This window comes from Brassica napus, chromosome C7, assembly GCF_020379485.1.
Source record: "Brassica napus cultivar Da-Ae chromosome C7, Da-Ae, whole genome shotgun sequence".
NCBI classification, from domain to species: domain Eukaryota; kingdom Viridiplantae; phylum Streptophyta; class Magnoliopsida; order Brassicales; family Brassicaceae; genus Brassica; species Brassica napus.
The window spans coordinates 19,358,771-19,424,434 of record NC_063450.1 but is presented as its reverse complement, the minus strand read 5'-3'; the positions used below and the strand labels follow the sequence as shown (position 1 = coordinate 19,424,434).

Sequence of the window (65,664 nt, the reverse complement as noted above, 5' to 3'; positions counted from 1 at the left end):
GAGTTTAGGGTGGGGTTTAGGGTTTAGGGTTTAGAGTTAAGGGGTGGGGTTTAGGATTTAGGATTTAGAGTTTAGGATTTAGGGTTTAGAGTTTACGGTTGGGGATTTTGCAATAAGATTTCAAATTTGGAAAAATAAAAAAAGTTTAAATTTTTCAAAAGATAAAATGCTATTTTGGTAATTTTAGGTTTTGAGGGCTATTTTTGTGACATAAACTTAGAAATGTGTTATTTTGAAGATTTGCCATGTTATTTATGTTATAAAAATAATGGAAAATATGTTTTTATTTATAACATAGATGTTCCTTATATAGGAGATTACACCGTTATAGATAAATTGAAAGATTACAAATCGTAATCTTTTGGTTATGATTCATCCACAATCTGGTTCATAACACTATCCCTTGGATGCCATAACCATTTAGAGCTTGTAATGTGTTTTAATGTTGCCTCATTAAAATCTTACCAGAAAAACTCAATTGGGACAAAACCATGGTGAAGGAAAAAGAGTACAACACACATTACTCCTACTGATTTGGACATTACTGAAGGTCCAAGATCTTCAATTTTCTGCAATCCGTGGGTGATGAAGATCTTGGGCAGAATATGCTTTGTCCTCGAGCATGATAGTTGGTTCTTCTTTACCATCGGTCATGCCACAATCTGATCGAATATATTGAGTCATCGACCTCAAATACACACACAAAATCTTGGATGATGTTTCTGTGATGTGCGTGTACCACCATGTGTAAAACATAACTTGTCTGAAAACAAATCAACAAAACCAAATAACCCTTATTTGGACTGGTTAGTATAAAATAAAGCAAAATCAAAGGCTTCTTCATCGTCCTTCTTATGGACCAATCAGATTAGTGTCTAAAACAAGACTTCTGCATCGTCCATCTCAGGACTAAATGGACTTCTTTATCGTCCACCTTCGGACTGAATGGATCAGTGTCCAAAACAAGTGATCTCACGCCCATGTACTAGATAATGGGTGAGACTGGTCCATATTAAATCTCTTGAGTACCCTTTTCTGTATATACTATTTGATGCACAAGGATTTCATTGTTAATATACTCAAGCTGTAATCCCAAACAAAACTTTGTTTTCAAGATCTTTCATCTCAAACTCTTTCTTGAGATATTCAACTGTTTAGAAAATTGTATCCAGAGGTTCCTAGGATAGTCAGATCATATACTTTGATGATTATCAATATTGTTCTCGAGAACTTGTTGTACTTTCAGCGCAATACCCTCTAGTACTTTCATTATCCAGTGGACCATATAAATATGCAGTCACTACATCAACTTGCTGCAAGTCTAATTTTCTCTCTTATATAGCCAGACTTATGAGAAATCTAAAAGTAGTTGCATCCACCACATGGGAGTATGTCTCCTCATAATCTATTACTGGTCTTTGTGAGAATCCTTGTGCAACATCAGCTTTATATCTCACGATTTCTATTCCTCACAAGACCCATTTATATCCACTGGTTTTAACATCATATGGCGTCTTAATCATATGATCAAATACGTCTTTCTTCATTAAACTATTTAACTCCACGTTTCCATTCAATCCAATCTGTTCTACCAGTGCGCACTCTTATATTGACGTGGGTTCATGATCCTCGCTTATATTCATAAATTCAAGTGCTACCTTGTATGCAAATAAATCATCTTATGTCGACATTCCTTATTGGTTCCATTATGTTCCAGACATGATATAATCGATTGAGATTCATTATTATCGGGACCTTTAATACTTTGCAGCTTGGCGTCCAAAGCTACATTGTTTGGTACTTGTACCTTAGAGCCGACCGGCCTTATCTCAATGTTTGGGATGGTTTCCTTAGTAACCTCGGATTTGGATTTTGATTATCATTCTCTGCACCTTTCTTTTGTTTCCGAGGATTCTTATATTTTGGAACCTATTGGTCTACCACGTTTCAACGTTGTCTAGACTATGTAGCAACTTGACTGTGTCTCTTCTTGGACATCAAATTCATTGGTGCTTTACAAGCTGGTTTATATATGACTTAGTCATTCTTTTTTGGGTCAGCAAATGTGTCTGACATTTGATTAGCTAGCTTTGTAAATGTATAATCTTTGGACGTCTATTTCACATTCTTTAGTCCGAGGATCTTGCCAAGACATTGATGGTTGTTTCTATTCTATTTCTTTAACCATTCTTTTACCAGCTTTATTATTTTTTTCTCCTCCTGGTCTTAAAATAACCGTGTACCTGGCCTCAAATGTAATCACCTATAGTTGGCTCAAATTACTTTATTATTGTGGGAGAATCATATCCAACATATATCCCCATCCTTCTTTTGAGGTCCCATCTTAGTTCTCTGTGGTGGAGCAATTAGTACATAGACAACACATCCAAATGTTTTATGATGGGGTATGTCTGGCTCTTGACCCGTTAATAATTGTGATAGGGGATATCTATGCTCACTAAATGGTCTGATGCGTATTAACTTAGGTGCATGTAAATTTCGTGTGGCCCAAGCTGTGAATGGGAGTTTTGACTTCATAAGTTATGGTCTATCAATCAGCTATTTGCGTTTTAAAAGATTTCGGCCAAACCGTTCTTGGTATGGACATGTATTACAGAATTGTCCACACTTACCCCCATGGACATACCATAATCATTTAAACGCTTGGGACATGTATTCACCAGTATTATCTAGACATATAGTCTTTATTTATGAAAAAGAGGCTCGTAGCCGTTTTACTGGTGATGGCCTAGTGAGTTTCCCTTGTGTACATGCTACACACGTGAGATTATTTGGGATAACTCTTCTTATCTTTTAATGTGTGCCTTTTGAATATCAATTTTCGTATCATGTTTGGACCAGGATGGCCAATCCGGTAGTGCCATAAAGTGTATATTTTCGCAGGCTTTTAGCCTCTATCATACTGATCTATGCATAGTCTAGGTCAGTAGAGAATGCATGTATAGCCTTTAGGACTTATTATGGCCTTTGGCGATTTTATACATATATCTGAAAGAACTATTTGTTTCCTTCGCCCATTGTTTCAATATGGAAACCATTCATTCTTATATTTTTAAAACTCAATAGGCTGCTCTTGCTCTTAGAGCTGGCTGAATATAAGGCATCACTGATTTCTAGATGCATATCCTTAGGCAATAATATATTAGCCTAGCCATAGTTTTTTTTTCAGACTGGCGATACCTGCTTTAGTACTTATATTGGCGTTTTTCAGTGTACTCATATAGAAAAATCATTCATTCATTTAATCTAAGCATACAATGTAATAGAAATAAATTCAAAGAGATAAAAATCAGAGAAAGCATACAAGCAAAGCAATCACACAAGTTTGATGTCGAAATCAGATTATTAACTTGATTCTTTTAGGCAATCATAAGTCTCATATTCCATAAGATCATCTTGATCATGTTCGAAATTATTTTCACCATCTTTATAGACCAAGTGGGTTTCAGGATTCTTTCCTTTCAGACTCTCTTTGATAGAGGCCACAAAAATGTTTGGGAGTCCTTCATATCTTAGCCCAATGGTTCCCCATTCCACATCTATGGCACACTAATTTGGTCGAGCTTTGTGGTTTAAAGGATATATCACGGCCACTGCCTTGACCATGGCTCAAATTGGGTTAATACCCACGGCCTCTGCCATAGTGATTCTCACGGGCCAAATGTGTTATAGTGGTCATGGCCACGTCCTTTCCATCCTCTACGGCTATGACCGTGTGGTCTATCATTCTGGACGTGGTTACCTTTTTTTTCTTCTGCGGCCTTATTGGTATCAGGTAATGGGGTTAATCCAGGAGGTCTCAATTCACTGTTTCTCATCAGTAATCCATTATTTTTCCCAGCTAGCAATAGACTCATCCACGGACTTATAGTCCTGGATTCTGGGATTCCTCAAATCAAATAGGACATTTGGTAATAACACCATTCTTTGGTGATTATATCCCGATTTTTAACTATGTCCAAAGGTCTAGAGGATTCTCTATAGTCAGATACTGATCTTTGAGACTCTTAATAAGATGATGGCTAATAATTAATATTGCCATGTATCAATCTTTCTCATTGGCATTATTGCCTTCTATGATACATTCACCAAGTATTTTGTTTTTTTTTTTACTTTAGGATAATCTTTGTATCCAATGTCCACCGTAAATAATTATCTCCAGAGAGATTTAGGGCAACAAAATCCAGGTTAATTTTCGACATCTCAAATCATATATCACTCAATATTTAGGTATAATTTTCATGCGGTCTTACTCTTAAAAACAATCAATTCGGATTTCAATCTTGTGAGGACAATGAGACTATCAATCTTAAAGGCATTTAATCAATCAATCAATTTCTAGCAAGTCTCAGCAATACTATTTCTATGTGCTCATAATATTATGGTTTATCAAGACTAGCAAAAACGGATTCAATTAATCATGCAATTAGGGTTTAACAATCAATGGATTATAGCAAGACTAGTAAAAAGATTTATTAATCACTCAATCAGTTCAAGGCTGATTTTAGCAATACTAGAATATAGATTTCAAGCATGAATTTCAATGAATCAGTTTCAAGGCTGATTAGTATTTAGCATAAACCATGTGTAAATAATTTATTTAGTATCCAAATTTATTAAACCTCAAAAACATATAATCAGATCAATCAATCTAATCGAACTTAACATACAATCTTAAACCTCAAGACATTAGATTTTATCATGAATCTATCAACATAGCATACGGATTCTCAATTCTCAAAGACATCCAAATCAGATCAATATAACCTATCATACGAATTATTTTTTCTATTTAAAACAGATCAGATTACAAAACTATCAATCCTAGCAGATGATATTAAACCTCAAGAATCATGCAATCAGATCATTCAGATTTTAAACAAGTAAACATCAATCAATCTATCAACCTATCAGATTATATAAGCAAAGCAAGCTAGCAACCTATCAGATTCAATCAATGTTTTAACAGGCTGGTCGGTTTAAACAATTTTAAATCAGATGAACAATTAACCAAGCAGGATGAGAAAATAAATCTATCAATTTAACGGTCAAACAATTCTAGCAACATAGCATCAGATTCAATCAGATTTAAAACCTCAATGATCAAAACCGAAAACAGTTTTAATTTCAAAATATTCGATTAGGGTTTTAATATGTGATTTGATAATTATAGTATAATTAATTCTGATACTTATATTATTTAGGGTTTATAGATATAGGGTTTATCGAATTTTAACTTGTAAAAACTGATTTGGGGTTTTAATCATGTAGGAACATGATTTAGGGTTTGGGGCATCGAACTTTTAGAGCTTCGATTTACTCAATTAGGATTTTTGATCTATTACCCTATGGTTTTGATTCATAAAGATTTGGGTTTTAGGGTTTCATTCTTTATCAATCAATCCATGTTCGATTATGGGTTCTTAGGTTTTGAATTACCTTTTAACCTTAGATGATTGTTGAATCGGACCACCAAAGGAGTTGAGCCGCGAGCTGGACACGAACGGGACGCAAGCTGGAATGGATCGAGTCGCTTCTATCGGGTCGCGGACGTCCTTTGTTGCTTGATCGGGAACGCCTTGATCGTCGGACGTGAGCTGTCTGATGCTGTCGCGAACGAGGAAGAGGTCGCGTGTTGGAGCTGCTCTCGGGTCGCGAACGTCTGAGCTAGGATCAGGAACGCCTTGGGCTGAAGCTGATCGGGGACGCGAGCTGGAACAGATGCGGGAACAAGAGACGCGATTGGGGTTTAGGGTTCGTCGGATCGCCGGCTAGGGTTAGGGTTTTAGGGTTTTTCGATTTGGGTATTAGCTTAAGGATTTAGAGTTTCATGCTGATAACGTGTTATAAAAGTAATGGAAAAGTCTATCTTTATTCATAACATAGAGGTTCCTTATATAGGAGATTACGCCGTCATAGATAAATGGAAAGATTACAAATCATAATCTCTTGGTTATGATTCATCCACAATCTGGTTCATAACAATTTAGATATTTTTGTATTTCTTTCACATAGAAATTTCAGAAAAAAAAAATCTACAACTTTCAAATTGAACAACAAAAATTTCAACTCTTCGATAAGCTATTTTAGTCTTCACTTTTCATTTAAAAAACACAAATAAACAACCTATTTTTGCCTTTCAAATCTTTATATATGAAGAAGGCTTTGCTTCCCTCTCAGCCTATCCACGTCAGCGTCCACATCATCAATTCGGTTCATGACGTCTCGCCACGTGTCTGAGACCCTCAACACGCACCGTATCAATAACTTGATGACATCTTGGGCTTTGCTCGCATGGATGTTGAGTGATCAGGTGAATTGTCCGGCCCAAAAGAGAAAGAAGGCGACGTCTCTCTAACCCTAATACGACTTTGGAGAAAATACGCAGATCGACTTTCTCTTCGTGCGGCCGGAGATGATGACGTTTGAGCTCCATCTCATGCCTGAAACTGTCCATTTATGGCTTCGTCTTCAATCGCATTAATTCTCTCATCCACGATGTGTCTTTGAAGCGCTAAATAGATCTCAAAGGCGGTGTGAGTTCAGTATAAATATGTGTGAGATTTCTCCCATGAACTCATCATCTATTCGTAATTCTTATATTTCCACACATAGATTTCGATATGGCTAATTCGAGGGGTTTTTTCTCTGATTTGAAGTCCGGTAAGTGTTCGTCCGTCGTCAAGGCTCGGCTCCTGCTTACACCGTTCAGATTTACAAGCTACAAGCATAAACTACTTACGCATCACCTTTAGATATGTCGGCTTCGTATGTTCTTTTCTTAACATGAAAGAAGGATGTTGCTCAAACTCAAACACAGCGGAGATGCGTCTTTAACACTCTTCTCAATGAGCAAGTATCTACTTTTTTGAATCCTTCACATGTTTAACCTACATGTGTTTTGGGTTAGACTTATTGTTCTTGATTATCCATTCATATAAGCTTTTGAACGGTTTGTCTTATTGGATTCAGGGCATCATTGAATGGTACTGGTCTAGCAGCAATGTTGTGTTCTTAGATGCTTTAGAAATTCAGATCTATTGGTGTTTGATTTTAACAGGGAAATCGAGAAAATGTAGAAATTCAGATCGCAGATTACATATACCCTGCTTTTGATCAGGTGAGGTTCCCATCTTTAAAAAAAGGGCTTTTCTCTTTTAAGATTGAAAAGTGGAAGCTTTAAGAAAGCATGGCTTTTTTTCTCTGTCGTGAAAATTGGTTTATTAAGTCATCTCTGTTTTAACAAAACATTTGAAGCCTGATCGCGGTTACTAAAAATTCTTTAGAGTCTTCACCATCAATGATTTGATGCTTTTGCTTAAAGGGTTTGACTCTATTTCTCATACTTTGTCTCTGCTTTCGAGTAATCTAAGAAATGCTTTCTAAGTACTATTGAGCATCCATTAATATGATCTGGAACCAGGATCTTTCATTCTTCCATGATTGACGATACACTGTGTTTTGTAAACTCGGAGAGTTAGAGAATTATCTAGCCACCCACATTTTCTGAGATACTCTGTTCCAATCTCAAAGAGGAAGAAGAAGAACAAAAAGAAGATCAAGAAAAGAATAAAAAGAAGAAGAGGAATGTTTAACTGATTTAACTGATACAAAGCGATGGTGTTTTAAGCTTTGAGGAATGTTTAACTGTTTTAAGCTTTGAGGAATGTTTAACTGATTTACATAAATGAACTAGTCTGAGAACAAATTTCAGATCGTCCAGCGCATAGATATCTTCATCGAAGAACATACATAGTGGGCCACAAAGTTGAATGGCATAGCCACAAATTCTCTGTTGTTTCTGTGTTGTTCCCTTTGATTTAATGTTCATTGTATAGAGAGCTTCTGAGTTGTTCCAAAGCTCATCCTATAATTCAGAAAAAAACAAACGAATACAAAAACACTAGCAATCCGTTTTTCTAATAAATATTTCATTTTCCTTCCAAAAAATTACAATCATTTTCTTTCATCAAATGATAGTTTGGTGAATTTACATAATATAATTCATTTTTTTAAAAAATAATAGATAATTCCTTCATTATAGTGATTTTTAGATTTCATTAAACCAACTTTAACCAAAAATTGATTTTCACATTATTTTTTAGTTACGAAAATCAAGTTTAAAAGTTAATAAAAAAACAAAAGTTGCAAACCACAATCAAGGATTCAATCATAATTAAAACATAAACTTTTAAAAAGTTAAAAATGAAAAATAACAAGAAATAAGCAATAGCTTTTTAATATAAATTAATATAATGTAAAAACAGAAATTTCAAAGATAGATAAAGAACATTCAGAAAAACAAAAACCAACGATATTTTTCTATGTTTTATTGAACTTATTCTAACAAAAAAAAAACAGAAATAAGAATCTCATATATTTTCTTCTATTTTAGTAACAAAGCTGAAGCTCAGAGAAATTAATAAGAAACAAAATAGTGGAACCACACCCAGTGATTATTACATAATCAAAACAAAGATTTAGACAATCAGTTAGAAATAAAATATAAAATATATATTAAAACAATTTGTTAAAAATACATAATATAATTTAAATTTGATTCCCTCCTATGATGTCCAAGTAGGTGGACACGTCACTAATTCGAGTTTTAAGAAGCCGAAACATGTCCGCATCCAAAAAATGGCATTTCATTAACTTGGAGTTAGAAATCGTGTAGGCTTTTGGTGTAACTCATAAACATGAGGGAATATTGTTGTGTGGGCTTTAGATCAAATTAAAATAATACTTTTAACAATATACTTTTAGATTTTAATAAACAAATAATGTCGTGTTTTCGTCTTATGAATACGTCATAAAAACAACTCTTATGATATTGTTGATATTCAATCCGATCATACCAGTATGACAAATTAATCTAAATCAACAGAATCGAGTACGATGATTTTAATTGGATTTACATGTGTCGAGAATACAATAAAATATTTTTATTAGATGAACCAATAAGTTTATAGTATATTAGTGAATGTACATATAAAATGTATAATATTATATAGTGATGCAAAATTGAATTTACTAATTTAATTATTTTTTAAGGTCCATGATTTCATGATAAATAGTGCTCCTAACTTCTTTTTTTTTCATACAATAGCACAAACATATTATTATATAAAATAGTTTTTTTCTAACTTCATGCCCGTAGGGCGGACCGACCCTAGTTTTAATGAAAAATTGTCAAAAATACCACATTTATAGTATCATTTTTCATGTTTATCTTTACCACTTTTACGCTCAGTTTTAAAGAAGAAAAATGACATTTATCATCCAATGGTTAACTAATCTAGACTTAGAGTTTAGAGTTGAGGGTGGAATAGAGTTTATGGAATGTCAAGTTTAAGATTATAATAAATATATAAATAAATACTTAAAAAAAATTAAAAAATAGTTTTCGAATTTCAAAAAAAAATTGAAAATATAATAAAATATTTACAAAACTTTCGAATTTGAAAATATATAATTCGAAAACATGCAAAATTATTATTTTTATTTATTTAAATAATTATTTATTATATAAATATAGCAATGGTATAAGAGTTTTTTTTACCTCTTAATAAAGAAAGTGTTTTTGAAAAGATTTCTTTAGCGGTGGTAAACATGAATAAAGATACCAACAATGTGGTAAACATGAAAATTCCTCATGTTTAATCCGCTGGAACCTTTATAACACATGTTTGTACATCCATAACATACACTTTAAATATAATCAATTATCTTCCGTCCGAATCTCGAAAAGAGAAATTTTATGTTTACCACTTTCATGATACCACTTTTCATCTTTACAACCACTAAAGGGACATTTCCAAAAATACATTCTTCATTAAGTGGCAAAAGACTCTTATGCCCTTGTTATATATATAATAAATCATTATTTAAATAAATAAATAAAAAATAAAAAATTAATAATTTTTTTAATATTTTTGAATTATACTTTTTCAAATTCGAACTTTTTTATAATTTTTTTTTGATTTTTTTTCGAATTTTTTATTATTATTTTTTTCAAAATTTATTTTTGAAAATCAAAAATTATGTTTGAAACTATTTTTTAAATCTTTTTAAAATATTTATTTATATATTTATTAGAATTCTAAATTTCACACTCCAAAAACCCTACTACACCCCTCAATACTAAACCCTAAGTCTAGATTAGTCAATCCTAGGAGTATAAGTGTCTTTTACCATTCATTAAAAGTAAGGGTAAAAATGGTTAATGTAAAAACGTAAAATAATACTATGAATATGGTATTTGTGGCAATTTTCCATCTCTAAATCCATATATTTTATCATAAATGATCATTTCTTCAAAATGCATTAGCCATTTACTATCAATTTATATTCATATCTCCTATATATTAATTGAGAAAACTATAACTTCTTTTTGTAGCCACGTGTCATCACTATGATGTTTCTTAGAATCATTAAAAAAATAGTTTGGTCCATATAATTATATAATAAGGTTTTTATTAAACTAACCATAAATTCATTATTAATGTTTTTATTATTTCTTTAAGCTATTTTAATACCCATTATTTTTTGCTTAATGTTAATTGTTTAACGATTTTTTTACATATCATGAAACAAATTAATAAATATATAGAATAATTGAAAAATATTAATTGTTAAGTATATAATTAAACTGACACAAATACATAAATTAAATAAATCACTTTTATTTACAATCATTTTGTGGTAAATAAATTTAAACAATTATTTTCTCTATTTTGTATTACATGTAATTAATTAAACAATAACTTTTATTTACAGTCATTTGTATTTTTTGAACAATTTTTTTAAACCATTAATACAATTTTTTAGTGTGAAACTTTTAATATTTTTAATAACTTATAATCTTTCTTGAAAATTCAATACGAATTTCAAAAATTAAAAGATTAAAATGTCAATACTTGTTTAGTGCAAAATTTTAAATTAAAATATTTTTATATTTTAATGGTATATGGTATATAGTTTAGTGTGTATATATATATTGATCTGAATATCTATTAAATGTGAGTTTAATCATATGGTTTTATGATCATTTGTATATTATTATTGCAAAACATTTAAACCATTGGTTATAAAATTTTCATTGTGAGACTTTTAATAGTTTTCATAATTTATAGTCAATTTTTAAATTTCAAAATATAACATATATGAAAAAAATCTAAATTTTTATTATGGGAGATTTACCAAATATGACTCAAAACTTGATTTTGATTGCAAAAGTATACCCAAACTTGAATCAAATGCAAATGTAACCCAAAAGCCTTGTGAAATTACCGCCAACCCCTTGTGAAACAAAAAAACAGAACTCATTTTTACGAATATATCTCCGCTAAGTCTTCTGAGTCTTCTGAGATTTTGTTAAGTCTTTAGGACGACGTCCACGGAAGTCGTCTGGTATAGTTGATCTTAAAAATAATTTATAAATTTTGTAAAAAATATTTTGATAAGCGAAAAATTAAAATCATGTAATTATAAACAGTTTTAAGTGATATAAATTAAGATATAATAAAATTGAATTGTTTTCAACATAGATGAGTGAAAGTAGTGAATCATGATATTCTTTGGTCTAGGGTTTGGCAACGTATGTTGTAGTATTGTATGTATTCTTAGGGTTAAATTTTGGAAAGCTTAAATGTTTTTTTGAAAAATTAAATTTTTATCTACATGTGATTATTTCTATGTATAGTAAACACTTTTTAAATTTAATTTGATTTTATGAAGTGTTTAGTTAGTTAATTTAGTTTAGGGGTTATGTTTAGGGTCTAAATGACTAACATGTAAGTCGTCTGGGAAGTCTTCTATCTCCCGCTAAAAATATTGAAGTCTTCTGGGCGACTTACAAGTAAGACGTCTAGTAAGTCTTCTGATCGAAAATATTTAACCTTATTGGAATTTTTGTCTCCATATATTAAATTTTTTTTACACATTCTCTCTCTTCCTCTCAAATGGCTGCAACAAAAATGGTATGTTTCTCATTCTAAAACTCTCCAACCTCTCTCTAATCTCTTTGAACTTATAAACACCAAACTTTATATCAATTTATTGTTTTTGTCTCATGTCTTTCTCACTTTTTATCTTGTTTTGCAGGTTTTCATCACAAGGCTCTCATCTTCCACTCATTTAAATCTAGATTTATTAATTTTAGATATGTATTTTTATGTGTTCTATAAAGGTAGATCTATCTAATATTCCACCTATTTTCTATGTTTTTAAGTCATTTGAACGTTTTTGGAGATCCGGGTTTTTCAGATCTGGATTTGGATATGCAGGTTTTTTCAGATCTGGAAGACTTCTGGGCTAGAAGACTTCCAGACGACTTCCAGGAAGACTTCCAGACGACTTCCAGGAAGTCTTCCAGACAACTTCTAGGAAGTCTTCTGACGGAGTCTTCTCCCATGTCTCCTTTCATAATAGATCTGAGCGTTTTGGTAAGTTCTTATGGTGATTTTTCTTCATTTGGTAACCTTCTGTTGCATAAAATTCTTATTTTTTTCCCAGACTAAAACTCTCCAAACCCACTCTAATCTCTTTGACTTGAAAATACTAAACTTTATATGAATTTTTCATTTTTGTCTCATGTCTTTCTCACTAATCTATCTTTTTGTTGCAGGTTTTAATCAGATGGTTCTCATCTTCCATTTGGATATGAACTTTGTGTGTTCTATAAAAGTATGTCTATCTAATTTTCCACTCATTTTCTCTGTTTTTAAGCCATTTGAACGTTTTTTATATGATATGCAGGTTTTACAGATCTGGATTTGATATACATGTTTTTCAGATCTGGATCAGACTTTGGAAGACCTATAGGAAGCCTTATCGAAAGTCTTCTAAAATATAATGTTCCAGACGACTTCCAGCAAGTCTTCCAGGCGACTTCCGGGAAGTCTTCTGACGAAGTCTTCTGACGGGGTCTTCTTCCATATCAAGTGGAGTCTAAGCTTGTCTTTGTAGAGGAATGATCTATAATAGTTTTGTTTGTGGTATGTTTTGTGATTTGCATGTGTACTCCTTTAGTTGTGACTTTTTTTTGTAAATTTGAAGAGATATTAATGAAAAAGTTTGGTAAATATTTTCATTTTCCACGACATTATCTTGCCAAAATTACTTGACATAATTGAAGTTATTGATACAACTTCAATAGCAAAACACAATAACACAAAAAAATAATCAAATTTATTACAACTAAGGGAGAAGAATTCTCAAGAAAACTTAGTCAAATTCACAAAAGATAAAATATTACATAAGTTCAAAGCTAGAACACTTTCATTAGATACATAAGTAAAAAAATATATCTTATGATCTGAGAAGACACATTAAACCATGTTTCTTGATATTCTTGAAGTTACTTAACACTTTTGAAAATTAGATAAACATATCTTAAAGTTACTTAACAAATTTACAAAAACTAAGGTAGAAAACTCAATTAGCTAGAAAACTCAATTAACCTAGACGACTTACATGGAACTCGTCCATCTTTGTTTGTTAAAAAAAAAATTCAAGACGGCTTCCATGTAAGCGTCTAGGGAAAATATGTTAGTTTTGCATTTGACCGGATTGTGTCAGAAATTTGACTTTTCCTGGACGGCTTACATGTAAGTCGTCCAGTAGAAAATTAAAAAATCAATATTTTGTTATTCCTAGACGACTTCCATGTAAGTCGTCTCAGGTTAGTTTTACAATTGAAAAATAAAACAAAAAAAATTATTTTTTTCTAGACAACTTACACGGACGTCGTCCGACGGCTTACATGGAAGTCGTCTAAGATAAGCAAGGTTTGACCAGAATCTCGGAATAAAATCATGGACGACTTTCATGGAAGTCGTCTGATGGACGACTTCCGTCTAAGTCGTCTAGACAAAAATATTTTTTTTTTGTTTTATTTTTCAATTGCAAAACTAACCTGAGACGACTTACATGGAAGTCGTCTAGGTATAACAAAATATTAATATTTTAATTTTCTACTGGACGACTTACATGTAAGCCGTCCAGGAAAAGTCAAATTTCTGACACAATCCGGTCAAATGCAAAACTAACCCGTTTACCTTAGACGACTTACATGAAGTTGTCTCGATTTTTTTTAACAAACAAAGATGGACGACTTCCATGTAAGTCGTCTAGAAAAACACATTTAAAAGTCAATTGCAAAATTAACCTCTGCATTGGCCAGAAGACTTCTATGTAAGTCGTCTGCAGCCAGACGACTCCCGGAAGTCGTCTGGACGAACAGATCTGGAAAAAAAAACTAATTTCATAGTTTCAACCAGTGAGATAACTTATTTAGCACACAAAAGTCTTCTCCAAGCACCCATAATCTCAAACAAAAGTGACCCACCAAGAATCGTAAGCTTCAATGGCTCTATGAACCATAAAAATTTTAGAATCAAAATCTTGGGTTTTTTTGGATGAATATGAAGAGAAAGTAAAGAGATGTTGTTTTTGGTTCATAAGAATTGAGAGAGTAAGAGTGTAAATCGATTTTTAGGTGCATTAAGAGCTTCAAATTGGTTGTTCATGGTGGTTGGTGTATTCATGGGAATGACAATATTGTGAATACTTGAGGAAGATGAGGGCGATAGAGTAAAATAAGCATTTTCAAAAAAGAAAAAAAATGATGGTATTTTCGTGAATAACCTGGACTCTGGGGGTGAAAGAGGCAAGTCAAAGTTCCAAAAAAAAAACATGAGTAAGTTTTATGTTTGACTTTAAGTTTTGAGTCATATTTGCAAAAAGCTCTTTTATTATATGGTTAGTATGATTTTTTAATATATTTTAATAATACAACATTAAACAAAAATAATGGAGGATAAGTAAATTTTTTATCAAACCTTTATTATTAAAATCATTAATTGTCAAATATATGTTTTATTCACTTTTAGTAATTCCGTAACTTTTATTTAAGGAAAGAATGAAAAATATTAATTGTAGATTTTTAATTAAATTTATGGTTAGTTTAATGAGAAGTATATAATATATGTTTAGTGGACCAACATATATCTCTAAAGACTTTGTGAAACATTTTAGTGATAACACGTGTCATAGCTAAAATATTGTAATACTTCTCTTTTAATATATAGGGGAGAAAAGTTACGGAATTTCCTAATGTGGCTAAAGTATATATGACAATTAATGATTTTGAATAATAAAGATTTGATAAAAATTAGTGTATCTTTTATCATATTGTTTCATTTTAAAATATTAAAATAAATTAAACAACCACACTAAATATATTAAAAAAAATAGATTTTATGTATATGTTATATTTTGAATTTTTAAAAACGATTATAAATTACTAAAACTGTTAAAATTCTCACATTCACATCCATGGTTTATAATTTTTGTTATGACAAAATACAAATGATTACAAAATCATATAAGTACAAATTTAATTTAATTAATTATTAAGTTTAATATATATATATATATATATATATATCATTTTAAATTAAACTATAAACTATATCAAATACATAAATAATTTAATTTTGAAATTTACATTGAACAAATTGTTTTGATAAAAGCTTTGAACGAGCATTAACAACTTAATTTTTAAACTATTACAAATTACTAAAACGATTAATCCCACAGTAAAAACCTATTAATCAAAAAAACTATATGAGTAGAAAGCATCATTTTGTTAGATATTAATATTAAAAATATACTATGTATGTTAATATCATTTAAATTTAATTACATATTCTATCAAATAGAAAAACAATTATTGTTTGGATTAACAAAATTGATTTATATGTTCACACTAATTTAATTATATATATGTAATAGTTACTTACTTTAATTATTCAATATATATTTATTATTTCATAATATGTTAAAACATAGAGAAATTCTTTTAGGTAGCCATTTTTAGTTTATTTTCACAAAAATAGACCCTCAAGGAGGAAAATGACAAAAGAGATTTTATTGAAGGATAAATATGCATTTATACCCTTAGGATTAACTAATCTAAGATTTAGGGTTTAAAGTTACGGGGTTGGATTTTGGAGATGAGTTTAAATTTTTGAAAATAAAAAAATAAAATTAAAATTTTCAAAAGAAAAACATGCTATTTTAGTCATTTTATTATTTTAGGGTTATTTTCGTGACAAAAACTTTAAAAAGCTATTTGAGAGAATTGCCCTAAAACATATAATACATAAAATAATTTATATATATAATGTTGATTTCGCGCAAGACACGGATTTCAACCTAGTAACATCTATTTTAGTATTTATTTCCACACTTCATATAACTCCTTTTTTGTCAACTCTATTCATTAATTTAGCCCAAAAGCTTTATGAAAGAGAACATGATAAAAGACTCAAAAGAGTTCATAACAACACGTAAACAAAAAAAACATCAATAAAAGAATACATGTTGCTTCCTAAAAGAGGATTACACACATGTGGCTTTACGAGGACAAAGAAATCGCTTCTCATTTTGCGAACTCCGGTGAGCATGCGCTCTCCAGTCATCTTCTCTGTTCACCATCACATGTCTTCCTCCGATGAAAGCTCCAAATAGGAAACCAATATCATCACTCAATTCCTCCTTTCGCCAAACCGCTACTTGTAACCAGAGTTTCCATCAACGTCAGATGTTTAAATCAGGAAAACCTCTGATGATTTGAAAGATGACTCTTCGTCAGACCATCCATATAGATGCCAACTCTGCTGGACCACCTTAAAATCAGCCGAGCTAATTTCATCTCCACCATTCTCCTTCTATCTAGGATACTCTTCAAACCGAGCTAGCGGATCCACATAAAGGATGAGCAAAGGTTGACTCCCTTTTAGAAAGAATCGGTGCTTAAGCGAAGAAGAGGGATATAACCGATTCAAGTAAGCGGGATATAGATGACTGGTGTGCGTTTTCTAAAATCTTGTTTTTTGGTAAGTCTTTTTGGAACCATGTTTTCTGTTTCTTGAAAGCTTATAGACGATGATAAATCCTCCATTTTGTAGGCTTCTCAAGCTGTCACAGGTGTGGGGCTCATCGGAAGCTAGGGCTCTCATCTATTGTGTGATCCAATGCATGTGTATTTGATCCCTAAATACTTCAAGTGATGGTTTAAAATTATAGAGTTGCTTTTAGAGTAAATTTGAGCATATAAATCATGCATTTGATCATGCAATTTGTATTACAAAAGTTGAGTAAGGATAAGTCAATGAGAGATATATGCATACAGAAAAACATCATTGATTCTTATCTATTTGGTTATTTTTCGCAGTGATCATGCATTGATCATGCAATTTTCTATTACAAAAGTCAAGTGACGGTGAGTGTATGAGAGAGACACATGCATACAAAATAACATAATGGAGCCTCTAGTTGCCTTCGATGTTATTCAGTCATGGGTTCTCTGTTTTTCTGATAATTCATGGGCCCATGAGAAAGATATTTGACTTAACATAAATCATTGAAGGTGAATGCCTGGACGATTTCAAAAGCTTTTCTTAGTAGTACTGAACATTAAAACGGGTTAAAATCTCAATGATTGGTCGGGTATTATGCTTTGCACAATCTCATTTATTAGACCATCAATCTACCTTTTAACTTTTTGTTACTTGCTTCTTAACATGTGACGATCTTTTCAGTTATGCTTCTTTTTGCAAATCACAAAAATGTCACATGCAAGTTTTAATCGCCATATAATGAAATTATCTAATGACAGACCATCTTCTTCTTTTTTTTTTGACATCCGGTAGATTAAGATTAGATCAAACATTCGGTTACACACATACAATAAATACATTGTCTGAAGCCAAGAGCCGGCGAGGTAATATATACCTCCCAGAGCCAACAGATGAACAAAACATAAACCCCCAAAGCTAACAACAACAAAGAAAAAGAAAGATGTCGAGAGGCAGGATAATAGAACAGAACAACAGGAGAGGAGGCTTCAACCTTGTACCCAAAGACGAGGTTACCTAGCGAGAACTCATCAACAATAACCTCAAGATAAGAAGAGCAGCGAGATAACCTGGAAGCACACGAACATCACCAAAACATAAACTGGGCCGAAAGAGGTTTGAATCTTTAACCGTCGCTATAAACACCCTTCAATCCCAACTAAGACTTGCCATTGGATCTTGAGTAGGTTCTCTACGCGCCTCATATGCACCAACACCCCACGGCGAAGCCTATAAAAGCTTCCCGAACACACGTCTTATTCACACAGCCGGTAACTGGATGAAAACCACTCCAACACCAGGACTATTACTAACAGAACGGCGGAAATCGACCAGCAAAGAAGCATTAACTCCAAAACACAGGTATCTCCATCCTATCCTCACAAAACTAGAATTGAGCTCGCAACAAGGCTCTGACCAATAAAGATCAACAACCACCAGAGATAACTCCAGAGAAAGGGGAGACACTCCCAAGCCTAGGTAAGTCGCCAACCCACAACCGCATCCAAAGCTCACAAACCCCTCCACAAAGACCAATGCTGCTTGTCACAGAGAAGAAACAGAGGATAGAGCATGTTTCCAAATCATCCACGCCGACATCGAAACAAACAGAACTCAGATCTACAAAGAGAAAAACAAGATCTGACACAGATACATCTTAAAAGCCGACTCCCTTACCCTTCAAACCGAAGTCGTCTCGTCGATGCTCCAACAAGGAGCCCCAGACCGCCGAATCTAGCTCTCCCGGAGCAGATCTAGAATCCAACGCCGAACAGACCCCAACCAGAGACACCATACATATTGACGCTATCAACTAAGAGGAGGAGGAGAGCAAAAATAAAAGGAGAAGAGAGAAGAGAAGCAGTCAGCGGCGACCAGGAAAGCCGAACGCCGGTGCTCGATGTTTCTTCTTCAAGATCGCTCTTTTTTTTTTTAACCAGGCCTCGTGGTCTGGTGGTAAAGGAACCTCGGCTGAGGTGCCCGCCATCACGACTTCGAGCCCCGGCCACAGCGGATTCTGGACCCCCTACGGAAGGATAGTTGGGAATGTGGCTGCCCAGATACCAGAGTTATCAAAAAAAAATCGCTCTTTTTTTCTTTACGGGGGCGGCTCGATTTTTTTTTTGGTTTGTTTTACAGACCATCTTCTTCTTTACTTTACTTTTTATATCTTTATATATTATAAGAAAAAAATGTTGTAAGAGAGTCTACCTAAGCAAATGAAAAAGACATGGTAGTAGAAGTGATTCACACGAATCGAACTATAATAATACTCTAATTCTAATATTTATTTTGATTCAGTTTGTTAGATGTCTGGTTCATGTTTTTTCCCCCAATAACATACATGTATAACCATTCCCATTAACATAAGTTTGGCCAGTACTATTTTATATTAAAATTAGAACTAGTTGAAATTAAATACCTAATTCTAGTTTTTTAATGTAACAGTTTATTTTAATTTAATAGTTGTTTTTCGTGCACCAGCTGTAGTTTTTTTTTTTCCCTCAGATCGACGAGTCTTTTGTGTTCTTCTCATCTTCTTCTTCTCCTTCACATTTCGCGCATTGATTAAAAGCTAAAGCTTCGCTGCTTCCTTTCTCTCACTTTTCTCGCCGCCGATTCTAAAAGCGTCTCCTCCTTCCTTTGCGTCCATTTCTCCGAGAGATTTATTCAGATTTTCCCCTACACGAGGTACCAAATCTTCTTGTTTTGGTGGATCGGATTTGACTTGGATTGAATCCGAGTTTCGTTGATTTTGACTCATTTGTAGGGATCTAGGTATCGCATATCGAATCTGCATTTGAGATTAGGCGTTTTCTATATGACGAGAAGTAGGATGAATCAATTAGAGATTAGGTTAATCTGGAGTTTCCTTTTTCTATCGTTGAGATTAACATCTCGAGATTGATTCTGTTATGGGTGTAGGGCGGTGTGGCGAATGATGAGATGAGGAATCGATAGATCGAATCTGTATAATAATCAAATAATCTCTGCAATGTCGTCGACCTCTTTGCAAACGATTGGTGCCATAAAGGCTTATCATCATCAAGCTCAGCATTTGGTCAACAACTACCTCTTGGCTGATCCTTTTATTCCTTACACCTCTGTTCTCACCGGCATTTTCCTCTGCAAAGTGGTAAAAAAAAGTTTCCCTCTTTCTTTCTAGATTTTAAAGGGACAAAGCTAGATTTTGATCCTAATCGTTTGATTAATGATTCTTTTTGTAGGTCTATGATCTTTGTCACTTCATCAGCAACTCACATTCCAAGACCTATATCATCCTCACCAAGATTCAACGAATCGAATGGAACAACCGGTTTGTGTTTTGTTGATGGATTGTTGACTCTTTCAGAAAGTCTTGTCTCTGTTCATTTAGGATCTTTGGGTTTTTGTTGATGTTGTTTCGTCGTGTTTTGGGCTGTAGTGGTATCTCAACGGTTCATGCTATCTTTATCTCCGCAATGTCGCTCTACTTTGTCTTCTGGTCCGATCTCTTTTCCGATAGGTGGCACAATGATCTTGTTGTGTTCCGGAGCTCACTTCTTTCCTCTCTCGGTCTAGGGGTAAGCTCTTGTTTAACTGTGACCAAAACCTAATGTTGAGTCTTTGAGAGAAGAATGTTTGAACATGACATATAAATTATATTTGCAGTTATCCATTGGTTACTTCATTGCTGATCTTGGGATGATCTTCTGGAAATATCCTTCTTTGGGTGGACTTGAGTATGTAAGTAACTCTTCTTCCCCAACCACTTTGCTCTATCTACTGATTGATGTTTTACTTTCGGTTTATCTATTTTAAAACCTCTACACCGCCCAACTCCATAAAGATGCTAATGCTAAACCTTGCATTTGATTTCAGATTGTGCATCACTCGCTATCAGGGGTAGCAGTTGCCTACTCCTTGTTCTCCGGGGAAGGACAGTTGTATACATACATGGTCCTCATCTCCGAGATTACAACCCCCGAGATCAACTTGAGATGGTAAGTCCCACTTTTGTTTTCCATGTACATTACAAGATTTTCATCTTAGTAATCTTTCTTCTGACACAACGAGCGGATTATCTTGGGGGTCTTATGAAGGTACCTGGACACAGCTGGTATGAAGAAGTCGATGGCATATGTTGTCAATGGCGTTTTCATCTTCTTGGCGTGGCTGGTACATAAACATTCGACTCATTTTGATGCACAACATTATGGTGTCTACTGATCACTCGTAACATTTTCATGTCAGGTTGCTAGAATTCTACTATTTATATACATGTTTTATCATGTCTATCTGCACTACAACCAGGTAAAAAACTCATGATCTCCTTCTCGGTAATCTCTTCATATATGGGTCGAAAGTTGCATCAAAACCGTCCCCATTGAATTCGACACATGACAATATTATCTAATATCCTAGTTTGTTTATGTGATTGGATTTGCTTTTGTTTTTGGGGGTATAGGTCATGAGGATGCACATCTTTGGATACGCTCTGGTATTTGGGGTACCAGCTGCGCTCGGTGTCATGAACTTGATATGGTTCGGTAAGATTGTGAGAGGAGTAAAGAAAACATTAGCAAAGAGATGTGAATGCTGAGAGATTGGCGAGTCTACCTCACAATGTTTCATCAGATAATCATCTTTACTGCTTCTTTCTTCCCTCTGACATATATGTCTGTCTCTCTAGTGTAAGTAGTTTTTGTCTGATGGAGAAACGAGAAGAAACAAAAACAAAAATGATACTATCCTCTGACGTCTCTGTAAATGATCAAAATTCATGTCAAATTATGTTTTTCATTACAAGATGTAACTCTGTTTTCATTCTAATAGTTTTGTACCTGCCCCCTTAATGTTTAATTGTCTGTCTCATACATCACTTGTTTAATCAGAAAATCGACACAGCCAGTACTAATATGATGAACAGTTTGTTTTCCGGTTAAGTAGAGTAAAAAACTAGAAGAAAATCATTTTGTATAAATATTAAAATGTTTAATTACGTGGCAAGTTTTTCAAAACGAAACAAATTACAGATGAAAGAAGTTTAAAAGGAGTCTTGCCAAAAACTTTTGTAGATTATTAAATATTTTAATGGATGATAATTATAAATTATATTTTTGATGAGATTCAAATTTATTGATATTATTTACAAAGCAGTCCTAACTGATTAGAATCTATGAAGTTTAGTATATGTATTCGCTGTGTTCTATAATAAATGTTACTTGTTTATTTTTTTGTTTCAAAATATATCATTCCAATGTAACTTTGTACATTAAATTCATTTTTACTTTTGAATAACCAATAAACTTTTATTTAAACCATTTTCATTTAATCAATCACACATTAAATGAATATATATTAGTCTATTACATAATTTTTAATCTCCGTAAAAAATATCAAAATGACATTTAATATGAAATAGAGAGAGTATATCCTAATTGCTATTTAAGTGCTAAAGCCACCTTTCGGCCAGGCAGACGTGCATATTTATGCTCAGATTTGTACTTGATAGATAGGATTGTGTTCTTCATAGTCTTCTCAACGAGCCTCCGCATCTGATCTGATCCATGGCTGTCTAGATCTGATGATGGCGCCTTGTATTTATCTCTCTCTCTATATATAGTAGATAGAAACCTGAAACAAAAGCTTTGCTAGAATGGTGTCCAATCTCTTATGTGTCATGTTTTCAAGTAGTTTGGACTTCATTGCCAGTCCGGATTGATATTAGATTCCATAAGCTGTCGCGCTAATCCTCTCAAACTATGTAAGAAAAAGAGCAAGCAAAGAACAAATGATCTCAAGTCTCATCTTTTTCTTCACATAATTCGCATCTCTCTGAACTGCTCCTTATTACCTCATTCGATCACCAGTAGCTAAACTGTATTTTACATCAAGCTAAGTAATAAAAGAGAATAAACCAGACCACTCTACTCTAAACCATTATATTCCTTTTAGATTGAAGTTGATCTCATGTTCTTGAGGCTGAGAAGTTTGTGTGATAGTCTTCGGCCCCATGCTTCCATAACACTATGTCATCTCCCTTCCCATCAGTGGCACATCTATAGCCTGGATACTGTTGTTGAGATCATGAAATGTCCGACTTCTCTTTCCTCTAATACACTACCCTTCCAGAGTTATTGCATCCCTGATCTTGGCGTGTCTAGCAACACCGAGGTATGTTGTACCCACATCTCCAATGATTTCAATCATACGACCATTCTCCAGCCAATCATCAAACCAAAAGTGTTTGCTCTCTCTATCTCTTACCTCAAATCTGAAGAATTGATAAGCAACATCCCTCAACTTAAGCTATATCCTAGATCTTTTAGAATCGTCTCGAACATGCCAAAAAGAGTTGTACCGAAATAGATAATGTTTGACCCAGCTAACCGAAAGAGAAGAAGGCTGAGTAAATAATCACCTTATGAGACTCAAATCAAAGGCCCTAGTAGAATCCCACAACTTCCTCACCCCTAACCCCCCCCCCCCCACCTTCTAAGAAAGATCATCCCATCCTACTTTTGCTTTGTGAGTTTGGGTAGGTAAATCCGACCAAAGAAAAGTAGTACACATAGTTTTGATCGTGTCAAGACACTTTTCTGGTAAGATGAAAGTTGAGTTCCAGAAATTCACAATGATTGAGATAACAAACTTGATCAATTGTAACCTTCCAGAATAAGATAAAGACTTGTTAGACCAGCAGAACATTGTTCCTCTAACTTTGTCAACCAGCAGCCCATAATCATGGCTAGTGAGAATTTTGGTAGTCAGTCGCATACCTAAGTATCGAATGGGGAGAGTTCCAACTACTAAACCCAAAAAGAGGCTGTAGAAAAGAGAGCTGATAGATTATTTCTGATGAATAAATAGATGACTTGGTTGTATTAATATGTAAACATGACATTCATGTGAATCACTGCATGATCTCCAAACCTTCTAATAACGACTCTGGTGTACCATATGTAAAGGCCAATATATCATCTTCAAAGCTTAGATTAGTGAGTTTTACTTCCTTACACTGTGGATGATAAGAAAATTCCCCTTCCTCTACTGCTCCATCTAGTAGCTTTGAGAGCACATTGTTGAGGATACCATAAAAATAAGGTGAGAGTGAACAAACTTGACGAATGCTTCTGGCACTAGTAAAGAAATCTTCCAGACTTCCATTAACAGAGACATAAAATGATGTTGATATATGTAACCTGTTAATTATAAACTTTTACGGAGTATCAATGTTGTATTGTGTTGTTGTGTTTGTTATTATCTATTATTTTTTCCATTGACTATTATTTTTTATTAACAATTTGTCGCATTATAGTTCAAATACATTTTCAGAACTAACAGCCTTACTTTTACACCAGAAAAAAGTGCAGTGTACAAACTTGTAGTGATGTTTTTTTGCCATTTTTCCAAATTATGTATCATTATTAGATGATTTTCTTGATTGTGCTTGATTTAAAATTTACCAATTGACTGAATTTGCCTTCATGTTAGGCTAGCTTTGGCTAGTAGTTAGGGGTAGGGGTTTGGAGTAAAGTTTAGTATTTAAGAATTGTGAATGGATTTGGAGTCTTATGCTATTTCGACAATATGGTATAGAAAAATCTGATGCATATTTATGTGGTAAACAGGTGTGTGGTATTAGTGGCATTACGTGGTGTGATAATTAATAGTGGAGTTTTATCGTTCATCTACTTTTTCTCTCTTTCCCCGGCTACTCGCAAAAGATGAAGGTATAACCGGCTGAAAAAAGGTTAAATGTTAGTTAGTGAATTATGTCAAAATCAATGTTATATACTTAATTTTTATTCTCATTTTGATTATTCGGCAAATTAACCCTTATTATTATAAGTGGCTCCAAAATGATATTAAACGACATACAATAAAGCATATAACAAAAAAATAGACAATACAATACAGAAAATATAAACCGACAATACAATATCAGCTACATATCTTTGGTTATATCCATACACTAGATGATAACCCGCGCCCTGCGCGGGATGAGAAGATTTAAAGAGATTTTTGAATCAATATGTATTAGAAAGTTAATAATCTTAGAAAGAAATATTACATGTTATATAATAAGGGAGATTCAACGAAATTGTGTATGTCTATATAAATTAAGCTTGGATTTAAAAAAAAAAACTTGTGTATTTGTTTTGTTTAATTGAAGTATATTTCGTGGAAATGAATCTATAAGAGTAAGAAAAAACTTATATAAAATAAATTATGAAGTAAAGATAAAAACGATACAAAAGCAATAAAAGCATAAACTAAATTATAAATATAAAATAAAACGAAACATAAGCAAAATAATACTAAAATATGAAAGAAACAAAATATAATATAGGATACTACTTTATGGATGAGGAGATGTAATCATACGGCCTTGTATTTATATATGCAAGACGCGGGCCGAGGGCAATTATAGCTATTTGCAATAATTATTTCCGTAAAATCAATTAAAATTATGTCCAAGGCAAAATATTCACATCCCCTTTATATTCAAAATACTGAATTTTGAAAACTTGCCTTGATCGTTGCTATGCGAATTTATTGGAATAGTATAGAAAACAAACTGAGATTCTAGTTAACTAAATTAAATTCAAAATTAGTCAGTGAAGATCAAAAATATGATTATATGATTCGGTTTCGACGATGAATTTCCATTACCAAATTCGGCCAATATTAATGAGTACATATATAACCGGTATTAGTGTTATATTTAGCTTCATATTTCCTAATTTGAAATATTCATACGGCAATCATGCATTGTCACGCAAGTATTGTGTGGTTGACAATGCCTTTATGATCTTTGAAAATTATATTATGGCAATCAATACCATAATTGCCATATTTCCTGATTTATTGCATTGATAGATGGTTATCGACATTGCCAAAGATCTCGAGTATACATTGAATTATCATTGATTATTTTCATATGTGATATAATATATAGTGTGATATATTCGATACATGAAAATGAGATTCCTTAGTATTTTTTATGTAATATAATATATGGTAACCGATTTTAAAATGATATAAAACATATTAACATAAAATCGAAAAGTAACACAACAAAAGCAACACTCGGTTTTGATATCATCTTCATTAAGATCACATGTAAAGATACATTAAACCGATTTCAAATTATAAATTATAATCTTCATTAAGAAAAATACATTAAACCGATTTCAAGTTATCTCATTTGATATAGTGTGATCTCGAGTATACATTTAAACAACATTCGAGTATAGTAGTCATATGTAATATAATATATGTCAACCGGTTTTAAAATGATACAAAACACATTATCAAATAACCGGTTACTTCCTTCGTCTACATTGAGATTGTACGTTACCAAGATATACTATTAAAACATTATGCTAAGCTATAATTATAAATAATGGCAAAGAATGTAATAAATCTAGTAAAGAGAGAGTTTTTAATTAGAAAGTGTGAGAGTGAATATGGTGTTGCCACATAGAAAATGACATTTTGGTTAATAATACATGAGCATAAGGTTAGTCCTAAAAATTGTTTCTCTTTTAATATAAAAGGATTGACCTAACTTTTATTTTAACTCAATGATGTCGACATACGAATACGCACTTGTCGTGACACTGATACATTAAATTTTTTCATACATATATGCAAATTGTTGAATTCAGTGATCGGCCTATGAGCTGACAACTACAACTAGCCATATAATGGGCTTCACCAGTCATGTTAAATACATGAATTGCAGCAAACTATCTTTCGTTTTCGTTAGGGGGTGTTATTAGATTATATATTTGTAAAGACATTTAGATTTTATAATGATTCTTATGTTTTTCAGTTACAAATTTTCAAAAAAAAAAGTTAAAATTTAGTGTTATTAGTTTTGTTTTTGCACTAAGTAATTAATTTTTTAAAAAAATCTAGTGTTATTAGATTCAATACTTTGATAAATCAGCAAAAGTCTTGTGTTATTAAAAAGTAAAAAGAAGAAGAATAACTGGTTTTGACATTCTTTTAAATCTGTTGTTATTCTTCACAAAATATACTAATCAAAGTGTTGTATGTTGATCATGGATTCTCAAAGTAATTTAATTCTGAGAGTAATGGGTGTAATTTTTTTTGGGTAAGTTTTCCCGGTTGTTGCTTAGGGTAATATGGCAATATTATATAAAAGAGAAGAAGTAGATATTTGAAATAGGATATTTAGCTAGAGAGTAAATTATTATTTGTTTGAAAGCTATACAATGTAATTTCCCTAATAATAAACATGTTTATTGTATATTGTTTATTCAAAAAGTGTTTCTTCTTTGTTTTGGCAAAAAACATGCTTATTTAAATTAAAATTACCGTAAATGAAAAGACAAACGGTGTACAATTATGTAAAATTTTGTTAAAGAATAAAACTAATATAATGTTAATTTAGTATTTAGTAATTAATTACAAGGTAGATAGCACGAAAGCTTCATCAGACATATGTTTTTGCTTAAGAATCAAAGTTGGAATAAAAAGTTTTAGCAAGTTATAGAATCTTGTTTCCAAATTGTTTCTATAAACTTTAAAAAAAACATGTTGGAAGTTTGCGGCTCTCTTTTAAAATACTATGCTTTCATTTTACAACTTGATATCGTAAATAAGTAGAAAATATAAAGTTATTAATTTTTCAATTACTTATTTAATAAATGTAATACACATAAGAAATAAAATTATATGTGAAATATTTGAACTAATTAATAGTAAAATTTATTTGTAAACAATAAAGTTTTAAGAAAGTTTACTTAGATATATATATACACTGTATTAATCATATTTGTGATAGTGGAAATGATTAATCTAATTCCCTTAAAAAATTATTAATTTGATTATTATACATGTAAACTTGAATTATTACTCTTTTTGAAACAGAATTTGATGTCGGTTTATTTGGTATAGATTATTAAGAATGAAGATGAAGGTTTTGATTTTGAATTATATTATTTTGAATATTATTTTCTTTTAAACTAATACATTAGATTATATATATACACACACACACACGCTTTCAATTTTTTTTTGAAAGTCGCTTCGGCAGTTGTATATGATTCCGGTTCTGTGTACGTGCTTCTGCTTCCATATCACATAGACTACAAGTAAATGTGAGACCGAATTAACAGTTGTAACCACATACATAACCTATCATCTAACAATGTCTGTCTTTTTCTATATATCAGTCTCAATAATCCCTTTTAATTCACATATAATCGTAACGCGCAGGTCTGACTTTACAAGAATTGATTACTGGTATACTTTGGTGTAATCGTAACGCGCAGGTCTCTGTCTAAAATGTTACTAGTATTTATTTAATTTTTGATCATTATTTCAATACAGCTCACTTTCTCTGTAGAAAAGCTGCATCTGAAGGGTGTGGGGAAGCAAAAGAGAAGCACTTTTGGCCATAGAGTAGTACAACACTATACACATTACATTGATAATCTTTTAAATTTTGTTTTCTTTCTAATAACATTTTATATGTTATATTATATTGCTTCTTGAAATTGGCCCATTGTGATTTATTTCCCTTTTTTCACTAGCAAATAAAATATTGAACTATCGTGTTCATAAGATGGACCTTACGTGTGTTTTTAGGATCTGCATTTACTCTGTACCTATATGAAGGGAAAACGGTCAATTCATACATCAACAGAGGACCGCGGTCCCGATCAGTACATACACTCCATATTTGTGCTAAAACATATATCAACTCAAGATTTTTTTAAATTTCATACATCAACTAAAACCTTTAGGTTAATTCATACATTGACCGTCTTGCCGTTAGTCAAACTATAACGACGTCTTACGTGGACTTAACGGGTGATTATGTGGATTTATAGGTTTATTACGTGGATTATTATACACAGATTAACCAAAACGACGTCGCATTGGGCTTTAATTAAACGACACCGTTTTGTTTATTCTGAAACAAAAAGACCATCTCCTCGTCTCTGTCGGGAAAGAAAAAAAAAAAAAACAGAGCGTGAAAGAGAGAGAGATAGAGAGATACGAGATTGAGAAGAAGAATTGCAAAGTTAGGTGTGACAAAGACGATTCAGAGGAGGTGAAAGCACAATTAAGAGAGAATTGTTGGAATGAGGTATGTTCGATCCTATTATCTGAGAAAATTATTGGGTTCTGTTTTGATAGCATACAATGTGTTCGCTGAAATGTGTCAATGAATATATTATCATGATTTATTTCTGTGACTGATGCATTGTATAATTTTTGCAGTGGGGATAATGATATCACGTTTATTATATACTACGACGGGAAGTTTGAGAATTTAGAAGGAAGTCTAAGCTATGTTGGTGGGAAAATTCATCATCTTGAAACCGCTCCTCAATGTCTATTTGGTGGGATAATGTCGGCAGATGTTGTTGATATGTATGGGCAGCGAGTTTGGTACAAGTTTCCTTACGAAGACTTATTATCTTTGAAGGTGTTGTTTGATGGCGGTTTAAACTTCCAAAAAATGTGTGATGCTACACAATATGTAAAGACAGTGGAAATCTATCTTGAGCACCAAGACGTTAACAATGAGGCTGAAGAGAGTGAATCAGCTTTGCAAGATGCTCAATCAGAAGCGCATGATGGTGAAACTTCTCCGCATGATGGTGCTGATTCGGGAATAGAAAGGGATGAGGCCCGAGATAATAGTGAACCTGACCCGCGGGATGAGCGTGTAGAAGAAATAGTTTCTGAGTTTGTTGATGAGGAAGAGTACAATGAAGCTCATAGAGATACACCTCCATGCTCGGATGATGAAGAAGGTGACATCGAAAGTGGTTATGAAAGATGGCGAAGAGGAAGTGGAGAGTTGAAAATTATGCAGGTTTTTGAAAGCATAACCGAGTTCAAGGAATCTGTGTTAGAATATGCATTGAAGGGAGGTTGGAATGTTAAATACACAAGATGGGGAGATCAAATTTCTGAGGCAAAGTGTGCTGTAGTGGGTGAGGTTCCTTGTACTTGGAGAATCTACTGTTCTTATGAGAAATCAGTGCAGCAGTACATGGTGAAGTCATTCCAAGAAGAGCATACTTGCACCAAAGACGGGTATTGCAAGTTATTGACTGATCATGTGATTGCTAAGCTTCTGATAAATGAGATCAGACACGATAATGCATTGATGCCAAGGTTCATACAAGAAATCATTGAAGACAGATACAACTTGACGGTGACACATGATATCGCTAGAAAGGCCCGAAAGAGAGCTTTGGAGATGATAAGCGATGAGTTTGATGAACAATATGCAAGGATAAAAGACTACAAATAGATAAACAAAGTCAAATTTTTTACCTCTTCACTGCCATTAGGACAACCATGGAAAAGTCTTCCTCAGTTATTCAAGGTTTTAGATGTAAAAATCACAGCAGCTTCTCCACACTTCCTACAAAAAGCCGGAAACCCTCTTTCCCTTTCAACCCTACGACGACTGAAACTCTGGCTCATCGCTGTTCAGTTATCACTCAATTAAATAGCCTAAATAAACACCCAAACCTTGATTGGAGACAAAATTGATTCTATTTACCTGTACCATACGAGGAATTAGGGTTAGATGAGCTAGACATTAGCGCTTCTTCTTCTCAATCTCGTATCTCTCTATCTCTCTCTCTCACGCTCTGTTTTTTTTTCTTTTCTTTCCCGACAGAGACGAGGAGATGGTCTTTTTGTTTCAGAATAAACAAGACGGTGTCGTTTAATTAAAGCCCAATGCGACGTCGTTTTGGTTAATCTGTGTATAATAATCCACGTAATAAACCTATAAATCCACATAATCACCCGTTAAGTCCACGTAAGACGTTGTTATAGTTTGACTAACGGCAAAACGGTCAATGTATGAATTAACCTAAAGGTTTTGGTTGATGTATGAAATTTAAAAAAATCTTGAGTTGATGTATGTTTTAGCACAGGTATGGAGTGTATGTACTGATCGGGACCGCGGTCCTCTGTTGATGTATGAATTGGCCGTTTTCCCCTTATATGAAGCATGGTTATTCAAGTCCAACTTAGACCTACTGTTTTCCACTTTCCTTAGTACATTCTTGGATATTTAAATCTAATTAAGAGAACTAAAAAATCTAACCTTATCCAAACCCACTTTGCTAGGTCCTTAACTGTGGCTGTGGTTGAGTATATGCATCTGGTTTGTATCCAACTTCTTCATAGTTTCATTTACTATATAGTATATATGGGTTAGTTTCTCAGTTTTATGTTAAAGAGTTTGTGAAAATGTCGGTCTTATTTAGTTTTATACTTAATTGAGATTTTTTTTTTTTTTTTGTAACTTTACTTATTGAGAATTTGAGATCACATAGATAGCATATTGTATCTCGGTTGTGAATTAGCACGCGGCAAAAATTATGTTACATTTTATATCTTCTAGTTAAATCTTGATTATATTCAAAAATACAGGTAACCACTATTCTATAAACAAAAGAAAAAAACTAAAATTTAATATCCTTCAGAACAAACAAATTAGTTATTTTGCAAACTGGATAATCCACTCCAAAAATGACTTGGTTGTCATAAATAAAATTGCCATGCATCTTCCATAAACCTGTTGTTTCAAAACAGTTTTTAACTGCTTTTTATATAGTTTAGAACGTGCAAGCTATTGATAAAAAAACATGTAAGCTACTACTACTACTACACGGCCTAATAAGAATGACAAGATTTTTGTCCCAACTCGTAAGTTTTGATGCATTGAAGAGAGAGAGAGAGACAAGAATAAGAAAAGGAACCAATAATACTCACTAGAATGGCCTCCACACTCTTCCCCGGCCCTTCCTTTGACTGCTCTCTCTGCCCCCTTTGACCACTTTCTATCTCACTTAAATGCTTCCCCACGCGCCTCTGTCCACGCCCCTAATTCCAAAAGCTTACGTACATTGCACCTTCTCTTTTTAATTGCATGATTATGTCCATAATTAGTTATCGACGTCGATCACAAGTTAGCACCTTCTCTTCCGTTTAATTGCATGATTATGTAACTTTTGGGCATTGAGTAGTCATTACATTTATTTCTATATGTTAATGCCCAAAAAATTTGAACGCTAATCTCAACCTGTCCAAATCAAGGATCATTTACAAATCCTTAGTGAATATATGAAACACTTACGTTAATTAACATACTTTAATTTAATGTTGCTTACGTTCATATGGTTTTTAAAACACAATCATATTTCAAAAGACTAACGAAAGATACGGCTATGACTTAATTAAACGAGATTATACTACTAAGCAGTAAGCAGTAAGCACTCTACTTTGGTGTTATTTATCATCATATAGCAACATTAAATATTCATAACCATATGTTATAAATAACGATCTAAACTCATTTCAACTACATATGTGACTCATTCTTGTGATATGAGTCCACATTGTATATTAATCAACAATCACATTTCAATAAATATTGCATGGAATCACAAAATTATTTACTTAAAACAGTGATAGTGAAACCAATTTATGTACTTAGTCACCAGTCTTTTTTGGCTAACCACTTCCTAATCAAATAAACCATAATAATAATTATTATGATGGACCTCCTTGATGCTGATTATTGTGGCTAGAGGTAGAAGAAGCCAAAGCAAACATAGAGCTCGCAAGCTTATTAATGGCTTCCACTAGTCCACTCATGCCTTCTCTGTTCATCTCAACATTCGACTCTTCGATCTTCAGTCTCCTCTCTTTTAAGCTCATCACTTCTTTATGTCTCCGATCTTGTCTCTCCTCACTCTCCCTAAACGCGTTAGCGATCACAGACGCACTTCTTGATAACGCAGCCGCCACTACACTCTCACCTTCCTCCATTTCTGCATTTCCTCCGCCGCCGCCACCGCTTGTACCGGCGGCTGTGGTCGGCATTGTTCTCCTCCGCTTTGCCGGAGATGTGTCTGAATGCTCACTCGTGTCAGAATCTGAGCTACTATCCTTCTTCAAAAATATTTATCCAATATAATCCCAACCAAAATACTTATCATTATTAATAATGTATTGTAATGTATATTCATTCTTTTTACTGAAATAATTAAGTGATTAACTGAGACGTGTAAAATAAAAGACGAAAAACATTAACTTTCTTTATATATTTATACGTCAAATTTAATTGGACTAAGAAGTAACTAAACTTTGAATGTCGACCTTTTCTATATAATTAAAACTTGAATTTAAGAAGAGAGAGAAAGAAGGTACCTACTGTGGGCAGTATTGGCTGAGCATGAAAAGAAGGCTGTGGAGGTGGTGGTAGAAGAAGCGTTCGTGGTTGCAACGGTTGAGACGGTGGAGGTGGTGGCCGTGGAAGAGGTAACAGGACACGAGGTTGAATCATTTGATGTTGTGGAACAAATCCTAAACCTTGTTGTTGTATCACTTTTGGGATGTGTAGTCCACTGCCCGAACCATTTCCACTTCCAGTTTCTGCGGCAGCAGCAGCGACTGCTGCGGTTATGGCGGTTGCGGCGGTCGAAGAAGGGTGCGTTTTACTCTCCACCACATCAAACAACGCTTGGTATGTTTGAGGCAACATGTTACTCGGCAAGTTCCTCTCTTTCCTCTCACTCTTCTCCATCTTCCAATACGACCCCGTTTCCGCAGCAGCTGAAGAGGAAGGCCCGGACGCAAAAGACGATTCTAACCTCCCTCTCTCATACTCTCTAACCTTTTTGTAATCTCTCATGAGATTGTCCCACTTGTCATTGCACTGATTCTGACTCCTCATACATCCTTTCCTCCAACAGTAATCTTCTATCCATTTCCACCGTAACTCCGCCGGTTTATTACCACTACTACTCCGGCTATCTTGTGACTGCTCCGGCGCCTGAAGGCCGATGGACCGCCGCATCCTCCTCTCGTCGTCCATCTTTTTGGCTTCAATGAGGACCATCGTCTCAGTCAGTGTCCAGTTCCCTTTTCTGTACTCTCTCATCAAACCTAACCCCCCACTTTGGTCAGCCATGTGTTTCTTAAAATCTTGAAAAATCAAGAACTAAAGAGAGAAAGATAGATTAGTGTTTAGAGAGATAGAGAGGGGCTTTTGGTAGGTGTTGGAGAAAGGGGGAGAAGAAAGGGACGTCTTGGGTGGAGATAGTTGTAGCGTTGTTATGTGGGTGTTTAAGCTTTGGGGGATACTTATGATTTGATTTTATTTATTTTCATGTGAATGAGAAGACTGGTCAAAATCTTTTGATGTAGTACTAAGTGCGATAAAAGGACAATGCTTGCAAAACTAGGAGCCAAGTGAAAAGAAAAGAAAAGAAAAATAAAAAGATCTAAGTAGCTATCCCTTCACTCATTACTTAAACTGGAATTTTATTTTTGTGTTCTTTTTATAAAAACTTAATATGTTCATTCATTCATCATGCCTCTCTTAATTTCCTTGGGGGACAGAAAATCTTAAGCGAATCTAGCATTTCTAATTACTGTATGTAGTTGACAAAAAAATAATTACTGTATGTACACAATTTCTAATAGATTAGTAAATGGGTCAAAGTTTTATCGAATCTACAGTACTTCCTTTTCGGAATTGATCATAAATGGATCTTCGGTAAAAAATATATTTTGCAAACGTGTAGTTAAAATCCTGCAGTAAATGTTGGGTTTAGTGATATTTAGATTTAGAGTTTGTTGATCTTAAAAGTTTTGAGTGATTTGTTAAATTTGAAAAGAGTTATAGAAAATGTTATATATTGTGAAAATTTATGAAAATAATTAGTATAGTGATTTTAAGAATCTAAGAAAGATAAGTAATATTTTTAAAATCTTGTTTTATAAATTAAATGATTGACAATTAATATAACTTCCAATAACACTAGTTTTAATAGATTTATATAATCATTAAAATTTAAATTTTTAACAACAAAGTATTGTGTACATAATTATAAAGTTATCGAATCAATAACACTATAAGAATCTATGAACCAATAACAATAGATTTTGGAGTTCTAGTGATTATTATAAATCTAACTTATATTAACAATCCGTATAGTTGTGGTATGTTGAATGTACAGCAAGTCAAATGAAAATTAGTAGATAAAAGTTGAGAAGAACTTCTGTCGGAGTTTTTTTCTTGTGGTTAGGTTTCACATCACCGTTGTTACATAAGTTATAAATATTAGAAGATTGCAAGTTATGAAAGGTAAGTGGACTGAACTAACTAAAAAAAAAGGTAAGTAGACTGAACTAGATATATAAATAAGATAAAGATGTCTAGAAACGACAAATGAGAACAATGCGATTTGAGATTTGAAATTAGTTTAGGACCACAAAATATTTCATAAACGGTCGTATACAACAAGGCAAATGCATGAGTGATGTATATCTGTTCTCAAACTTACAAGTAATTGGAAGATTTTGGAGGCATCTTATGTGTATATCAAGTTTCCATTGTTATAAAAGTATGAAAGGGATATGTATGTATACTTTTTCAAACTTCGGAAAGCTATTGCTTTATATGATTGCTTCTCATACTTTCTTTTTTAAAAAGATTGATTTACAAATCTTTGATTCATGTGCGCCAACTATAAGTAAATTAATTACCTTTATATTATGTCTTTTCCTACAACACTTGAGCATCGTGCGACTGTACGTTTATAGATACGTGAATGCTTAATTTCGTATTTACATAGTTGTAATAGAATGGGAGTATGTATGTACAACAACTTCACTACAAAAAGGAAAATAATTTTGTTTAGTTTTTTCTACATGTTTGTAGACGTGCCTCAGTGTAAGACAATTAAGAGCATATTTTTCTAGTTTCGTCTATTTAAACTCAATTAACAAAAATATAGAAGAAATGCTTAAAAGTTTAAAGTTTTATGATAGTTAGAATAAAGAAGACAAGAATACATTATAATTAAACTTATGATTTTCATACTTAAGCAACCAAAATAGTATATAATCATTTTTAATTATCAAAATACAATAAAATATATAAAGATCGGCTGTGTTATACAAAAAATTGCTTGATTTGGCTATTTTATACTTGTTAATGTACATCACATAAAATATTAATTTTCTACTTGTTTTATTTATTTATTTTATTTGAGCTAGTTAAAAGTTTTCAATTTAATAGTTTATTCAATTTTTTTTTTGAAAAATAAAAACTAGTTTGTTTAGTAATTTAGCTTTTATTTTTTTAATTCTACTATATGACCTAACTACGATAACATTTATAACTAAGTGTAGGCATTTTATTTTAATTCGCTTATGGCAGCTCAAATTATTGGCACGGCTGCTATCCGAGTCTTGAAAGAGCTCATGTAACTGGTTCGAACATAAAATAGATATAGTTTTACAGGAAAACATAGTTAATTTATCCTATAACAGTTTCAAATATTTTCGTAACAAATCCTCATTTGATACCTATCTTCTTGAGGTGCGACAATTATCACATGTAAGTGGTTCGAAATACCTATTTCATAACACATAAGTTTCACAATAATTAAGAAGTATTTTTATTACAGAAAAGATTTAGAATAGATAGATTTCTAGTATATGTTGGTTGAAGTTATAGATCGTAGCGATATAATTCTAGAAAGTTGTCAAAAAACAAACAAAAACATATTCTTATAAGAAAGTTTCTTTTTTGAAGTTTGGAGCATCTCACACTCATGGAAAGAATTCAAAAGGGAGGTGCAGTTCCTGGATAACCATCTCTTCAAGTTTTCGAATGAAACTCAAAAGCATATCTCCATTTTTCTAAAGATAACTTTTGATAGACGCATATTATTTATATGTCACAACCAATGTTGTGAAGTACTCTGTCATTTTGTTTGTTGTTAAAGAACACTTTTCATTTTTTATATCTACTGGAAATAGTAAACCTTTTAATAAGAAAAGAAAACCACGTATAGTTATCTCAAAAACTACTTCCTTAGCCAAAAAAAAATATAATAGACAATCCAATATACAGATACTCAGGGCGGCTTAACATTATTATGGGCCTTAGGGCAAAAAAATTTTTTACCTTCTAAGATTTATGTTTAGATAATATTTAAAATATTGTTAAAATTTAATCAGTAATATTTTGTATATTTTGTGATGAAAATAAAAATATATGCATATCAAATATTTTTGGGCCATTTTCAATTTTATTTATTATATTTATAATTTTTTTATATAAAAATATATATTTTTTTAAAAAACTGAGACCTTTAACTATTAATATACTGGGGGACATGGGCTTGGACCCGGGACAGTCGAACCGCTTGTCCCCCTCCTTTGTCCCCCTCCTCAGCCGGCCTTGCAGATACTAACTTATGGAGATTACGTAAATTGCATTGCATGGCGAGGGACATTATTGCATCCCATATGATGAAACATACCGTTCATCATTCTCTGCAAAATAAGACATACGCAATCAAGCTCCCACGTTACAAATCTACGATACAGAGTTCTAAGTCATTCGAAAAGGCTCAAACAATGATTTCATAGGAAATTATGTCATATACATCAGGGCCGGCCCAAGGTTAAAGCAGGTAAAACCCTTGCTTTAGGCGCCAAATTGCATTATATATTTGGAGGACAGCAAAATTTAAAGAGTTGATAGCAGTGCAGTGGTCGGGACAGTAGATATTATGACATGGTGCCCAGGTTTGATCCTTTCCAGTTACAATTTATACAAAATATATTTTTTCAGGTTTTTGGGCTTTAGGCACCAAATCATGTTGGACCAGGCATGTATACATGTATACGAATATACGATATTGATATGAAGAACTTGAAACAAAATACGTTTTTCTCTGAATAATACTATTTTGCTTAACCTAATACGGAGGGCTTACATCATACACTTATAGTGCTTGGACAGAACAATCTAGATACAAACGTAAGGGATAAGAACTACAGCTGTAAAGGTGAGTCATCCCGTTGATATAGCTATCAACGGATCAAATATGTTTGGAGTTGCATCATCATCACCTTTGTACTCATCTTTTGTCCAGCTGCTTTACGAGAGCAAGACGACCGTTGGCTGTCTGATTCAGAGGCCTTTGTCTCTGATATATTATGGTCTTGTGCCTCCGGGTTTGTTGGGCTTACATTCCCCCTCAAATTTGAGGTGGGGGCAACACCAACTCCAACTTTGCTGCAAAGCTCATTGAACTGACGACGAGGGAGATACTTAGTGAACATGTCGGCCAACTGCTGGTCCGCAGTGATGTGGTGTGTTTCGATAAGTCCTAATGCCACTTGCTCCCGAATGTAATGATAGTCGGTGTCGAAATGTTTTGATCTTGAGTGTAGAGCAGGATTGGCGTTCAGATATACCGCTGACAGGTTGTCACAAAACAACATAGTTGACTGAGACTGAGGCAACTGGAAGTCACAGAGTAAGAAAGAAAGCCAAGTTATCTCTTGAGCCGTTGAACACAGGGCTCTGTACTCTGCCTCAGCCGACGATCTAGAGACCATTGGATGTCTTTTTGCTGACCAGGAGATAACGTTAGGTCTAAGAAACGTGCAAGAGACTGTAGTTGATCTTCTTGTTTCCTTACAACCCGCCCAATCACTATCACAGAAACCTGACAACACTAGACCTTCATCTTTCTTGATGTGAAGACCATACTCAGAGGTACCTTTAATGTATCCAAACAACGATCAATTTTCTTGCCAATAGGATCAGATGGTCTCTTGTTAGTCCAGGTGAACTTAGGGCCAGAATAAGGTAGGTCGAAGAGACCCAAGTCGCCTAAACATTCTCCAAACAAGCGCATGCTCCGAGAAGTACGGATGCTAGCCGGGTTTGAGGTTTCAGTATGATGAAGAGTTTCGTTGAAATCTCCACACACTCCAAGGCTTAGAAGATAGTCCAAAGGAAGCATTATTATCTCTTAAAGAAAGCCATAATTATTCCCGCAAGTCTTGAACATTAGCTGCATAAATGGTATTTTTTAGTTTTAGATATTTTTATTATACTATATCAAAAGTAAAGAAGCAGGGATTAAGGGTTTGCAGCAAATAGTAGAAAAAGGAGACATGTGTGTTAGTGCCGGTAGCTTTTATATCATCGGTGCGGAGATTTCCTTTTTATTAGTTTTATTTTCTTTGTTTTTTGGTATTATACCTTTATTTTGGTTGGTCTTTTTTAAAAAAGTTTTTAGGGATAATTTTGTTTTCTACCGAATTTTGTAATCAGAGATATACTTTTTTCTCCGATCTTCATTGTAATGGTTATGCATATTGTGACGGGCTTTAGACAAACTTTTTGGATTCTTTTCCGAAACAGTTTTAACCATAGAAAATAATTTATCTTTGTCTAAAATATTTTTATCGTGCAACCAATAAATGTAATTGCAGCCTGTTGTGATGCGGAAAAACATTTCGATTGTTGAAAAGCACAGAAAAGATCATTATGATATCAATTTATTGCCAACATCCAACCAAAATTTTGATCTTAGTTTCATCATTGATTTTTTTTTTGGGAAATTTGCCAAACTAAATCTCTAAAGTATTGTCCCCTTATAACTAAATTAACTTTTCACACATTTGGACAGTGACTACCCTTTTTGTATATAAAAATTCATAAGATTTTTTTTACAAAGGAAAAAAATATGGAAAAATAGTTAACTTAATGTAGATAAGCATGTGCATGTGAGAAAAATATTTTTGACATCAAAAGATGTTTACATAATAATTTGAAAAATTGGCTAAATGTGCTAGTTAACCATATATGCCATCTACGGCGGTTTATAATACGTAATCTGAAAGAAACACAATGTTCTAAGGCATGTAGGCTGCATATTATAACGGAAACGTATACAACTAGTAAGGCAGAATATGAAGTTCACGATTTCCTCTATGCTCTATATTTCTGGTAGATTTAAAACACTAAACAATGTCATCTCATCAACCGCGCTAGAAAATAAAATCTAAATCCTTCCTTATTATAAACCACGCAAGAAAATACAATCTACAACATGTCTTTATATCTACTGTAGTAGTATATAACATCCTATTTATTATTCTATTTTCTAAATTGGTAGAATGCAAGTTCTATAACGGTTAGTAAACAAAATCCGGAAATCTTGGTAAAAACGGTTATGAAATATTCTCTAAATCTTTTAAATATTTTGTTTTCCTTTTTTAATTGTTATTTTTCCTAAATTGTGGTCTTCTTCATCGTTGTCTAACGATTTTTTTTTTTTTTTCTTCTTCTCTAATTTTTTCCTATCTAAACTATGGATTCACAAGAAGAGGTTGAATGGTGTGACAAAGAGAAGACCAATGGAAATGATGTGCGATTTTCTTTGGTGGATTTTGTGAAGGAGGGTCAACATTTTATTTCGAAAACGCTTTTGAAGGCAGCATTCGAAATATGTGCAATGAAACATAATTTCGACTATAAGCTTGTCAAGTCGGATAAAAAAATGTGGTACATTCGTTGCGCAGATGATGATTGCAGCTGGCGTGTTCGTGCAGAGGGGTTACCTGGTTCATCTTATTTTATCATCAAAAAGTATGTACCTCATCATTCATGTGCTGCATCCAAAAGGAAGGGTTCTGTTCGGACAGCTTCAGCAAAAACAATTGGTACTCTGGTTATGCATATGTATGAAACTGCTAAAGAAGGGCCGAGATCTAATGATATAGTCCAGTATATGCGTTCAGAACATGGACTTGAGATATCCTATTCTTTGGCATGGGATGCACGTGAGTATGCAATCAACAAAGTGAAAGGCCTTCCAGAGGAAGGCTATGAAAAAATTCCCAAATACTTGCACATGATGAGGGAAGCTAATCCAGGGTCACACACGTCTTATGAAAGGGATTCTGAAGGGCGATTCAGATTCCTCTTCATCTCCTTTGGTCAGAGTCTTCGCGGTTTCTATGTTGCAATTCGGAAAGTTATTGTTGTGGATGGGACGTTCTTGAAGAGCAAATACAAAGGGGTATTACTGGTTGCTACTGCATTAGATGGAAACTCTAGTTTATATCCTATTGCATTTGGAGTTGTCGACTCAGAGAATGACCTTGCGTGGAACTGGTTTATGAGACAACTTAATGCGGTCATTGCTGACGAGCATAGTTTAGCTTTTGTGTCTGATAGGAATTCCTCGATTGCTAAAGCTATTGCTAACGTGTACCCGCAAGCTCATCACGGAATTTGCATTCACCACTTGCTGAATAATGTCGTAACATATTTTAGTGGGAAAGGTGTGGCTGGTTTGGTTGCAAAGGCTTCTAAAGCTTATCGAGCTGCTGATTTTCGTAAGCTGTTCACTGCTATTTACTCTATTAGTCCTGAAATTGGAAATTATCTAATAGAAGCCGATGTGAGGAAGTGGGCTCGTTGTCAATTCCCGGGTTACAGGTATGATATCAACACTACTAACCCTGCGGAGTCGATAAATTCTGCTTTGCGTACGCCTAGAGAGTTTCCAGTAATACCTCTAATGGACAGCATTAGGGAAATGATGACTCGATGGTTTTTCCAACGTAGAACTTTAAGTTCTAAGCACTCGAAGCCACTGACCATTGCTGTGGAGAAGAAGATAGACAGAAGGATTGAGAAGGGTAAAAAGTTTAAGGTCTTCCCGATTAGCGATGACAGGTTTTTGGTTCAAGGTGACACTTTTGACTGCATGGTTGACTTGGTCAGACGCACGTGTTCTTGTGGGAAGTTTGATCTGATGAAAATCCCATGCAGGCACGCCATAAAAGCAGGCTTCAGTGTTGGAATACAAGCACACACACTCACAGACGACATATACACTACTGCGTCATGGCGCACGGCTTATGAAGAAAGCATAAATCCTATTGGTGTCCCTGAAGATGCTTGGACTGTTCCATCTCATGTGGAGCAGACGAAAGTCCTTCCTCCAGAGTCTAGACGAGCTGCAGGTAGAAGAAAGAAACGCAGATACGAGACAGCCGAAGATAAGATCCGTTCGTCACAAGGAAATCAAGGCTCTAAAGGTCGCAAATGTAGCCGATGTGGGATTCGAGGGCACGATAGGAGAACATGTGATCGAGCAATATAGGATACTCAGTTTGTTTCATGCAAGCTTTGTTTATGTTGATTTATGCAAGTTATGTTTCCGGTTTTTTTTGGGTTACTATGTTTCAGACTTTATGCAAGTTCTGTTTACGCAAGCTTTATTCATCTTGATTTATGCAAGTTATGTTTCAGAGATTATCAAAGTTATGTTTCAGCTTTGTTCATCTTGATTTATGCAAGTTATGTTTCACATTTTTTAGGATACTATGTTTCAGAGACTATGAAAATTAGGTTTGTTTGATAACGTTGTTCATAACACGACAATAAAACTGGAAATCAGATTGGTTCAATATTTGAAAATGTAACTTGAATCAGAGAACCATTACAATATCAATCACATTTGGACCAGAGACATAACAAACTGAAAAGGGTTCCTACGCAACCTACATCAAGCGAATGCTTATGGTTCATAACTTCTTCCTGCACTGTCTTCTTCATGGAAATTCTCAGATCTTCAATTTCCTCAGCAACTCTCGCCTGATGCTCAGACATCCTTTCAATCTCATCAAGCAGAGCCTCGTCCACCCACTTAAAAAGATGATTTTCTTTTTTTCTCTGTTTCAAAACACAAAACAAATCAATTGACATATAGAAGAATATGAAGTAATGAATTATCAGATTTACCTGTAAACCAATCTCACATCTGAAGAATCGTCTGTATGGGTTCTCTTCCGTTTTTGAAACATAAGTGACAATCTTCTTTCCACACCAGCATCTGGAAGGGATCGCTCCATGGTATTTCGTGTTCGTCATTCTCTTTTGAGGAGAGATTTTTTAAGAACAAGTAGGAGAAAAAAACACCGCAAGATGTAGTGTTTGTGGCCGCTTTATGATCTTATATAAGCAATATAATTAGGGTTTACAATGTTTCTAATCGGATCGGCACATATGGTCAACTTGTATGTGTTTTCATTATAAAGATTTGTTTTGATTATTATGAATTTTTCAGATTACTAATGATTGTGTTGATAAATTTTGGCACCAAATAGATTGTGGTATTTTAGTGTCATTTAGGGTATAGGGTTTGAAATCGTTTGTCTTCTTTAGTGTCATTTAAGGTATAAGGTTTAATATAGTTTGTCCTACTTTAATGCCATTTAGGGTATAGATAGGTTTAGATTTCGGTTATGTTTTGATAAGAATTAGGACATCGCATATCAATCATTTAGGGTATAGATAGGGTTTCATATTGTCACCTAAAAAGTAAAGAGAAAGCAACTTCAAGAGTCAAATAAAACAGTGAAATAAGGTAGTAACTAAAGGAGTAAAATGGTAACTAAAAGAGTCAAATAAAATCACCAAACAACAATATACTTCCTACACAAGTCATAACAGAAAGAATTTTATTCAAGTTCCACTAGAGCACTTGAAATTGTCTTCGGGGGAGTGAATTTTGCCATCCTTTCAATAAGGACAGGATCAATAGCAGCTTCCCATAGGTCATAAGCAATCTTCTGCCGCGCTTCACGAATGTTGTTGTCATTCACCAGGGAAAAGTCCAAGCCTAGAAGATGGCATTCAATGTGCTTCAAGGCATATACTCCACAGTCACTGCTACTTTTGTTCAATAAGAAGGGCATTGAGACGTAGGAGACGGTATACTGCTTGACTTGATACTGTCGACTCTTAGAAGACTGAATGGCTTTGACAATTCTAGGGATGAGAACTGCAAATGGCTCCACTGCACCGGGGTGTCTCAGTCCCTCACAGTCAAAGACCTCTATCGACCGAGTAACAAAGTTGACGCACATAGAGATCCAGTGCTTACCAACATTTAGGGGGACATACATGCGGTTAACATCAAGATCCCACATTAGTCTTGTTCGTCCGTGTGCTGGAAGTTCGCCAATGCCGTACTGTTGTAGCAGTCCGCCCACTTTGAATTTCTTCTTGTCCTTCTTATACTCGTTGTAAGAGTTCGTAATTTGATTACTGAACAAGCATGTCATGAAGGCTACTTTATTTGGAAACCATCGCCGCAAGGAAGTCCTCTCAGTGAATAACCACATCATACCATCAATTTCCTGCATAATTTGATAAAAGACTGTAAGTTTGTGTACACAAAATAAAAAGGAACAAGGTAATAACTGACCTTATTCAGGAGCCACTCTGAAGGTCCGACGACACGAGATACTAACTCATTTGTGAGCATAGATGGTCCAATTTTTAGTTCTCTGCATTACAAAATTCAGTATCAAAATGGTAGAATTGTTAAAAAAATTTAAAAATATCAACTTACTTGAAAGTTTTGGTCCAGTCAACAAGTTTGCCCCATAATGCCTCAGGGACAAACACTAGTGAGTAATCGGGATCATGTATCCGGTCCTCAAGTGAGTCCACGTCTTTCAGAGTAGGTGGTCTCCAATCCGCAGGCTTAAACGAAGACAGTGGAGTGGCAAAGTCAGCTGGTTCATCACCATCCAGATGTTGTGAAGGATCAAAACCTTTAACATGAGATGCTTGAGAAAGGTTTCCCATGGCTTCTTGTAAAGAGTCTTGGGTCCCCTTATCTACACATCTCGCTGATTTGGTCAAATTCTTCAAAAAATCCATCATTTCATTTTCATCAGTTTGAACATCCTGTTAATAAAAACAAGCATAACATTAATACTAAAAAGACAGTCCATAGCAAAATATAGAAAAGTACATTACAAAATAGTCAATCCCACAAGTCATCATCATTAGTTCATACAAGCCGATATATTACATATTACAATACAAGGACATTACATCAAAAGAGTCGACATAGCAAAATACACAGAGCTTCATTTTTTGGTTACCTCTCTTACTGGCCGAGGGCTACGACGAACCGGAGGAGGATCCACATTTGCAGATGCCTTGCCTTTTCCCTTTGCTGCGGGAGGACCCGTACTATGAGATGATGGTCCTTGGTCTTTTCCAATTGTTGCTGAAGGAGAGAGAATCTCAGATGTGTTGCCTTTTCCCACTGTTTCCGATAGACCCTTAAGCTGAGAGACTTGTTCCTTGAGTTGAGCCACCTCATTGGCAACGTTGTCAAAACGCTCATGTATGTCCTTCTGCACCACTTCCTTAAAAGAGTTGAAAGAAGCGGTGAACAAACCTTCAATGAAGGTCTTCATTTCACTAGAGACACCACTGTTGTGTTCAGCCGCACGTTGACAAAGCAGTTGTTTCTTTCGAGACTCGGCACCAGGATCAATTAGCTTGCGCTTGCCTCTTTTCGCAGTAACAGCCGGTTCCCCTGCAACTACAGTCGGTTCCTCTGCAACAGCTGACGGTTCTTCTGCAACATCAGCCGGTTCATCTTGTTCTGAATCAGAAAGGTCCATATGTGCAGGCAAAGACTCAACTTCCCAATCGAAATGCGTCCAGTCTTGTTTCGCATTGATCAATTCAACAATACGACCAACTCTTTCGTCCTTCTTTTCATCTTCCCTAAGGAACTCAGTATCAGCAATCACATCGAAATCACCAGTAGATGATATAAATGTGAACAGCTCTCCCTGCAAGAACAAACAAAACACTAAGCTTACATTGAACATTTATTGAACTCAATATTTAAAGAAGAAATATCAGTTACCTTATCAAAGTGGGACTCTAGGCTGGTGATATCTTGGTAGGATACTTTACCACTACCTTTCCAATTCCTACATCTCATTTTCTTCACGTTTTTTTTTTTTTTTTATCCACCATAGAACCAATGTCTGGAATTGCCTCCATAATCCATATCTGAAACGCATATGAGAATCCATCCAACACGTAGCTGTTCTTCGTATGCACATCTTCTCTTGCTCTGAGTATTGATGCAATCAGCTCATCATAAGCGCGAAGACCCCAAGGATACATCCTCAATTTCTCAAAATCCATCACCAAGCGGATGTATTCTTGAGGGATATACACTTTCCAATCCTTAGCCATGAGGAATGATTGTATAATGGACAGATACACTAACCTCACTCTGTCCACATACGACCACTCGTTACACACCTTAAGGAGCTCATCCCTTATAGTATATAAGTTGATCTTCGCATTGGTCTTCAGCGCATTAGCCCAGAACCCCTTATCATTCTTCCAGTTAATGAAGTCTACGTCGGGTTCCTCTTTGTACTTCAATCCAGTCACAGCATAAAATTCTTGCATAGAAAACCTAAGAGGCCTCTTCGCAAAAATAAACCACAGCTCGTGAAGCTTGGAAACCCTGAGCTGCTTGCACATGAAGCTGTGAATAATCTTCCCTGAGTAGATGAGGTTGTTCTCTATGATCGCCAGAAGAGGCCCGAAGACAGGGTCTTTCAAAACTTCCTCATACTCATCTTTCAGAGCCACCTTTACCGCCTTCAGAAGCGTCCTTCTACATGTGTTGTTAATCTTATCCATCTGCGTCTCAGCACCTTCTTGAAGAATGCGTTTAGGAAACTGGTGAGCCATTCCTAAAAAACATGAATTCCATAAGTTAACAGCGAACCAAATATAACCATCTCACATTTAACTAGTTTTTTACAATTCAAAACTACTTAGAAACACAAATCGAAACAAAATATAATCAACTAGCAAATGTTTTTACCTCTAAAATAAAACAGAGTCAAAGTTACGCACCAAATGTATAACAAAAGACTACACACTATCGACAAATTCAATTCAAATAACAAACTCGATCCCAAAACAAGTATGTAAAATTGATGTCTAAAGCATGTCAAAGTCATTAGCTTTTTCAAGTCTATTATGAATTCTAAACCTTAATAAAGCCGATACCAAACAAACTAGAACTCAAAATCACCTCAACAACAAGCCAATCTCACACCCCACTCAACCACATTCCGCCTCGGAAAACCATAAACTTGTTTCGATTTGTGTTTTAAACTAACTCTCTATCTAGTACAATTTGTAGTACATGCAAATAAACATAAAGAACAAACAAAAAAAAAAGCAAAATCGTAAAGGGGATTTCAAAGCCTAACCTTCAAATTGTCAGAACCGAGATGAAGGAAGAGCAAAAGAAAACAACTGTGAAACTAATCGTCCTTAATCGGGGAGGAAAAGCTACTCCCGAGCTTGAGCTGCTTCGATCGGCGGCGGCGGCGGAGATAAGAACGATAATCTAACCGGTGGCACTAACAGAGGAAATACGCAAGAAGGAGGAGGGAGAAGCGATGTGACTCCTCGTTGAAGCTCTCCGACGAACCAAGAATCTCAGAGGCGGAAGGTGTCGCCGGCGAGAAAGAAATCGTCTCTCGATTGGGAAAGAGAGTCGGAGAGAACGGGACCGAGAGTTGGGAAAAAATTGCCCTATTTTTATTTAATTAAGTATTTCCTTTTTAATTCATATAGTTTTTAAAATTTTATTAATTATATTATAAAGAAAAGGACAAAACAGTAGATTCATAAAGTATTAGTTCTAAGGGGACAAGAATTAATTCTATACGGACAAGGTTAGAGAATTTAGTTCGAAGGGGACAATACTTTAGAGATTTAGTTCCATATTGGCAAATTTCCTTTTTTTTTTGTATCGTATTTGTCATATCATATTTTAATGGATTAGATTGTTTCTTAAAAAACTTTTTATTTTTGTTTTTTTGATGTGATGCATCGTATCAACGTTTTTGTTATTGTCACTGATAGAAAATATTGAATAAAAAAAAATTTATACAAAAAAGAGGAAGCAAAGACTATCGAAACTTTGCATGGAGGTAGTGGCCGGATTGAATCATATGTACTTCTGCATGCATGTATCGTATGGTTTCTGTAATGATCATATCTCTTGAACCACGAAAGTTTATTTACTTCAAATCTATATAAATAAATCAAATCTAGTATCAAAAGAATACATGAATCAATAACAATACTGACGTTACAACATCAACAAATTAATTTTTAAAATAAAAATCTAACTATATTTAAATTAGTGACTAAATAAATCAATAAAATACTATAGTTCTGATATAAGGGGCGGTCACTGTAAGAAATATTATGTATATGAATGAATATTTCTTTCCCATAATGTGGTCTTATGTTAATCTATTTCTTATTGAGATTTCTAATCTTATACATATTTGGTAACCAATAAAATGGTAACTAAAGGAGTTAGTTTCTAATGAAAATTAACTAAAATGGAGAAGTGATTTTTTCTAGAAATTTTTTCACTTAGGTGACTCATGAAAACATGCATCAATGTAAGAAAGTATTTGAATTAAGTTTAATGCATCAAAGGAGAACAAGTTCAATGTATGAATGAATGATTCTAGAAGTCTAAACACTTGTCATTACTCAACTTTGATGGATGGTTGAGATTAAAGGATAAAACTTGCCAAAGAAGTAAGAAAGACTTGGTGAGAAAGTTAACAAAACTTGATGAGGAAACTAGATCCCTCTCCCCACCTATAAATAGATGTCTATGCTCCATCCTAAAGCATCATGAAGAAAATATAAAGAGAAACACATAATGAAAGGTTGTAGGCAAGGGGAGAAAAGATCTAACTCCAACTTAAAGATCAAGAAATCATCTTCCATGATCAAAATCAGTCAAGAAGATTTCTGCAACGATGAATCGAGGTATTCCGCAAATCCTTCTTATAGTTCTATTATGTGATTAGTCTAGATGTTAAAGATCTTAGGGCTCATGTAAAATCATGTTTACATGCACATATCGAATATCCGGATTTGGGGGAGGTATTCGTGATCTGATCCGTTTTTGTTTGAATAATCAATTATCTGATTTGATTCTATCCGTAGCTATCCATATATTTGGTGTCCCGGATATCCAAAAAATTATAGATTTTTAACCGGATATCAGATCTGATCCGTACAAATAAAATAAAATAAAAAATAAATAAAAATCTAGAATAATATAAAATACTAAAATTTATTTAAAAAAAATATTTACCATTTAAAATTATAATAACTAATATAATAAATTTGTTTAATAAAAATATTGTAAAACTTGTAAAATATAATCTTTATATAAGTTATATATAAAATTATTTAAATATATGTATGTAACGGATCATATCAGATATTTCTTCCTAAAAGTATTAGTATTTGTGATTAGCTTTGTTTTTAAGAATATTGCATATTAGTATTACTTTGCTCCGTAGAACTACGCATATCCAGATTTTTTGGTTCAAATCGAGACAAATAACAAATCAAATCAAAATTTACGGATATTTTACTGAGACCTACATTGCTAATGTTAATTTATCGTGCTTTTATTGTATCATACATGCATTGTGTGAACAAGAAGTATATCAAATAAAGTAAGTCATTGTTAATTAATTCCAAAAAAATGAAGTGAAACTAGTTTATGAAAGTATAAATATATATAAAAATGACACGCAATATACCACTAAAATAAAAACTAAACCTACAAATTTCATTAAAATATTTTGGTTATTATTTATGCGTCAACCCAGTTTAATAGAATACACCGATCTCACAACAATTTATTTTACCATCTAAATGATATTCTTTAGTTTTGGAAATTTTCTATTTTACAATCTATTTTGTGTTAGAAAAAAGATATTTTCTATTTTAATTTATCAAAAGACAAAAGTACAAAATTAAAGAAGCAATGGAGATGATTGGTTGGGATTGTAGATGCTCTGGACAGCCAAAATTTAGTCTATAGCTATATATGTCAACCAATCGAGCTTTGTTTTCTTTAAAAAACTCACAGCAAAAAATTCTCTGCAAAATCAAAATATTGCTGTAGAGAGCTTTATTTCCAGAGCAAAAAAATTAGTGCTTTATAAATCTACAGCAAAGAAAAATACAGCAAATAAATCTACAGATTAAATTATACAGCAAAAAATATAAAGGTACATCACTTACCAATCATCCCCGATATCGAAACTTTCCATGGAGGCAGAGCCATGCAAGAATAGAGGCAGATAAAACATGTGTTTTTGGGACAAACAAGATTTATATATTTAGGGGGTCAAATTAAACAAAAACTTTACATGGTTTTACTGGTAAGGGCTTCGTGATACCTAGATTAGTTGCTGAGTTCGATGCTTCAATTTGTAACTGTAAACACTTTTTCCGATTTTTAAATATAAAAGGTCAAAAATATTTTTTGCTTGTGGGCCAAAAATTTTCAGGCCCGGTTTTGCGTGGAGGCAGTGCACTGAATCATATGTACTTCTGCATGCACGGATCGTATGGTTTCTGTAAAGCTCAAATCTCTTGAACCTCGAAAGTTTATTTACTTCAAATCAATATAAATGAATCAATTCTAGTATCAAAAGAATACATGAATCAATAACAAGACCGACGTTACAACCTTAACAATCATTAAAATGTCTATGTTTGTTTCTCGCTCTTCTTATTTATATGCTTGTTTGATGGTTGACATGCATGCCACTATAATTAGTCACTTCAAAACTATAAAACCCTAGTGGAATATTATACTTGCTCTGTTTTAAGATACTTAGGGGGTTATTGGGAGTTAAATTTCGAAGAAATTTTAAAATTTAGAGATTTCATTGTTATTGATTAATGAATTCTTAAAATCTTATTAGAATCCTTTGTTATTGGTTTGTGAACTTTTAAATTCTATGGAAATCCTATGTTATTCAAAAAATTTAGTTTTTATTGACTTTGCAATTCTATTAAACTCTTTTGTTATTGGGACATAAATTCTCTCTAGTTTTACTTATAACACTCAACTTTACAAATATCACATATAATTATAGGATTCTCAAAATCTATGTACCAAAAACACAAATACACAAACACAACAAGATTTTTTTTACATTTTTATTGTCAAGTCAAAGATAATTGTAAAAAAAAAACTAAAGACAAAATAAATTATTAAAAATAACAGTTTAAAAAAAAAAATCTTTCATGAAATATAACTATTTGATATTAAAATAAAATCATGAGAAAATTCATAGGTTTATTATAAAAACTTTAAAACAAAAATCAAACAAGACAAATCAAAATGTCAAAATATTAAAAAACAAAATTTTTTATTTAATTGTCAAATAGTTCTATTTTATGAAAGATTTTTTTTTAAAAAAATAGAAAGATAATTTTGGAAAGAAAAGTATATATGAAAATCTATAATAATCAATGTCAATTTATACAATACATTGGGTAAGAATTCAACAAATCTACTTAACTTTTAAAAATCTATTAACTCTTAAAATTTTCAAACTCCGCACAAATTCTATTTCCAATAGGCCCCCCTTAAAGCTTTATGCTACTGCACAACTATTAAAAAACTTATCTTTATTTAAATTAAAATATAAATTAAATAATTTAACCAATTAAAATAAATTAAAAATATCATTGATGGCACAGTTTTGATAAAGAAAAATATTACATTAAAATATGAAAAAATCATCTATTTTAAAATATCATAAATATACTTAAACATAGTATGTTTTGAAACAAAGGGAATATTCTTTAAGACTTTTGTTGTCATGATGTGAACAAGCTATTGGGATTACTTTTTTCCTTCAAATATATATAGTATTTCAGAATTGTTATAAATCATTAAGTGGATGACCCATAACCAATGACCAAAACAAGGCCCAAACTGTGGCCAAAGGAGGAGAGAGAGAGGCAGTCGTCCGAGGAGAGAGAGTCGGCTCCTTGGCCGACTTAGATATAAGATGTTTTCCTTTTCTCTGTTTTAGATCTTTTCCTATTTCATGTTGTATTAAGTTTTGCATAATTTCCTTTTTCTTATACTTTGTAATTCTTATATAAAGAATCTCTATTGTTCATTAATAATACACAGACAATTCCCCATTCTTTTACACACGTTATCAGCACGATAGTCTCTAGATCCCTGAGACAAAATCGAAACCTCTAAACCCTAAAAGCCAAAACCGGCGACCACAACTAAAACCCTAGACACGTTCTTAGTTCATCCAAGAACTCAGACGATCCATCTTGAATCCTCGACGTTCTCAGATCACGTCCCAGCCTAGACAAACTCGTCCCGACCACGATCACACCAGAGACGCGATCGTACCCGAGACGACCCGATCTCCTCGCAGCTCGCATCCGAGACAAGCCGACACCCGCGATCGGCCTCAGCTCGCGCCTGCACCAATCCGCGACCCGATTGGAGACAACAAGCATCCGATTGATTCTCTCTCTCTCTCTAAAGGTGGTCCGGTTCTAAACCCCTACAAAGCAAAGGTATAACTTGATCTGAGAACCTAGATTAATCAAAACCCTAATCCATTATTATGGAAACCTAGTTCTTGATCAAAACCCTAAAAACATACAATCTAAAATCGACAATCTCATAACTAGTAATATAGAAACCGATTCCTTAGAACTTAAATTGATTGTTTCTGCTTTAATTTTGAGAAACCCTAATTATTGGAATCGAAACCCTAAACCATAAAGGACTGAATCCGATTTGAATTGATTGAATGTTTGTTGATCTGAGGTTTTAGGATTGTTAGATTGATTGAAGTAATCTGATCTAGAACTTGAATCCTAAAGGCCTTGAAACCTTAATTTTGAAATTGAATCCTACTAGTGTTCAAATCGGAAACCCTAGGATTGTTTGCATACATATGAATCTGAATTGAATTGCATTCGTATTGTTTGAAATCGACCAGCATGTAGAAACATATGAATTCGAATCTGATTGCATTAAAATTCATATGGCCGTATGGCCTTAATCTCTCTGGTACATGTAGAATCATATATTAGGATTGTTCGCACCATGGTCAATTAGTTTTACATGTCCGATCCTATTGCTTGTCTACATAGCCGTGTGGCTTGTTTGTTCGCACCATGGTCGATTAGATTGATTGTATTTCATAGATGCGTAAGACAAGTTTGTGGCCGAGCTTGTTAATAAACCATGCGGCCACATGATCACATTATGAACCTAAATTGAAATGATAATGTGATTCAGATGTCGAAAATCTCAAATGGAGACTATGCAGCCCTTAATCTCTCCGGAGATAACTACTTGCAGTGGGCGCTAGATACAAAGATCAGCTTAAGGTCAAAAGGACTTGGTGATACAATCATCAAGGGCAACAATGAGACCGATAAGAATCGGTACAGGGCTATAAGTATTATACGCCATCACCTCATTGAGGGTCTAAAAGATCAGTACATTACGATGGAAAATCCACTAGAGCTTTGGGATGCTTTACAGCATAGATATGATCACCAGAAAACGGTGTTGTTTAAGACGGTCTCGATGCTGAGACTTTACAGCATAAATCCAAAGGCTAGAAATGACTGGAAGAATCTAAGATTCATGGATTATAAGTCAGTGGATGAGTACAATTCGGTCTTGTTTAAGACGGTCTCGATGCTAAGACTTTGTGGTGAAGTAGTAACCGAAGAAGAGTTACTTGAGAAAACATTCTCTACGTTTCATTCCTCAAACATAATCCTGCAGCAGCAGTACCGAATGAAAGGCTTCGCCACATACACTGATCTGATCTCGTGCCTGCTACTGGCCGAGGCAGACAATGAGCTCCTGATGAAGAACAGTGAAGCTAGACCTGTCGGAACAGCCCCATTACCAGAGGCCAATTAAGTTGAAAAGAAAAATCCCAACGAGTGCAATTACATCCAGAATGATAAGAGATCACATGGCAAAGGCCGTGGTGGATACAGGAACCGTGAAAATTACTCGAACGGCCGAGATAGGTACTTGGCCGGCCGGAAAGGAAACCAAAATAACCGTGGTCGTGGTTCCAATCCCGGCCGTGGCCGAGGCGGTTATGGCCGAGGTCGAGGTGGTATATCCAAACCGTCTTACTCGACCAAATCCGTTTGTCACAGATGTGGGATGAGCAATCATTGGGCCAAGAATTGTAGAACTCCTAAGCACTTATGTGAGCTCTACCAAGAAAGTCTTAAGGACAAGAACCCGGAGGCTCATATGGTTCATGATTCCGTATATGAGGCTGATAAAGAATCCGATGTTGCAAATGACGACCTGATGGATTTTGAGACTTCTGATTATCTCAAAGACTAAAATTTTCGATACGACTTGTTTTATTGCTTTATGATTGTTTTATGATTGTTTTGGTGTTTTTAATTTTGGTGTTCTGCAACTTTAATAAATGAAAGTTTTGAAGTCTCTGAGAAATGAAATCTTATTATTTATAGAAATGAATGATGAGATGAGCATACTCGTGGTGGATAGTGGCACAAGTCATACAATACTTAGAGACAAAAAATATTTCTTAAATCTCACAATGCAAAGTGCAAACGTACACACCATTGCAGGTGTAGCCGGCCTGATTGAAGGTCACGGACAGGCTTATGTATTGATGCCTAAGGGCACTCATCTAGAGATCAAAAATGCCTTGTATTCCCCAAGCTCTAAAAGAAGCTTATTGAGTTTCAAAGACATAAGATTGAATGGTTTCCATCTTGAAACATGGGAAGAAGAAAATAAAGAATTCCTTAACGTAATTTCGATCACCAAAGGCTATAAAAGGATCCTAGAAACCTTACCTGCAATGTCTACTGGCCTATACTATGCAAAGGTCAGTATGATCGAGGCTAATGCCTGCGACAATTTCACTTTATGGCATAACCGGCTTGGCCATCCCGGTACTAACATGATGCGAAAGTTGATGATAAATTCACAAGGGCACACGTTCAAAGGAGTTGTACCATACAATCTCACATGTGCAGCATGTGCACAAGGGAAACTCATAACCAGCCCGTCACCAGCCAAAGTTAATAAAGAGATCATAAACTTTCTGGAAAGGATTCAGGGAGACATATGTGGACCAATACACCCACCTAGTGGGACGTTTAGATATTTCATGGTCCTGATTGATGCATCGACCAGATGGTCGCATGTCTGTCTACTATCCACACGGAACTTGGCATTTGCACGCCTGCTTGCTCAGATAATAAGACTGAGAGCACACTTTCCAGACTTCCCTTTAAAGACTATACGTCTAGACAATGCTGGTGAGTTTACGTCCCAGACGTTTAATGACTACTGTATGTCCATGGGGGTAAGTGTAGAACACTCCGTGGCACATGTACATACGCAAAACGGCTTGGCCGAATCATTCATTAAACGTATCCAGCTGATAGCCAGACCATTGCTCATGCGGTCTCAGCTCCCGGTATCAGCGTGGGGACATGCCATATTACATGCAACAGACCTGATTCGCATCAGGCCATTTAGTGAGCATAGATATTCGCCATCCCAGTTACTCACGGGTCATGAGCCAGACGTGTCCCATATCAAAACATTTGGATGTGCCGTCTACGTTCCAATTGTTCCACCACAGAGAACTAATATGGGACCACAAAGGAGGATGGGAATATACGTAGGATATGACTCCCCGAGCATTATAAAGTATTTTGGGCCAACAACCGGTGATTTTTTTAAGGCCAGATACGCAGACTCACAGTTTGATGAGTCCACATATCCGACCTTAGGGGGAGATAACGGCCGGTTGAGCAAAGAAATCGAATGGTCTCGACCATCAATATCTTGGCAAGATCCTCGGACTAAAGAATGTGATATGGAAGTCCAAAAGATTATACATCTTCAAAAGCTAGCTAATCAACTGCCAGATTCATTTGCTGACCCAAATCGAGTGACAAAATCGTATATCCCGGCTTGTAATGCACCAATACGAATAAACGTCCAGAAGGGACAAGGACAAGTGGCTACAGAGTCTAAACAACGTCTCAAACGTGGTAGACCTATTGGTTCCAAAGATAAACAGCCTCGGAAGCCCAAGAGAGGTGCTGGATCCGAGAGCATCAAGGAAACCGTCCAGAACATTGATGGACCGGCCGAGCCGACCCAGACGGTCGAGCCCAGTGGGCCGGCCATGCTAAATGATCCGACCGTTCCAAATGATGGGGTTCGGGACGCCGAACTTCATGGGACACAAGGGCCGGACAATCAAGAGATATCTATAAACTATATTATATCTATAACGAAATGGAACAGAAATGATATCGACGTCGATGATATTTTTGCTTATAAAGTAGCACTTGAGATCATGGAAAAAGATGAGGATCTAGAACCCACGTCCATATATGAATGCATGCAAAGATAAGATTGGATCAAATGGAAAAAATCTATAAACGTAGAGTTAGAATCATTAAAGAAAAGAGGCGTTTTTGGCCCTATAACCGTGACACCTAGAGATGTCAAACCAGTGGGATACAAATGGGTCTTTGTGAGAAAGAGAAATGAGAAAGGAGAAGTAGTGAGATACAAAGCACAGCTTGTAGCACAAGGATTCTCACAGAGAACAGGAATAGATTATGAGGAAACTTATTCCCCTGTGGTGGACGCAACTACATTACGATACTTGATCAGTCTGGCCGTGAAAGAGAAACATGATCTGCGCCTAATGGATGTAGTAACTGCGTATCTGTACGGTCCACTGGATAATGAAATTCATATGAGAGTTCCAGAGGGTATTGAGCTCAAAGATAAGAAAGGTTCTCGAGAACAGCATTGCATTAAGCTGAATAAAGCCTTGTACGGTTTGAAACAATCAGGTCGAATGTGGTACAACAGATTATCAGAGTACTGATGTCTCGAGTTTTAACCCGATTATCTAACTGCAAGTGCACAGTAGAGTACGCAGTAGTAATGCGGGATCGAATCCACAGGGACCGATGATCACACGTAGAGTTGCAGACAAGTTAATAGCTACAGCGAACGAAGATATATTTTTGATGGTTTTTATTTAATTTTCTTAGGTGTCACAAAACATAAACAAGCATGTAAAAAGATGATTTAAATGATTTGAAAACTATTTTAAAACAAACGTTGGGCATTGGGAATTCTCAGAGATTTCTTTTTAATCAAGATACAATTAATGGAAGACACAGGGATATATTAAGAACCGTCTAGAACTCAAACACGATATTAGAATTAACCTACCTCCGTAGCGCTAATTCTCTATGCTATAGAAATCTCCACACTAACTTCCGCTGAGTTTCAATTTCTAAACAAGCATTAAGAACAGGTTCAATATGTTCACAAAGCGCAATAACATCAACTTCCGAGGGTTAAGGACACTTTGCTCATCTAAAGTATTTTCGGAAGTTCAAACAATCACTTTCGGTGCATCAAACAATCTGAAATCATGAACTAAGTGATCAATTCAGTTCAAGCAGTAAGAAATCCATTAGATGAAGAACCAAAACGTAATCCCTTAGTCTACACACGTTTTATGGATCAAAACATCAAGAAATCCCCTATGAGAACCCCTAAACCCAACTAGATGACTACTCACACATAACTAAGCAAGAACAAAACGATTTTGATGAAGAAAACATGATAAGATTGTATTAAAACAGAGTAAAGGTTCAGAAGATCTTCTCCAAATGGTTTTGAGATGAACTCCTTTACAAATCTTCACAAATCACACAAAACAAGTACAAAACTCTCAAATCTCTCTCAAGAACTTGTAAATCTCCTTCTTGGTCGCCCCTGGTCTTTTTCTGAGTCCCAAAGGTCGAGTTCTTTTCCAAATTATTGAGGGGAGTGGGTAAAAAGGAGTGAAAAGCTCGTTTGTGCGTGTGGAGCCCGTAGAGCCTTAGATCGGTCGATCCACATATACCGGATCGGTCGATCTATTGCATGAAAGCATAAGATCGGTCGATCCACATTGACCGGATCGGTCGATCCCACGTCCTGTGCGATCAATACTTCATTCGGTCCATTGTTCGGTCTATCTTGCTTCTGAATAAATCCCGAATGCGTTCTTTTCTTTCAAGCTATCTAGTAACCTGCATATTACACTTAAGAACACCAAAACGCATCAAATAGACCAAAACATTAATTAAAACCGACCATTTAATTGCTCCAAAACGAGTTTAAAACCGTTAAAAACACGGAATATCAACTCCCCCAGACTTGAATCTTTGCTTGTCCTCAAGTAAAGAGGATTAAAATTTGGGAGCTCACTAACCCTCAGTAGACCTTACCTTGTGATTTCGCTAACCACTTGAATCAGAGACTGTCAAGGCTTTCATTCCAAATCCCTACCAAGACCTCGCAAACCTTCCCATATTTCAGACCTGCAAGTCTCAGTTTCAAGTAATCAACTCTTTACATTCATTAAAAAGGGCGTGACCTTTCCACCAAAGATATCTCCATCAGGTATAACGGGCTCGGTGTATGGGAGGCTGTTTTAGTGTTTAATTAGGTGAGGCTCAAGTGTTTGTGGGTATCAGCGATAACAAAAAAAAATGCAAAACATTATGCAAAATCGCTGGAGAGACCGAGTATATTGATAACCATGTTTTCGAACTGCTCAAGTCTCAAATGATCAAAACCCAACAAATCTCAAACTCTAACCCCAAATTTAAACAAAGCATCATCTCTAGTACATAAAATAAAAATAAAATGTCTAAATCAAATATACTGAATGAGATATAAACATGAACTCTTTTTTTTTTTTTTTTTTTTTTTTTTTTTTTTTTTTTTTATAAAAAACATATACAAACCAAATCGAATATATACACTGCGATGCAATCACACACTTACAACACCCAATTTTTCCATTTACACCTCTAGACACACAGGTCCGTGTCTAACCACCTAAATGTTCCGATCCTACCTAAGCAGTCGGATGAACCATGTCTACCCTAATCTCTCCATTGTTTTTGCACATGTATGCACATATAATCAGTGTGTAAGAATGCATGGAGATGAAATAAAAGGGTACGGTGTAGGTGTGGTACCAAACTATTGATGAGTCTGGCCATTCAGGATTATTAAAGAGTGGTAAAATGTGGTAAAGAAAATCCTGAATGTGTATATGGTGTACCGTTTCCTGATGTTGATTCCTGGTCAAAAGAAATTAAATTCATTAATGGTCAAAAATATTTGAGTCGATTACAATTCACCGAGACTTGATAAAAGATTTAAGGAGAGGTTGCTTGGTCAAGTGGTTCCTCGGTTTGTCTGCGCTAACAGTCCTGAAAAATGGTCAATATGAAATGTAATACACAACACACAAGGAAATAGTCTAATAATCATCACAGGGTCTGAGAAAAATACGTAGAGAGTTTTTTTTTTTTTTTTTTTTTTTTTTTTTTTTAAAACACAATCAAATCCGATAAACTAAGAAAATAAAAGAAATAAAAGCAATATGGTACATAAGTAGCATCCTCCCCCAGACTTACTTCACACCGTCTCGGTGTGAAAATAATTCCAAGAGAGATTACCGATCAGGCGTTGCGGTCAGTACGCCTCTTGGAGCGCCTCTCCAAGGCTCCATCATCATCAGAGTCCTCCGCTGCCTCAGGTCCAGCAGCGGTGTCGTGAGCGCCTGAGTCGTCATCGCTATCTCCAGAAACAGCTGGCTGTGATGCGCATCCCTTCTTAATGTTGCAGATTCCCTTCCACATCTTCAGCAGTATGGAGTTGTTGGTTTGATGGCTCTTGATCGACCAAGCGTTGATCTCAGCAGCGGATGCAGTAGCGGGAGGTGCTGGTGGCAGCATATACGGAGTGAAATCCGTGGGGAAAAGACTTTCCTCATCTTCAGGTTCCTCCTCTATATCATCATGTGGTGTCTGCTGGTGTGTCGATGATGATGCGACTCCTTTCTTCTTCAGTGTCGCGGGTCTGGTGCAGAGAGATGCAGGCGGTGGTAGAAATATGATAGCACCTGGATCAGTCAGCTCGGTGATGGCGGTATCGGGTAGCTTGACAAATTGCTCTCTCCCTTGTTGGTTCTGGAACTGGTAGATATGAGGGGCGGACTTGTCGATGCTTCCTCGCCAAGGGCCGGTGAGGTAGTGGCTGCTAATGAGTGCTCTCATGTCGAAAAAGTTCTGATACATCCCCTTCTTATCCACCACTCTGTCAACAGGTGGAAGAAACACTCCACAATGCCTTAAGATCTGTGTGATAACCGCTCCAAACCCACATCTCTTCGTATCTGAAACTTTGAAGTACGCAAGCTTCTCCGCGATCACAGCTCCTATGTTTATGTCCTTCCCGCTAACATAGGTAATGTCCGCGCCTTGAGGCCATAGGTGTCCAGCCCCGATGAACAGAAGAGCTAGCTCATCTTTTGTCACTGCAGCGGGTTCCGTCTTCCCATAGATAACACTGCTGATCACTCTCACTGCATATCGCAGAACAGGGCTACGTATTCTCGCTTGCTTGGCCTCTCGAGAGATGAAGTTTCCTGAAGCGATGAATGTCCAGAAATCATTGTGTTCCGGGAAGTCAGGAACACAAGATTGACGTCCTTTCCCGAACCCAAAGACGTCGCACAGCTGAAAGATGGTCATGGAGTGGAACTGCCTGTTCACAATGAAGGAGAACATCGCCTTATCAGCAACTGGGTTGTCCTCGTCAGGATGGTAGAGGCGGGCTGATGCGAGGAACTGCCTGGTCAAGTCAGCATAGCAATCACAGTGAAGATCGAAGATGTATCCCAGGCCAATCTTCGCGAACAAGGCTTCAATATCCTCGGTTATCCCCAATGCATCTGTAGTGTCTCTGTGAGCGAAGCGCGACGGACATATTTCCACTCCCCTCATCTGCTCATAGAAATCATCATCATGTATATCCCACTGCTGGGTTATCTCTCGATTCGCAGGATGAGACCTATCCGTCTTTCGGAACTTGCCCTTTGTGCTGAGCCTAGCAGTCTGTACCGAGGAATCCCCACGCTCACTCTGCTTCTTCTGTCTCTTAGGCATTATCTGCAAAATTAATTCATCAAAACCCAAGTAAGAGACATATAGAAAAACACTCTTATATAAATTTCTGATCAACCTCCTAAACATGTAAAAATTTAGCACACATCTCTTCTCTAAACTCAAAATAACACATCACACTCCATTCCAATTTTCGTTTTTCAATTAAACTCGATATTAAATATTTTTTTTTTTTTTTTTTTTTTTTGGCAAAATTGCAATTCATCCTACAAATTGGCAATCTAGGTAACCCATGAGTATAATCATCACGAATAAACCATCCTAGATGCTATTCCATTTAGAATTCGTAGATTCCCCTAAATCCAACCCTAGGGCGATTTTTGATTCTAAAATTAGAGAGTCATACCTGTGTCTTGATGAAAACTGATGGTAGAAATGGATAAAGCTTGAAAAACTAATGAGTTTAGCACCAAGAATTACAAAAATCGGTTGAGATATGATGAAAATCGATTTGCATGTTCTTTAGAGGTTTGAGAGAGTTTGAGAGGAGAGGAAGATGAAATTATGAGTGTTTTGATCTGATTTTCGCGAGTGGGATCTTTTGTGGGTGTTTTCCGGTTTAAATTGAGTGAAATCAAACCGGGCAAGACTTACCTGAGATCGACCGATCCGTACTCTTAAGATCGACCGATCTTATGAACGGATCGACCGATCTGCGTATACCGGATCGACCGATCCCTTACCTGGATCGCCGTTCTGTTTCTTTCGGATCGATCTATGCCTGATCGTGATACATGCCTAAAAATCATCTAAAAACACAACCAAAAATCAATTCACACAAGAAAACATAATCACAAAAAGAGAAAGAAAATCAAACCATGTGGGTTGCCTCCCAGTCAGCGCTTGTTTAAAGTCGCGAGCCTGACTATTTTGTTGTCCTTAGGCGAGATCGGGTTCCGTTAAAGGAATGTTGGTTCCTTCTTCGGGTTTTGCATCTGTGAAGTAAGGTTTTAGCCTCTGCCCATTGACGGTGAATTTCCTCCCATTGTCTTCCAAGACAACAGCTCCATAAGGTCTAACCTCTGTGATGGTGAAAGGTCCGGACCAACGAGACTTAAGCTTTCCAGGAAATAGCTTGAGTCTAGAGTTGAACAGAAGGACTTTGTCTCCAGCAGCGAAGTCTCTCGGGATTATCTTTCTGTCATGCCATGCCTTAGTTCTTTCCTTGTAGATTTTGGTGTTCTCATAGGCGTTCAACCGAATCTCGTCCAGCTCGTTCAACTGAACCATCCTCCTTTCTGCTGCGGTTTTAATGTCGAAGTTCATCAACTTCGTTGCCCAAAAACCACTGTACTCCAATTCCACAGGTAGGTGACAAGACTTTCCATAGACCAGATTAAAAGGAGTGGTGCCCAAGGGAGTCTTGTAGGCGGTTCTATACGCCCATAAGGCGTCATCAAGCTTCACAGCCCAGTCTTTCCTTGTTTTGCCTACAGCCTTCTCCAAAATCCCCTTGATTTCTCGGTTCGATATTTCAACCTGCCCACTTGTCTGAGGATGATAAGGTGTAGCTACCTTATGCTTTACTCCATGTTTCTTCAGCAGTTTATCGAACGTCTTGTTGATGAAGTGAGAGCCTCCATCACTAATAACCACTCTCGGGATCCCGAATCTTGGAAAAATGACTGTCTTGAACATTTTCTTGACAACACTAGAGTCATTTGTCTTGCTGGCTACTGCTTCCACCCACTTGGAGACATAATCAACCGCAACCAAGATGTACTCATTTCCATAAGAAGATGGGAAAGGGCCCATAAAATCAATTCCCCATACATCAAAAACTTCAACTTCAAGGATGAAATTTTGGGGCATCTCATTTCTCTTACTGATGTTGCCCTTCCGCTGACATGCATCACACTTTGAGACAAACTCATGGGCGTCTCTGAAAAGTGTAGGCCACCAGTAACCAGCCTGCAGGACCTTAGAAACCGTCTTGAATGTTGCAAAATGGCCTGCGTATTCTGAACTGTGGCAGTGGAAAAGAATCCCTTGCATCTCATTCTCCAGAACACATCTCCTGAATAAACCATCTGAGCATCTCTTGTAGAGGAAGGGATCATCCCAGTAGTAGTGGTTCACATCTCTCATGAACTTTTTCCTCTCATACCCCTTCAGGTTCGGTGGTTCAATTCCAGCACATAGGTAGTTTGCAAAGTCTGCAAACCATGGGAGATCATCCTGAATTTGTCTCATGACACAGCAATCAGCCTGATCCAAATACTCATCCTCCAGCAAGGTGATCACATAGACATTCTCCTCGGGTAATGTATCATCCAGTGGTGTTTCAGCTTCCACTCTCATTCGGGAAAGATGATCTGCCACTCCATTTTCTGCTCCTCTCTTGTCTCTGATCTCAATATCAAACTCCTGTAGGAGTAAGATCCACCTTAAGAGTCTCGGTTTAGCATCTTTTTTCGTCATCAGGTACTTCAAGGCTGCATGATCTGTGTGCACAATTACTTTCGAGCCCACCAAATAGGACCTGAACTTCTCGAAAGCATAAACTACTGCCAGCAACTCCTTCTCAGTGGTAGCATACTTGATTTGAGCATCATCAAGCGTTCGGCTGGCATAATAGATCACATGGAGTTTCTTGTCTTTTCTCTGCCCCAAAACAGCTCCAATCGCGTAATCACTTGCGTCACACATTATTTCAAATGGCAAGTCCCAATCTGGTGGCTGCACAATGGGAGCACTGACTAGAGACTTCTTGAGAATCTGAAACGCAGCGAGGCAGTCAGCATCAAAAACAAACTTCGCTTCTTTGCACAGCAGACGGGTGAGTGGCCTCGCTATCATAGAGAAGTCTTTGATAAACCTCCTGTAGAAACCGGCATGTCCCAGAAAACTCCGAATATCCCTCACTGTCCTGGGAGGCTGTAGGCTGGTCATAACTTCAATCTTTGCTTTGTCAACCTCGATACCCTGCTCTGATATCCTGTGACCCAAAACAATGCCATCTTTCACCATGAAATGACACTTCTCCCAATTTAACACCAAGTTCTTCTCCTCACATCTTTCCAGCACCTTGCACAGATTAGCAAGGCAGTCGCTAAATGAAGAACCGTAGACTGAGAAATCGTCCATAAAAACCTCCATAATGTCCTCAATAAGATCAGTAAAGATCGACATCATGCATCTCTGGAAAGTGGCAGGAGCATTGCACAATCCGAAAGGCATTCTCCTGTAGGCAAAAGTACCGTATGGGCAGGTGAATGTTGTCTTCTCTTGGTCGTCTGGATGAATGGGTATCTGAAAGAACCCGGAGTAGCCATCGAGAAAACAGTAGTAGGGGTGGTTGGCTAGTCTTTCCAGCATCTGGTCAATGAAAGGAAGTGGGAAGTGGTCCTTCCTTGTGGCTGAGTTTAGCTTCCTGTAGTCAATGCACATCCTATGCCCTGTGACTGTTCTGGTAGGAATCAGCTCATCCTTCTCATTTGTGATGACAGTGATGCCACCCTTCTTAGGAACCACATGAACCGGGCTCACCCAAGTGCTGTCTGAAATTGGGTAGATCACCCCTGCACTCAACAGCTTTAGAATCTCCTTTTTCACAACTTCCATCAGTTTGGGATTCAGTCTTCGCTGGTGCTCTATGGACGTCTTTGACTCATCCTCCAAGTGAATCTTGTGCATGCAAAGATCTGGAGAAATACCTGTAATATCATCCAAAGAGTACCCCAATGCTTTTCTATACTTTCGCAATTTTGAAAGAAGCAAAGCGGTCTCCACATTATTCAGGTTAGCACAAATAATAACAGGATATGTGGAATTCGGTCCCAAGAATGCATACCTCAGCCCAGCTGGGAGGGCTTTAAGTTCCACCTTTGGAGCATTCTCCTCACTCCAATCTGGTTGGGAGGATGACGGTTTGACGGTTTTATCGGTGCCTGAGTCTTCAAGGCTGACATAGGCGACATGCTTCTCAATCGGTGAGGCTGAATCCAAAATCTCAGAAAATCCAACCACTTCTTGGTTCATGAACCCGAACTCACTCTCCTTTTGGGTCAATGCGACTTGTAGAGGATCATCAGTGTGCAACTCTTCATCCATTTCCTCCACCAGTTCAGTCAATGTATCAACCCAGAAAGTCTGTCCATCAATAGTCGGATTTTTCAGCACCTTCTCCACATTGTATCTCATCGCCATGTCTCCTAGACGTAAGTCTATATGCCCATTCTGTACATCAATCATGGCTCCAGCAGTAGCTAAAAACGGTCTGCCCAAAATGAGAGGATCTTTAGGTTCCTCTTCCAGCTCCAGAACTACAAAATCGGTAAGCACGTATCCCTTTCCAACACCAACAGGGATGTTCTCTAGTACACCGACTGGTCTTCGCACTGATCGGTCAGCAAGGACCAAGGAGATCCTTGTAGGTTTGTAGTTCGTCATGCCTAGCCTCTCAGAGACAGAGAAAGGCATTAGGCTCACTCCTGAACCCAGATCGCAGAGACTCTTCTCAAAAGTAAGTGATCCAATGCGGCATGGTAGAACAAATGCTCCGGGATCTTCACGCTTTTTAGGCATGACATTTTGTAGAACTGCGCTACACTCCTCATTGAGCATCAACACACCCCGCTCTAGGCTCATCTTATCGGTAAGAATCTCCTTCATGTACCTTTTAAGAGAAGGTACCATCTTCACCGCTTCAACAAATGGCAATCTCACATGTAACTCCCCAACAAGGTTCTTTAGCTTCTCGTACTCACGTTCTTTGATCTTCTGCCTTGGTCTGGATGGGTATGGAGCCTTAGGAACATAAGCAGGAGGCGCCACATACACCTCTTCAGGTTCAGAGGAATTTGGCTTCGTCGACACGGGATCGGTCGATCCAGATGGACCGGATCGGTCGATCTCCTTCCCTTGGATCGGTCGATCTGTTCTTGAGATCGGTCGATCTCTTTCTCTTTCGATTCCTCAATCGTTTTTCCACTCCTAAGTGTTATAGCATTCACAAACTCCTTGGGATTCGTCTCTGACTTCCCTGGTAGAAATCCAGGTGCTGTTCTGCTGCTGGAGGCGGTTTGAGCAACTTGCTTTTCCAAAACTTTC

At 35.5% G+C, this 65,664-nt stretch overlaps 8 protein-coding genes across 9 annotated transcripts; 2 read left to right on the top strand and 6 right to left on the bottom strand.

Annotated features, from left to right (window-relative positions):
• The first annotated feature begins 19,333 nt into the window (after positions 1 to 19,333).
• LOC106426508 (TLC domain-containing protein 4-B) lies at positions 19,334 to 21,734 on the top strand. The gene is made up of 9 exons (XM_013867219.3): positions 19,334 to 19,637; positions 19,872 to 20,082; positions 20,174 to 20,262; positions 20,371 to 20,509; positions 20,598 to 20,672; positions 20,808 to 20,929; positions 21,029 to 21,104; positions 21,180 to 21,239; positions 21,394 to 21,734. The coding sequence occupies exons 2-9, from the start codon at positions 19,942 to 19,944 to the stop codon at positions 21,526 to 21,528; spliced, it is 837 nt and encodes a 278-aa protein (XP_013722673.1). The 5' UTR covers positions 19,334 to 19,637; positions 19,872 to 19,941; the 3' UTR covers positions 21,529 to 21,734.
• Positions 21,735 to 32,349: 10,615 nt separating this feature from the next.
• LOC106426504 lies at positions 32,350 to 34,441 on the bottom strand. 2 transcript variants are annotated; one of them, XM_013867214.3, is made up of 2 exons: positions 33,163 to 34,441; positions 32,350 to 32,900 (listed from the first exon to the last, which is right to left on the bottom strand). In XM_013867214.3, the coding sequence occupies exons 1-2, from the start codon at positions 33,919 to 33,921 to the stop codon at positions 32,499 to 32,501; spliced, it is 1,161 nt and encodes a 386-aa protein (XP_013722668.1). In that variant the 5' UTR covers positions 33,922 to 34,441; the 3' UTR covers positions 32,350 to 32,498. The 2 variants fall into 2 exon arrangements, with proteins under 2 accessions (XP_013722668.1, XP_013722669.1); XM_013867215.3 differs by having other exon boundaries at positions 32,350 to 32,860; positions 33,159 to 34,440.
• Positions 34,442 to 40,141: 5,700 nt separating this feature from the next.
• On the top strand, positions 40,142 to 41,944 carry LOC106363713. Its single transcript, XM_048764047.1, has one exon. It carries the CDS (start codon positions 40,142 to 40,144, stop codon positions 41,942 to 41,944), a length of 1,803 nt encoding a protein of 600 aa, XP_048620004.1.
• LOC111202712 lies at positions 40,925 to 50,717 on the bottom strand. Its single transcript, XM_048763665.1, has 2 exons — positions 45,524 to 50,717; positions 40,925 to 41,159 (listed from the first exon to the last, which is right to left on the bottom strand). The coding sequence occupies exon 1, from the start codon at positions 46,369 to 46,371 to the stop codon at positions 45,607 to 45,609; it is 765 nt and encodes a 254-aa protein (XP_048619622.1). The 5' UTR covers positions 46,372 to 50,717; the 3' UTR covers positions 40,925 to 41,159; positions 45,524 to 45,606.
• On the bottom strand, positions 42,292 to 42,714 carry LOC125590473 (uncharacterized protein At4g04775-like). The gene is made up of 2 exons (XM_048764046.1): positions 42,586 to 42,714; positions 42,292 to 42,516 (listed from the first exon to the last, which is right to left on the bottom strand). The coding sequence occupies exons 1-2, from the start codon at positions 42,712 to 42,714 to the stop codon at positions 42,292 to 42,294; spliced, it is 354 nt and encodes a 117-aa protein (XP_048620003.1).
• On the bottom strand, positions 43,305 to 45,601 carry LOC125590472. Its single transcript, XM_048764045.1, has 5 exons — positions 45,524 to 45,601; positions 44,742 to 45,446; positions 44,201 to 44,541; positions 44,054 to 44,135; positions 43,305 to 43,985 (listed from the first exon to the last, which is right to left on the bottom strand). Exons 1-5 carry the CDS (start codon positions 45,599 to 45,601, stop codon positions 43,305 to 43,307), a joined length of 1,887 nt encoding a protein of 628 aa, XP_048620002.1.
• An 8,257-nt stretch (positions 50,718 to 58,974) lies between the features above and the next one.
• Positions 58,975 to 60,987, bottom strand: LOC125590261. Its single transcript, XM_048763664.1, has 2 exons — positions 60,959 to 60,987; positions 58,975 to 60,597 (listed from the first exon to the last, which is right to left on the bottom strand). Exon 2 carries the CDS (start codon positions 60,592 to 60,594, stop codon positions 59,107 to 59,109), a length of 1,488 nt encoding a protein of 495 aa, XP_048619621.1. The 5' UTR covers positions 60,595 to 60,597; positions 60,959 to 60,987; the 3' UTR covers positions 58,975 to 59,106.
• Positions 60,988 to 61,303: 316 nt separating this feature from the next.
• LOC125590471 lies at positions 61,304 to 63,804 on the bottom strand (the record flags this gene model as incomplete). Its single annotated transcript, XM_048764044.1, has 3 exons — positions 61,304 to 62,385; positions 62,704 to 63,444; positions 63,559 to 63,804. Coding segments are annotated over 3 exons (1,881 nt in total), but the record flags the coding sequence as incomplete, so codon positions are not given.
• Positions 63,805 to 65,664: the final 1,860 nt, after the last annotated feature.

Excerpts from the sequence above, each read along its gene's own strand:
- LOC106426508 (XM_013867219.3), top strand. The coding sequence starts at position 19,942 with ATGTCGTCGACCTCTTTGCAAACGATTGGTGCCATAAAGGCTTATCAT. Across the intron at positions 20,673-20,807 it reads CTTTGGGTGGACTTGAGTAT|ATTGTGCATCACTCGCTATC; the intron begins GTAAGTAACTCT and ends ATTTGATTTCAG. Across the intron at positions 20,930-21,028 it reads CCCGAGATCAACTTGAGATG|GTACCTGGACACAGCTGGTA; the intron begins GTAAGTCCCACT and ends GGTCTTATGAAG.
- LOC106426504 (XM_013867214.3), bottom strand. The coding sequence starts at position 33,921 with ATGGCTGACCAAAGTGGGGGGTTAGGTTTGATGAGAGAGTACAGAAAA. Across the intron at positions 32,901-33,162 it reads CTCAGCCAATACTGCCCACA|AAGGATAGTAGCTCAGATTC; the intron begins GTAGGTACCTTC and ends ATATTTTTGAAG.
- LOC106363713 (XM_048764047.1), top strand. The coding sequence starts at position 40,142 with ATGGATTCACAAGAAGAGGTTGAATGGTGTGACAAAGAGAAGACCAAT.
- LOC125590473 (XM_048764046.1), bottom strand. The coding sequence starts at position 42,714 with ATGACGAACACGAAATACCATGGAGCGATCCCTTCCAGATGCTGGTGT. Across the intron at positions 42,517-42,585 it reads GATGTGAGATTGGTTTACAG|AGAAAAAAAGAAAATCATCT; the intron begins GTAAATCTGATA and ends GTTTTGAAACAG.
- LOC125590472 (XM_048764045.1), bottom strand. The coding sequence starts at position 45,601 with ATGAGATGTAGGAATTGGAAAGGTAGTGGTAAAGTATCCTACCAAGAT. Across the intron at positions 44,542-44,741 it reads GCCCTCGGCCAGTAAGAGAG|GATGTTCAAACTGATGAAAA; the intron begins GTAACCAAAAAA and ends TTTTATTAACAG. Across the intron at positions 44,136-44,200 it reads GACTGGACCAAAACTTTCAA|AGAACTAAAAATTGGACCAT; the intron begins GTAAGTTGATAT and ends TTTGTAATGCAG.
- LOC111202712 (XM_048763665.1), bottom strand. The coding sequence starts at position 46,371 with ATGGCTCACCAGTTTCCTAAACGCATTCTTCAAGAAGGTGCTGAGACG.
- LOC125590261 (XM_048763664.1), bottom strand. The coding sequence starts at position 60,594 with ATGCCTAAGAGACAGAAGAAGCAGAGTGAGCGTGGGGATTCCTCGGTA.